We start from the raw sequence: 72,089 nt of genomic DNA on the forward strand, positions 1-72,089 counted from the left end.
AGGTATTAATCCACAAACAAATCTTTTCCGGAGAGGGGAAGGCGGTAGAACGAGAGGACATGAAATGAGATTGAAGGGGGCCAGACTCAAAAAAGATGTCAGGAAGTATTTTTTTCACGGAGAGGGTGGTGGATGCTTGGAATGCCCTCCCGCGGGAGGTGGTGGAGAGGAAAACGGTAACGGAATTCAAACATGCGTGGGATATACATAAAGGAATCCTGCGCAGAAGGAATGGATCCTCAGAAGCTTAGCCGAAATTGGGTGGCGGAGCCGGTGGGGGGAAGAGGGGTTGGTGGTTGGGAGGCGAAGATAGTGGTGGCAGACTTATACGGTCTGTGCCAGATCTGGTGGTGGGAGGCAGGACTGGTGGTTGGGAGGCGGGGAATAGTGGTGGGCAGACTTATACGGTCTGTGCCAGATCCGGTGGTGGGAGGCGGGACAGGTGGTTGGGAGGCGGGGCAATAGTGCTGGGCAGACTTATACGGTCTGTGCCAGAGCCGGTGGTGGGAGGCGGGGCTGGTGGTTGGGAGGAGGGGATAGTGCTGGGCAGACTTATACGGTCTGTGCCAGATCCGGTGGTGGGAGGCGGGACAGGTGGTTGGGAGGCGGGGAATAGTGCTGGGCAGACTTATACGGTCTGTGCCAGATCCAGTGGTGGGAGGCGGGGAATAGTGGTGGGCAGACTTATACGGTCTGTGCCAGATCCGGTGGTGGGAGGCGGGACAGGTGGTTGGGAGGCGGGGAATAGTGCTGGGCAGACTTATACGGTCTGTGCCAGAGCCGGTGGTGGGAGGCGGGGGATGGTGGTTGGGAGGAGGGGATAGTGCTGGGCAGACTTACACGGTCTGTGCCCTGAAAAAGACAGGTACAAATCAAGGTAAGGTATACACATGAGTCATCTTGTTGGGCAGACTGGATGGACCGTGCAGGTCTTTTTCTGCCGTCATCTACTATGTTACAAAGTTACTATTACTTGGAAAACTGGGATAGAAATACAGTATGTCAACTCCTCGATACCAGCAGGGAGTGCTCACATCAAGCTCTGATGCAAGGCCAGGAGGGCTGAAAATCCAGAGAATGAAAATCCCAAGTCTTCTCTGTGCTTAGGCTGCTGAAAATTTACTGCAGCAGCTGCCTTCTGCAGAGAAACGATGGTGAAAACGCAGACATCGGTCCACACTGGGAAAAGTCATTGGATCATATTCCATCGATCAATAGCAGCATCCTGGGAGGTGAATGTGGCTGGGCTTATCTCTTTCCAGCAATTCAAGCAGTAAGCAAAAAAAATCCTTGCATAAGTAACTCCCCACTTCCAAATACTGCGGAGTAAATGACCAACAAAGTACCCAACACATGACATCCACTGCCAATGTGGAAGAACTGTCCTGCCTCCAACAGGATATCGTAACTACAGTCAATGCTAAAGGCACATGATGGAAGGTCTTATACTTTGCATCTCAAAACAATAAAAATTAGTCGCCTTACTTTCTAAATCATAAGTACATAAGTATTGCCATACTGGGAAAGACCAAAGGTCCATCAAGCCCAGCATCCTGTTTCCAACAGTGGCCAATCCAGGTCACAAGTACCTAGCAAGATCCCAGAAAAGCACAAAACATTTTATACTGCTTACCCCAAAAATAGTGGATTTTCCCCAAGTCCATATGGACTTTTCCTTTAGGAAGCCGTCTAAACCTTTTTTAAACTCCGCTAAGCTAACCGCCTTTACCACATTCTCTGGCAACGAATTCCAGAGTTTAATTACACGTTGCGTGAAGACAACTTTTCTCCGATTTGTTTTAAATTTACTGCATTGTAGCTTCATCGCCTGCCCCCCAGTCCTAGTATTTTTGGAAAGCGTGAACAGACGCTTCACAACTCCTCTTACTCTCTTACCTATCTGTATGTTCCATCTTTGCTTATAGCCTTCACTGTCAATTAAAATGTTCCGTTACGTATTGTGTTGACATTGTAAGTAGTATACTATCGCCATACTTTGTATTGTTCTTTGAATATTTTTACTGCTGTAAATTGCCTATTGCTCATGTCTGCTCTTACTGTACTCCGCCTTGAGTGAATTCCTTCAAAAAGGCGGTAAAGAAATCCTAATAAATAAATAAAATCTAGAGCAGTGGTTCTCAACCCAGTTCTCAAGGCATGCCCAGCCGGTTGAGTTTTCAGCATATCCACAGTGAAAATGTATGAGATCAATCTGCATACCAAGGAGGCAGGGTATGCAAATCTGTCTCATGCATATTCATTGAGGATAATGCCACAGAAAAAGCAGCATGAATATGCCTGCTATACACAGAGCAGCCACCAGTGTCCCACAGTATAGCATTCATGGCATATCAAGCCATGTGAATAAATCCTGTCATTGCCCAGATTTTCCCCCAAACTCATCTCAATCTAACAGCGACAAAATGCAAAACAATCTGAGATAAAAAAATATATACCCTTCCTTCTCCAGCTCATTGTTTTCCGGAGCCTTTATCTCTCTCCTCTCCCATCTTTGCTTCAGACTGCCCTCAGCTAGTAATCCATAGCTCTGTTCCCATAACACAAGCACAGGCTGACAGAGATTCACTTTCGCCAGTGCTTAGCATCATGGGCCGGGAAACTGGAGACCGGAGGTCCTGCTTTTATCACTGACACAGCAGTGGCCTTAGGCCAGACACGCTGTCAGCCACTGACTCAGATGAACACCTAGAGGTCCTTTGACCAAGCTGCGGTAACAGGGGACCTGCGGTGGTGTCGGCACATGGATTTGCCGAGTGCCAAGGCCCTCTTTTACTGCAGCGGGTAAAAGGAGGGTTTTTTTGTAAAAAAAAAAAAAAATGGTTCTGCCATAAGTTAAACATTTGCCGCAGAAGCATTTCCTGGGGGATCCCTTACCGCTTTCTATTTAGAAGACGGTAAGGGCTCCTGCACTAATGCAACGGTAACCAGGCTGCATGCCGTGCTTCCCAATTACCACCAGGTAAGCCTCTGGAAATGGCATGTGGCAGACACCGGAGCAGTGGCGTTCCTTTGGTCGGCTGCCACCCGGGGTGGTTCGCCACTGTGCATCCTCCCTCCCCCAGGGTGCAGCATTGTCCATCCTCCCGGGAGCAGCACAACACACCCCTCTCTGGGTGCAGCATCCCCCCAGAAGCAGCACAACACCTCCCCCCCTGGGTGCAGCATCCCCCTGGGTGCAGCACAACACCCCCCCCCCCCCGGTGCAGCATCCCCCCCGGAAGCAGCACAACACCCCACCCCCCCCCGGGTGCAGCATCCCCCCGGGAGTAGCACAACACCTCCCCCCCCGGGTGCAGCATCCCCCCGGAAGCAGCGCAACACCCCCCCCCCCCCCCCGGTGCAGCATCCCCCCGGAAGCAGCACACCTCCCCCCGGGTGCAGCATCCCCCCGGGAGTAGCACAACACCTCCCCCCTGGGTGCAGAATCTCCTCGGCGCATCACCTCCAAGCCGCCCCTCCCCCCGGGTGCATTCTTCTTACCTGCTGGGGAGCTGGGAGCAGCCACATGGCTGTCGGCTCCGCAAGTTCCCTGCTCCCTCTGCCCTGGAACAGGAAGTAACAGCAGAGGGAGCAGGGAACCGGCAGAGCCGACAGCTGCTCCCTGCACCTCTCCTGCAGTGCGCACCTAAGGTGGACCGCCCCACCACTCTGCCCTCGGTATGCCACTGCGCTGGAGCTACCTCTGGGCTTCTGTGGTAGCCTGGCGGTAGGACTGATTTGCCACATGCCACTGCCAGGTTAGTCTTACTGCTGCTTTGCAAAAGGGCCCCTTAGACTGGAAGCACTTCAGGTCAGGGGTTCATCCAACCTCCATCATGCCAAGATTTAAATATTACAGATAAATGAAAATAGGTAAGAATATGCACACAGAGTGGGAAAAATCAGGGAGGGCTGGGCAAGACAGAAGGTGCAGGATCTGCTCCCAAAACGTTATTTTCAGAACTCTTTACCTAATGGGAACCAGAAGATATGTTCTACGGATTTGCTCAGACCTTGGCATGGCCTAGTGAACAAGAGACTTCGTCTGTGTGTCAGGACGAACCCTGGGACTTGAATTCAAGATTCTCCACTGGCTCTCTGTTACTTTCAACAGGTAACTTTACCTCCTTCTGCCCCCAAGATCCAGTTTACAATGAACCGTTAATCTAAAGGTAGCTTTTAAAAGAAGGAAGTTTTAAGAATTCCAGTTACTTTTACTGGAATTATGAACCACACTCTGACCAAAGCAGTTCCAAATCAGAATCCAACAAGCCAAGGAGAAGAGTATTCATTTTCTCTGAAAACAATATCTGCTCAAATATGGCAACAAAAAAACCTAATGCTAGTAATCAAAGGGTACGAACAGGGAAACTAAGTGATTACCACATAAAAATGGCAAACAAAGGCATCCAAGAAACACATCCTCAACCGAGAAACTACCTCATACCTTACAAAAGAATATCAACAGAAAGCCTTCCTCAGCACAAAAGTCCTGCAACAAGACACCAAGAAACAACTGAACAATACATTAACCAAAGGGGCCATTGGAACATAGTAACATAGTAGATGACGGCAGAAAAAGACCTGCACGGTCCATCCAGTCTGCCCAACAAGATAAACTTATATGTGCTAGTTTTTGTGAATACCTTACCTTGATTTGTACCTGTTTTTTTCAGGGCACAGACCGTATAAGTCCGTCCAGTTCCTTTTCTACCGAGACACCAGCAACAAGTCTTACTCAAACAAGAAAACTAATCATGAAAAAGCCACTTTGCAACTCCAACCCCAAAGCCAAAAACCCAGTAGGAAATACTCAACCAAAACACCAGCAACATCTGGTCCAAAGAAACACCGACCCTGAGCTGCCCTAGTAACAAACGTTTCTTAGAGACCCCCAAAGAGAGCCCCCCCCCCCCCCACACACACACCCCATTCCTTCACAATGCATCAAAGCGGTCGTCCAGAATACAAATACCCTCCACAAAAGAAACCAACCAGGAGAACCTGAAATCTTGTAGCATGGATCCCAGATGCAAAGCCAGTATCAGCACCTGCGTTAGGAACCCTACAGGATCCAGAAAGTATCCAAACCCCATCCACATAATACTTTTATGCGTGCAAATACTTTTAACAAGGGGTACCTCAGAAGGCAATCAGAACATCCATGCCTGGCACACTATATGCTCCCTCCCTCCGGCTCAGTTCTCCAAAGTTTCCCCTGGACATGCTGTCATACCAAGGAAGACTTCTGCTCCAGAGCAGGAGAAAGTTCCATATGAAAGCATCAGCGACTGCTTTTATTCAGGCGAAAATTGAATCGCTCCAGCAGGGTACAAACATCACAGAAGGCACATTTCACACTATCACTCTTGCTGTTTCAGCAACGTCTGTGCGCCTTTCCCAGAACCTGTCTTTTTCTTGGAAGGGCCAAAGGGGCAGTAAGAGAGAGATAAGGGATGACCCCCAAGCTGAGAATACGGTCCAGGCATGCACAGGTCTATAGGATGTGTGCTAAAAATAATCAGTTGCCTTTTACCTTTCTCTTCACCGTGCTAAATATATCACCGAGCCTTCAGACAAATCTATAGTTTGCAGCCGATTTGCATCCGCGAGGACATGGCATGCTCGTGCTACAAAGGACAATGCACTCGCATAAATCCCCCTCGCAATGCAAGAATGTACGAGCGCTTTGCCTCAGCCGCACCGCGTACACGGACCTGCTCGCTTACCTTTGATGTCTTCTCTCGAGGGGCTGCTGGGGTCCGGGCGCTGGTTGAGGGCTGCTTCTCCACGGAGGTCTGCATCTTCTCTCCACAGCCCTCCTCCTCCTCCTCCTGCCTTTGCACCTCCATGCTCCTCCACCCCTCCGGACAGAGAAGTCACAGTGAACCTCTGGCTCATGCTGGCCCCCGAGAGAGCAGAGGATGCTCCGATGGGAGGGACACAACCAGCTCCAGCCCCAGTCTCTCTCTCTCTTTCCACAAGTGGGCTGCACAACCACTGACTGGAGCTGAGGCAGAGACCGAGCCAGCTGCTCGCCTCAAGACTGGCTTCTCCTGCTAGTCTTTAAGCAGGGAGGGTCCTAATGCTCCCCGGCTTGGACCGGCTGCCTACTCACCAGCCAATCTCGCTACCTCTTCTGGGGTCCTAGAGCCCTCCATGTCTTCCTGTTGCCTGCTCCCGGGTGCCAATGTCTTTTCTAATTTAATTCTTGCGAAGGATACAAATCTTAGGGGTCTTTTTTACAAAGGCGCGCTGAGAAATGGCTTGCAGTAGCGTAGGCGTGGGTTTTGGGCGCGCGCGGTGATCTGTATTTTAGCGCGCCTGTGAAAAAGGCCTTTTTTTTAAAATATTTTGCCGAAAATGGACGTGCGGCAAAATGAAAATTGCCGCACGCCCATTTTGGGTCTGAGACCTTACCGCCAGCTATTGACCTAGCGGTAAAGACTCACACGGTAACCGGGCGGTAATGACCGCGCGCCTATTGTCACTTGGCGCGCATCCGAAAATACTACTACTACTACTTAACATTTCTAGAGCGCTACTAGGGTTACGCAGCGCTGTACAAAATAAACAAAGAAGGACGGTCCCTGCTCAAAGGAGCTTACATAAAAATATTTTTCAGACGCGCATATCGGACACATGCCAAAATTGAAATTACCGCAAGAGTCACACGGTAGTCAGGCGGTAACTCCATCTTGTCGTGCGTCGGGCGTGTGTAGACACTTACGCGGCTTAGTAAATGGACCCCTTAATGTCTTTCCCTGATCTCTAACCCTTTGATTTTCTTCTCACTGTCTTCTGTCTCTTGCTATCTCTCTCCCTCTTAAAACCTTTTTCTCTCTCCTTCTTTCCACTAAAGAAGGGGGGACAGAGGGTCTTCATTGCCATATGAATTATTGGGAGAGACTGCCCGGCTTGTGGGCAAAGAGACAGAGTAGAAGGGAAAAAAAACCCTTGACTGAAATCTAATCAACAGTCCAGCACACTTTCTGCTCATTCTATGGAAACCTATTTTGTTTCCAAATGTCAAGGTATTAATCCCTGGCTGGGAGTAAAGAAAAGAGAAATCAGTCCAGAGAGCGGAGGAAGGGGAAGGAGAAGCTGCATAAGTGACAGAGACACGGAGAGAAAAACGGGGATTAAAACAGAAACACCCTTAGAAAACCTAGAGTTAAGGTAGAGAAAGAGGAAAAACATAATGAGAGAGAGAAAAATATGAATGCATACGGGGACAAAGAAAGATTAATTCAGGAAAATGAAAGCTTGAATCAGGGAGCGGATAAATGCTGAACTGCATGTAAAAAGGAATAATTTATCTTGTTTCTAGACTCCTTACACCCCCCCCCCCCCCCCCATCTCTTTAGGACAGACGGATTATAACCTCAGCACAGTGTCTGGGCCACCATTTAACCACTAATGCTTTCTCTAATCTAATCAATGAGCCAGAATTAAGACTCTGGCCCTTTGGACAGTCATGATCCAGAATCAGAGATTGCCTGCCACTTAGCTAACCCTGCACCTGTACTGGTACATCAGGAATCAGGAAAACTGCCAAATTAAGAATAAAGAGACCTTCAAACAAGAGAATGTCCACTGTCAGAGCACCAGAAGGTAACAACTTAATCCCCACTGCCCAGAGGGGAAAAAAAAAATCATATCTGTACCAAGAGGTCAGTGAAATCTGCTGTGATAAGTCAGAAAAATGTACGGATCAATGTTCTGTGTTCATCAGCAGCACCAATGAGACCCTAGACCACAGCACCAATCAAATCCCAGCATGTTACTGTAAGCCAAATGCCAGGAGATGCTGCCCTGCCAAAAAGAAAATTCCAATATCTTCGTACAATAAGAACATACCAACTGCCCTTCTAGGTCAGACCAAAGGTTCATTAAGCTCAATATCCTGTTTCCAACAGTGGCCAATCAAGGTCGTAAGTACCTGGCATAGTAACATAATAAATGACGGCAGATAAAGACCTGTACGGTCCATTCAGTCTGCTCAACAAGATAAACTCATTTTAAATGGTACGTGATACTTTATAGTCGAGTTTGATTTGTCCCTGCCATTCTCAGCGCACAGACCGTAGAAGTCTGCCCAGCACTGTTCTTGTACTAAGTTCTGAAGCTAAGGTTGAAACCCCTTAAAATTTACACCCCAGCCCATCCCTATCCAGTCACGATCAGGGCATCCACCGCAGAAGTTTGCCTATTGAGTGGAGGAGTAGCCTAGTGGTTAGTGCAGTGGGCTTTGATCCTGGGGAACTGAGTTTGATTCCCACTGCAGCTCCTTGTGACTCTGTGCAAGTCACTTAACCCTCTGTTGCCCCTGGTACAAAATAAGTACCTGAATATATGTAAACCGCTTTAAATGTAGAAAGGCGGTATATCAAGTGCCATTAACAAGATTCCATGCACAATCTCAAAGAGTAGCAACATTCCATGTAGAACCCCAAAGAATAGCAAGATTCCGGAATCCCAAGGAGTGGAAGAGTAGCCTAGTGGTTGCTACTATTTGAGATTCTACATGGAATGTTGCTAGTGGAGGAGTAGCCTAGTGGTTAGTGCAGTGGACCTTGATCCTGGGGAATTGAGTTCAATTCCCACTGCAGCTCCTTCTGACTCTGGGCAAGTCACTTAACCCTCCATTGCCCCTGGTACAAAATAAGTACCTGAATATATGTAAACTGCTTTGAATGTAGTTGTAAAAAAAAACCTCAGAAGGCAGTATATCAAGTCCCATTTCCCTTTCCCTTTGCTTCCCAATTACCAGCATCACCACCTAATCTCCACTAAGATTCTGTGGATCCATTCCTTCTAAACCGGATTCCTTTGTGTCTATCCCATGCATGTTTGAATTCCATTACCGTTTTCATCTCCACCACCTCCCGCAGGAGGACATTCCACATATCCACCACCTCTCTGAGTCCTGAGTCTGCCCCCCTTCAACCTCAATTCATGTCCTCTAGTTCTTCAACCTTCCTGTGTCTGGAAAAGGTTTGTTTGTGGATTATGGAATGCATTACCTACAGACTTGAAAGCAATCAAAGAAACAACTATCTTTCGAAAATCTCTGAAAACATTCTTCTTCAACAAGGCCTACAATGAGAACCTATAACCTCACTAAGCCACCTCACCAACCCACTCAATTATGAACGCCCACCTTCTATGACTACCATAACTACTCTCCTCCTTCTTCCCTCTTCCCTTCCTTAATCGCTACACATTACTAACTGTGTCTAATATCCTGATATGACAATGTCAATAAATCTATGTAAGCCACATTGAGCCTGCAAATAGGTGGGGGAATGTGGGATACAAATGCAATAAAATAAATAAATTAATTAATTAATTAATACCTTAATATTAGGATCATTGGGCTATAATTTCCTGAATCGCCTTAGCACCCCTCTTAAAACTTGCCATTATGTTGGCTACTATTCAATATTCATGTACCATAACCTATTTTAATGTTAGGTCTTTAATTTCTTTTTGAGTTATTTCAGCAATCAAGGACACATACCATCTAGTTCAGGTGATTTGCCTTACTACACATTCCAGGTTCATTAATATTTTTTTCAGTTCTTCTGAACTGTCACCATTAAGTACCATTTCCAGCACGGGCATCTCCTATACATCATTCTCAATGAGAACAGAAGCAAAGAATTCATGTTAGTTATTTTACTATGGCCTTGTCCTCTCTGAGTGCCCCTTTAAGCCATTAATCATCTACTGGTCTAACTGACTCCCTCACAGGCCAATTGATTCCAATATGCTTGAAAAAGTTTTTATTATGAATTTTTGCTTCCTTGGCAAGATCATTTTTAAATTCGCTTGTTGCCTGCCTTATCGATTCTTTGCATCTAACTCATTAGTGCTTATGCATGGGGGCGAGGGGCAGTGAGGCAAATAGGGAGCAATGTCATACCCACAGGTGTGGAGGGGGCAAAGAGACCAGGCTTGGGGGAGAAGGGGAGAGACACCAGACTCGAGAAGAGGAAGCAGAAGAGAGAAGAGAAGCCTTTAAACATTAGACCAGTTAAGGTCAGAGGCTGGGGATTTTATCCGGCTTTATTGCTTGCGACCTGAGCCAGTGCCTCACCTGCTCCAATGGTTAAGCAGACCCTGCTTCTGCCTTTTTAAATGCAAGGTACACTCTGTTCTGGGCCTTCAGGATGGCATTTTTAAATAATATCCATGCTTGATGTATACTCCTAACCTTTGTGGCTGCTTCTTTTAGTTTCTTTCTGACCCTTTTCCTCATCTACTATAATAAAACTCACCCTCAACGTTCTGAAGACACTGACGTCACTGCAGGCACTCACACACCGGTTCGTAAGTTCATGGTGGTGAAGCCACAACACTGACCATGTCTCCGTGCCCCGCCCTCGCGTCACACGTGATGACATCGAGGACGGAACAATTGCAAAAAAATGAAAAAGAATGAACGGGGAGGAGTAGGAAAACACGCGGAGCGTGTTTCCCTACTCCTACCCTTCGAACGAATCGCTGCAGACTGCCAAACAAAGAAAACCGCCCGAGGACGTGCCCAAACAAAGCCATCTCTCTCTGCCCATGTCTCCTAGCCCCGCCCTCACGTCTAACATTATGACATTGAGAGCGGAGACATGGCCAGAGAGAGATGGCTTCAACTGACGAACCCTACAGTGACCACAAAGGCCCAGCTACCCTCCAACCACTCCTCCACAAATGGCACCGCCACAATCGCCGTCGTCATCGCCGTCAACGCCGCTCCCACCCTCCACTCACCCCTCTCCATCTGCCACCGGAACGCCGGACAAAGTAGTGAGTTACAGGGGAGTGGGAGAGGAGAGGGAGGACAGCCTGGAGGACAGGAAAGGAGCGCGTGGGACTCGGGAGAGAGGGAGACAGCAACGGAGGGAGGGGGGTGCCCTTGCTAGCGCCCGTTTCATTTCAGGCAGAAACGGGCCTTTTTTACTAGTTTTATTATAATCTACCTTTTGAAAGTTAAATGCTCAGTTTTCCTTAATGTACATGATTAAGTCAAATTTACATAGTAAGAGAGTAACATAGGGGGTCTTTTACTATGCAGTTGTAGCACTTTTAGCTCATGGTAGAAATCAGCTGGCAGTAAATGCCCGAGATGCCCACTATATATAGAAACCCCGGGAACTCCGTTCACTGGGTAAATCTCTCTTATCTGCACCCTTCTCCTCCACCACTAACTCCAGACTCCGTTCCTTTTATCTTGCTGCACCATATGCCTGGAATAGACTTCCTGAGCCCGTACGTCAAGCTCCATCTCTGGCCGTCTTCAAATCTAAGCTAAAAGCTCACCTTTTTGATGCTGCTTTTAACTCCTAACCCTTATTCACTTGTTCAGAACCTTTATTTTATCATCCTCACTTTAATATTCCCTTATTACTTGTTTGTTCTCTCTGTCTGTCCTAATTAGATTGTAAGCTCTGTCGAGCAGGGACTGTCTCTTCATGTTCAAGTGTACAGCGCTGCGTACGTCTAGTAGCGCTTTAGAAGTGATAAGTAGTAGTAGTAGTAGTAGTCTTTGGGATTCCGGAATCTTGCTACTCTTTGGGACTCTGCACAGAAGCTTGTTACTCTTTGGGATTCCAGAATCTTGCTACTCTTTGGGATTCCGGAATCTTGCTACTCTTTGGGATTCCGGAATCTTGCTACCCTTTGTCCTTATCCCTTATTTGTCCTGTTTCTCTGTCCTAATTAGATTGTAAGCTCTGTCGAGCAGGGACTGTCTCTTCATGTTCAAGTGTACAGCGCTGCGTACGTCTAGTAGCGCTTTAGAGATGATAAGTAGTAGTAAGTAGTATATTCCTATGGGCATCTCGGTGTTTACCACCAGCTGATTTCTACTGTGAGCTATAAACACTGCCACAGCTTAGTAAAAGACCCCCCCCCCCCCCCGTAGTAAATGACAGCAGATGAAGGCCTGTACAGTCCATCCTTTCTGCCCAACAAGGCTGCCAGGGTTGTACGTGCTGCTCCTTGCAGCTTATACTATTCTGCACAAGAATATAGGCTCTAATTGAATGGTACCCATAGAAGTCATAAAAATGTTAAACAAAACTGGTGATAATGGTGAGCCCTGGGGGGGGGGACCTGCATGATGGTGCCAGCTAAAAGAAATGACACTGTTCTTCTTAACCCTAGTCCCGTTAGACAGAAATTTTCAAAACCACTGCAAGAAGTTCCTGGTAGTCCCAAGTCCCCTAATTTAGTCAATAACAACTTTATTTATTTATTTATTCATTCATTTAGTTATTTATAACATTTATATTCCACATTATCCCAAACCATCTTGGGTTCAATGTGGCTTACATATAGTAACATAGTAGATGACGGCAGAAAAAGACCTGCACGGTCCATCCAGTCTGTCCAAGAAGATAAATTCATACAGTGGGGGAAATAAGTATTTGATCCCTTGCTGATTTTGTAAGTTTGCCCACTGACAAAGACATGAGCAGCCCATAATTGAAGGGTAGGTTATTGGTAACAGTGAGAGATAGCACATCACAAATTAAATCCGGAAAATCACATTGTGGAAAGTATATGAATTTATTTGCATTCTGCAGAGGGAAATAAGTATTTAATCCCTCTGGCAAACAAGACCTAATACTTGGTGGCAAAACCCTTGTTGGCAAGCACAGCGGTCAAACGTCTTCTGTAGTTGATGATGAGGTTTGCACACATGTCAGGAGGAATTTTGGTCCACTCCTCTTTGCAGATCATCTCTAAATCATTAAGAGTTCTGGGCTGTCGCTTGGCAACTCGCAGCTTCAGCTCCCTCCATAAGTTTTCAATGGGATTAAGGTCTGGTGACTGGCTAGGCCACTCCATGACCCTAATGTGCTTCTTCCTGAGCCACTCCTTTGTTGCCTTGGCTGTATGTTTTGGGTCATTGTCGTGCTGGAAGACCCAGCCACGACCCATTTTTAAGGCCCTGGCGGAGGGAAGGAGGTTGTCACTCAGAATTGTACGGTACATGGCCCCATCCATTCTCCCATTGATGCGGTGAAGTAGTCCTGTGCCCTTAGCAGAGAAACACCCCCAAAACATAACATTTCCACCTCCATGCTTGACAGTGGGGACGGTGTTCTTTGGGTCATAGGCAGCATTTCTCTTCCTCCAAACACGGCGAGTTGAGTTCATGCCAAAGAGCTCAATTTTTGTCTCATCTGACCACAGCACCTTCTCCCAATCACTCTCGGCATCATCCAGGTGTTCACTGGCAAACTTCAGACGGGCCGTCACATGTGCCTTCCGGAGCAGGGGGACCTTGCGGGCACTGCAGGATTGCAATCCGTTATGTCGTAATGTGTTACCAATGGTTTTCGTGGTGACAGTGGTCCCAGCTGCCTTGAGATCATTGACAAGTTCCCCCCTTGTAGTTGTAGGCTGATTTCTAACCTTCCTCATGATCAAGGATACCCCACGAGGTGAGATTTTGCATGGAGCCCCAGATCTTTGTCGATTGACAGTCATTTTGTACTTCTTCCATTTTCTTACTATGGCACCAACAGTTGTCTCCTTCTCGCCCAGCGTCTTACTGATGGTTTTGTAGCCCATTCCAGCCTTGTGCAGGTGTATGATCTTGTCCCTGACATCCTTAGACAGCTCCTTGCTCTTGGCCATTTTGTAGAGGTTAGAGTCTGACTGATTCACTGAGTCTGTGGACAGGTGTCTTTCATACAGGTGACCATTGCCGACAGCTGTCTGTCATGCAGGTAACGAGTTGATTTGGAGCATCTACCTGGTCTGTAGGGGCCAGATCTCTTACTGGTTGGTGGGGGATCAAATACTTATTTCCCTCTGCAGAATGCAAATAAATTCATATACTTTCCACAATGTGATTTTCCGGATTTAATTTGTGATGTGCTATCTCTCACTGTTACCAATAACCTACCCTTCAATTATGGGCTGCTCATGTCTTTGTCAGTGGGCAAACTTACAAAATCAGCAAGGGATCAAATACTTATTTCCCCCACTGTATGTGCTACTTTTTTATTTGTACTGTCCTCTTCAGGGCACAGACCGTATAAGTCTGGCCAGCCCTATCCCCGCCTCCCAACCACCAGCTCTGGCACAGACCGTATAAGTCTGCCCAGCACTATCCCCGCCTCCCACCACCAGCTCTGGCACAGACCGTATAAGTCTGTCCAGCACTAGCCCCGCCTCCCAACCACCAGCTCTGCCACCCATTCTAGGCTAAGCTCCTGAGGATCCCTTCCTTCTGCATAGGATTCCTTTATGTTTATCCCACGCATGTTTGAATTCTGTTACCGTTTTCATCTCCATCACATCCCGCGGGAAGGCATTCCAAGCATCCACCACCCTCTCCGTGAAAAAATATTTCCTGACATTCTTCTTGAGTCTGCCCCCCTTCAATCTCATTTCATGTCCTCTCGTTCTGCCGCCTTCCCATCTCCGGAAAAGGTTCGTTTGCGGATTAATACCTTTCAAATATTTGAACGTCTGTATCATATCACCCCTGTTCCTCCTTTCCTCCAGGGTATACATGTTCAGGTCCGCAAGTCTCTCCTCATACGTCTTGTAACGCAAATCCCATACCATCTTCGTAGCTTTTCTTTGCACCGCTTCAATTCTTTTTACATCCTTAACAAGATACGGCCTCCAAAACTGAACACAATACTCCAGGTGGGGCCTCACCAACGACTTATACAGGGGCATCAACACTCCCTTTCTTATGCTGGTCACACCTTTCTTTATACAGCCTAGTAACCTTCTAGCTGCGGCCACCGCCTTGTCACACTTACAATGAATAATTTAAGTCAAGCATATAATGTACTTCATAGCACATTGTATTCAGTATAAGAAATACAGAGTAATTTTAAAAAATTCACAAAATTAGGATGAGATACAATGGAATGAAAGTTTGCCTTTTTTTTTTTTTAGATTATGCCTGGCAACCATTATCCATTAATAGGAATTTTTTGAAGAGGAATGATTTCAGTATTTTATGAGATTTCAGATAATTAGGTTGACTTCTAATTGTATTAGGGGTCCTTTAATTGTGCCGCGGTAGCAATTTTAGCTCACGGTAGAAATCAGCTGGTGGTAAATGCTGAGATGCCTATAGTAATATAATAAAAAACAAAAATCCCTCTGTCTCTGGTACGTTAATCAATAAACGCCACAAAACCAAGACTACCGCTACCTGATGGGATAGCTCATAATATTCTATGCCACACCTTGGAGAAAAGGCGGCTGAGGGGAGATATGATAGAGGTCTATGAAATAATGAGTGGAGTTGAAAGGGTAGATGTGAAGCGTCTGTTCACGCTTTCCAAAAATACTGGGACTAGGGGGGCATGCGATGAAGCTACAATGTAGTAAATTTAAAACGAATCGGAGAAAATTTTTCTTCACTCAATGTGTAAATTTAACTCTGGAATTCGTTGCCAGAGAATGTGGTAAAGGCGGTTAGCTTAGCGGAGTTTTAAAAAAGGTTTGGGCGGCTTCCTAAAAGAAAAGTCCATAGACCGTTATTAAATGGACTTGGGGAAAATCCACTATTTCTGGGAGAAGCAGTATAAAATGTTTTGTACATTTTTGGGATCTTGCCGGGTATTTTTGACCTGGATTGGCCACTGTTGGAAACAGGATGCTGGGCTCGATGGACCTTTGGTCTTTCCCAGTATGGCAATACTTATATACTTGGGACTCTGAATAGAATCTTGCTTCAGTTTGAAATTCTGCATGGAATCTTGTTATTCTTTAGAATTGTAGAATCTTGCTACTCTTTCAGGTTCTACATGGAATGTTGCTACTATTTGGGTTTCTTCCAGGTATTTGTGACCTGGATTGGCCACTGTTGGAAACAGGATGCTGGGATGGATGGACCTTTGGTTTGTTCCAGTGTGGCAACACTTATGTACTTATATACTTGGGATTCTGAATGGAATCTTGCTACAGTTTAAAATTCTGCATGGAATCTTGTTATTCTTTAGAATTCTAGAATCTTGCTACTCTTTGGGGTTCTACATGGAATGTTGCTACTATTTGGGTTCTTCCAGGTATTTGTGACCTGGATTGGCCACTGTTGGAAACAGGATGCTGGGATGGATGGACCTTTGGTTTGTTCCAGTGTGGCAACACTTATGTACTTATATACTTGGGATTCTGAATGGAATCTTGCTACAGTTTAAAATTCTGCATGGAATCTTGTTATTCTTTAGAATTCTAGAATCTTGCTACTCTTTGGGGTTCTACATGGAATGTTGCTACTATTTGGGTTTCTTCCAGGTATTTGTGACCTGGATTGGCCACTGTTGGAAACAGGATGCTGGGCTCGATGGACCTTTGGTCTCTCCCAGTATGGTAATACTTATGTACTTATGCACTTCCTCAACAGTTGAGGGTTTTTTGGGGGTGTTTTGTACAGTATTACATTGTGTGAGAGTACCCTCAGACTTTCCCACTCATTTTTGCATCCAGATTCACTGCTGCTTGGTACTATAGCACTTCTTTCATCGGGTTACTCTTCTTATTTTATATTCTTTTCACCATATGCGTGCTATTAGTATCGGCTAATAATACATTTTTTTGCTTTTTGTATATATACCAATACTTGTCGTGCTCATTCGCTAAATATGAAAAGGTGGCATAGTAATTGCGCTTACCTTTCTCTCTGTATCAGCATCCACATAAACACGCTGAATCAAAACTTCCGAACGCCTTCCCCTGGACACCCGACACTGAGGGTTTGAATTCTCTTTCCTCAGGGACTCGGGTTAAAGCTGTCGTCCGCACCGTCCTCCTCTGTTAAACAAGCTGTTGAGGAAGTATGGCATAGAAGAACATTATGAATTATCTCATCGGGTAGCGTAATCCTGGTTTTGTGGCGTTTATAGTAATACTAGTAATAGAGGCCCGTTTCGTAGAGGAATGAAACGGGCACTAGCAAGGTTCCACGTCCCCCCTCCCTACCTCCCTCTCTCCCTGTCTGTCGTCCGAGTTCCAGCCTCCCTCCCTCCCTCTGTCTCCTCCGAGTTCCAGGCCCCCCTCCCCTTTGAGTTGCAGGACCCCCTCCCCTGCCCTTCGAGTTCCACAGCCCCCTCCCCTTCAAGTTGCAGGATGCCCCCTCCCTCCACTCCCCTCCGAGTTCCACGCCCCCCTCTCCTTCAAATTCAACACCCCCGCGTCTCCCTCCCTCGAAGTGCAAGCAGAACTTGTCCTCTGGCAGCCACTCGCCTTCCTGCATGCCGGCTGTAATTTAAAAATTGTTACCTCGGGGTCCGACGTCAGCATTGAAGGCGAGCGGCACTACAGACTGCCTTCCCATCTGTCTGAGCTCTGCCTCTGGTCCCGCCCTCATTTCCTGTTTCTGGAAGGGCGGGACCAGAGGCAAAGCTCAGACAGATGGGAAGGCAGTGTGAAGCGCCACTTATTTATTTTATTACATTTGTACCCCGCGCTTTCCCACTCATGGCAGGCTCAATGCGGCAGGCAATGGAGGGTTAAGTGACTTGCCCAGAATCACAAGGAGCTGCCTGTGCCAGGAATCGAACTCAGTTCCTCAGGACCAAAGTCCACCACCCTAACCACTAGGCCACTCCTCCACTCCACTTACCTTCAATGCTGACGCTGGACCCCCGAGGTAACAATTTTTAAATTATAGCCGGCAGGCAGGAAGGCGAGGGGCTGTCGGAAGACAGGTCCTGCTTGCACTTTGAGGGAGGGAGGCGGGGGCGGCGTGGAACTCAGAGGAGAGGGGGGCATGGAACTCGGAGGGGAGTGGAAGGAGGGAGGGAGGCAAGCAGGCTTCTACTGCGGGAGAGTGACGTCAGGAGATGGTTATGAACGCAGTGAGAGACATTGGAACGCTGCAGGAGCAAATTATTATATTAGATAATAGGCATTTCAGCATTTACTGCCAGCTGATTTCTACTTTGAGCTAAAAATGCTACTGCAGCTTAGTAAAAGACCCCATTAGATAGGGAATTTCAGCATTTCATACCTTGATAAGAGAAATTGATGGAATGAACTGATTTATATGTTATTTTCTTGCAATTTGGGAAATGGAGTCTGAGGTAATTCCTAGCTCCATGGGTTGCATTACATAGAGGGAGTTTCATCAAAGGATGCAATTAGTCCGGCTCTATGTTATATAATATTTGAAAAAGAAAAGCTTTTTATTTGGAAGACTGTGATTTGATAAGGCCAAACCCCTTCGTGAAAAATTACATTGGCTACCAATTAGAGAACGTATTACTTTTAAAATTTGTACCCTGGTCCATAAAATTATATACGGTGATACCCCAGGATATATGTCTGACCTCATAGACCTACCAACCAGAAACTCAATAAGATCATCACGCTCTTATTTAAGTCTCCGCCACCCTAGTTGCAAAGGACTCAAATACAAATCAGTTCATGGATCCAGCTTCTCATATATAAGTACACAACTCTGGAATGCACTCCCAAAAACCGTGAAAACTACATGCGACTCGACCACCTCAACTTCCGGAAATTACTAAAGACTTCGAAAAGGCATATCCTAAGGACCCAACTTAATTACCTGAATCCAGTAACTCAAAGAAACCCAGATTTGTTATGAACTTAATGAACTTTATATAACTTCCCTCTCTATGTTTCCCTAATGTGTCTGTACATATCTATTTCATTTAAAATAACATCGCTCTTTATTTGTTTCTTCACCGGAGGAGGCTTTTGCCCCACGGCGCTATGTAAGCCACACTGAGCCTGCAAATAGGTGGGAAAATGTGGGATACAAATGTAACAAATAAATAAATTAAATGATGCTAGTTTTAATAGGGAGCCAGTGCAGCTTGCATAATAATGATGTGTACATAAGTACATAAGTAATGCCACACTGGGAAAAGACCAAGGGTCCATCGAGCCCAGCATCCTGTCCACGACAGCGGCCAATCCAGGCCAAGGGCACCTGGCAAGCTTCCCAAATGTACAAACATTCTATACAATCAAGCCATTGTGACATCACTAATGAGGTTGGCTCTTATTGGTGGAATGAGCCACTATGACATCACAATAGGTTAAATCACTGCTCTATGTAATAAAAGTGAGCCAAGTAGAGGACATAAGTACATAAGTAATGCCACACTGGGAAAAGACCAAGGGTCCATCGAGCCCAGCATCCTGTCCACGACAGCGGCCAATCCAGGCCAAGGGCACCTGGCAAGCTTCCCAAACGTACAAACATTCTATACATGTTATTCCTGGAATTTTGGAGTTTTCCAAATCCGTTTAGTAGTGGTTTATGGACTTGTCCTTTAGGAAACCGTCAAACCCCTTTTTAAACTCTGCTAAGCTAACCGCCTTCACCACTTTCTCCGGCAACGAATTCCAGAGTTTAATTACACGTTGGGTGAAGAAAATTTTTCTCCGATTTGTTTTAAATTTACTACACTGTAGTTTCATCGCATGCCCCCTAGTCCTAGTATTTTTGGAAAGCGTGAACAGACGCTTCACATCCACCTGTTCCACTCCACTCATTATTTTATATACCTCTATCATGTCTCCCCTCAGCCGTCTCTTCTCCAAGCTGAAAAGCTCTAGCCTCCTTAGTCTTTCTTCATAGGGAAGTCGTCCCATCCCCACTATCATTTTAGTCGCCCTTCGCTGCACCTTTTCCAATTCTACTATATCTTTCTTGAGATGCGGCGACCAGAATTGAACACAATACTCAAGGTGCGGTCGCACCATGGAGCGATACAACGGCATTATAACATCCTCACACCTGTTTTCCATACCTTTCCTGATAATACCCAACATTCTATTCGCTTTCTTAGCCACAGCAGCATCAATGCATGGTACTTGGAAAACAAGGCTGGCTGCAGTATTTTGAGCAGTTTGCAGTCTTTTTAGGATGCTCTCCTTACATCCAGCGTATATTTATTTATTGTTATTTATTTATTGCATTTGTATCCCACATTTTCCCACCTTTTTGCGGGTTCAGTGTGGCTTACAATATGAGTTGAATGTTGGAAATACAATTTGTTACAGATAGTTAGGGATTATATTATGCAGGGTTAAGCGAAACAATTGAGGTATCATTAAGGGATGTAATAATGGAACATAGGCATTGCAACTTTGGAAGGAAACAATGGTAGCTTAGGGGCGATAAAAAGACATGAAGTCATATGGTATATAACTTTCTGTGAGTAAAGGTATGAGTGATGTGATAATACGGGAGTGGGAATTCTGAGATGAATGTACGATGCATTAGTGAACAGTAAGTATGGACTTTATGTGTTTTGTTCTTTTCCGTAGACTTGTTCGAAACGATGGGTCTTCAATAATCTGCGGAAGGAAGCTTGCTCGTTGGTTGTTCTTAGGTTGCACGGCAGTGTATTCCAAAACTGCGTGCTCTTGTGAGAAAAGGTTGACGCGTGTAACGTTTTGTATTTCACGCCTTTGCTATTGGGGAAGTGGAGGTTAAGGAAGGTTCGAGATGATCTTTTGGCATTTCTGGGTGGTAAGTCTATCAACTCTGACATGTAGGCTGGGGCTTCACCATGAACGATTTTGTGGACTAATGTGCATACTTTAAAAGTTATGCGTTCCTTGAGTGGAAGCCAGTGCAGTTTTTCTCTTAATGGTTTTGCACTTTCATATTTTGGCTTTCCAAAGATGAGTCTGGCAATTACAGTGGTCGAATTGAGTTAGGACTAAAGATTGTACTAGGAGTCTGAAGATATCAGGCAAAAATAAGGATCTGATTCGTTTCAGTTTCAAAAGGGGTTTGAAAGATTTATTGGCCAATGAGGAAGTCTGGTATTCAAACGTAAGGTATCTGTCTATAATTATATCCAGTATTTGAATTTGGTCACTGATTTGTCCCAATTGCCTTTCCCAGGAGGGTTTTCCAAGCATTCATTACCATCTCCTGATGCTCTGAACACTGAGATCTCCATCCAATTCTGTATCATATTTGCATGATTTGATACCCTTCCGGAAACTACTAAAGACTAAATTGTTCAAAAAGATTTATCAAAAGGAACCTTCATAAATGACCTGACATCAAAACTCAATCAGAACAAGTTAACAGTGAACTCTTCTATTTGATTACTTTAATTTCTTTTTCTTTACTGAACGTTATACATTACCCTTGATTCCAAATTCATGAAATATATTATATATCCATTTACTTCTAATGTACTTCATACTTTTTGTACTTATTGTTAATTAATAATAATATGTATTTCTCACTCCGGAAATGGATACCGCCATTTTGGCATAATGTAAGCCACATTGAGCCTGCAAAGAGGTGGGAAAATGTGGGATGCAAATGCAGCAAATAAATAAATAAATATCACAGTTTCCATTCAAATCATTTCTTCCTTATGTGCCAACTCATTCTCTGCTTTCTTCTAACCGACATCTCCTTGTCATTCCTTCTCATCTGCAGATTCATTCACACCATGACAAGTCAACTTGTTTTTCCGTGGTTGCCCCTACCCAATGGAACCTCATTCTCGTGGATCTTCAGATTGACCTCTCTTTGATGAATTCTAGGGCAGCCTTGAAAACACACCTATTCAGAAAAGCTTTCAGTATTACATAATTCAGATCCCAAAACCTTGCGATGCAATCTAGTTGTTGATTCTTTGCAGGCCCTTGAATTGTCTTTGTTATTTGGTCTGTCCATTTTCTCCCCATTCCCTTCCCTCCTTTTCTTTTCATTAGGGTTAATTATTTCCTACCACTTGTCCCCATTCCTTCTAATCATAAAATTTGCAACCTAGATTTCTAATGTGCCGTTCCATTACTCTCTTTCTTTTTTATATAATCCTTTCTATTTATTTATTTTAGTTTCATGTATTATCTACTGTAAACTGCTTAGATTTTGTGATTTGCAGTATATTAAATAAAGTTGAAACTTGAACCCTGACTGGACTGAGAACCCCTGAGTTATAGAAGAGGTGGCATGATAGCTGGACGGTGGATTTGGAAGCAAAACAAAGCAGGTTTATATTGTAGAACTCTGTAGCTGGGGTGGTACAGCAGAGCTATTTAAAGGGGCCACATCTGTTAGACTGCTCAGTTGGCAGACGCTTAAGAGCCCTTTCACTAAAAAGCATTATTTATTTTTATTACATTTGTACCCTGTGCTTTCCCACTCATGGCAGGCTCAATGTGGCTTGATATCATATACAGGTACTTATTTGTACCTGGGGCAATGGAGGGTTAAGTGGCTTGCCCAGAGTCACAAGGAGCTGCCTGTGCCTAAAGTGGGAATTGAACTCAGTTCCTCAGTTCCCCAGGACCAAAATCCACCACCCTAACCACTAGGCCACTCCATTATGAAGTGGCCTTAGCACATAAAGGGGCCTTTTTACTAAGTTGTGGTAAAAAAGGGCCCTGCACTAGTGGTGGAGTCATTTTTAACATAAGAGTAGCCATACTGGGTCAGACCAACGGTCCATCTAGCCTAGTATCCTGTTTTCCAAACAGTGGCCAAGCCAGGTCACAAGTATCTGACAGAAACCCAAATAGTGGCAACATTCCATGTAGAACCCCAAAGAATAGCAAGATTCTGGAATCCTAAAGAGTGACAAGATTCCATGTAGAGCCCCAAAGAAAAGCAAGATTCTGGAATTCTAAAGAGTGGCAAGATTCCATGCAGAATCTCAGAGTAGAAACATTCCATACTACTAATCCCAGGGCAAGCAGTAGCTTCCATGTCTGTCTCAATAGCAGACTATGGACTTTTCCTCCAGGAATTTGTCCAAACCTTTTTAAAACTCAGATACACTAACCACTGTTACCACATCCTCTGGCAAAGAGTTCCAGAGCTTAACTATTTGTTGAGTGAAAAAATATTTCCTTCTATTTGTTTTAAAAGTATTTCCATGTAACTTCCTCGAGTGTCCCCTAGTCTTTGTACTTTTGAAACGAGTAAAAAAAAAAAAAAAAAAAATGCGCCGAGGCCATTTTTGCTGCAGCGGGTAAAAAGCCTTACCACATGGCCATGCAGGGGGAGCACTTACCACAACCCATTAAGGTAGCGGTAAGGGCTCCCACGCTAATGCATCAGTAACCAAGTAGCGCATGGCGCTGTCTGATTACCACCAGGTAACCCCCTGTAGAGATATTTTTTTTTAATTTATGCTAGCGCCAGAAATGCCGCATGCTGGGGGTGGAAATACCGCCGGTGCATACGTTGGGGCAGCGGTAGCTTCAGATTGGCACACGGTAAGCCCTTGGTGGGCTTAACGCCGCTTAGTGAAAGGGCCCCTTGATGAGGGATTTTCAGAACTCTAAGCCCATTTCCAATGCTGCCCAAAAAGGATCCCTTAGTCAGTAAAGTTTTCAGGATTGCCATAATGAATATGCATGAGATACATATGCACCTAATGTATGAAAATCTCAAGCATATTCATGTACTATTTGTCTCAAGGTTGGACTATGGAAATAGCCTGTATGCTGGAATTTCTAGGTATAATTTGAAACAAATACAAACATTGTAAAATTCAGCCTGAGGCTGTTAGGTAATGTGAGTTGTAACTCCATTGTTTTTGCTCTTTCTTTGGCTTACGGTTAGGTGCAGGATTAATTTTAAAATTTTGTGTATGTTGCATAGAGCTTTTTATTTACATCAGACCACACAAAACACAGCAGCCAGGCTTATAGTTGGAAAAACGCGTTTTGAAAGCGCCAAACCCCTCCAACAAAAAGTGCACTGGCTCCCAATCAAAGAACGTATTGCTTTCAAAATCTGCACAATAGTTCACAAAATTATTTACGGCGAAGCCCCGGGAAACATGACAGACCTCATTGACCTGCCAACTTGAAGCACTACAAGATCATTACGTTCATACCTAAATCTCCACTGCCCAAGCAGCAAAGGACTCAAATACAAATCAACTTACGCATCCAGCTTTTCCTATTTAAGCGCACAACTATGGAACGAACTGCCAAAAGTAGTAAAAACTACGCTCAACCACTTAAATTTCCAAAAGCCTCTAAAAACAAACCTGTTCAGAAAGGCATACCCCACCGACCCAACTTTTAAAACATGGATATCTGCAAATAAGTGGGAAAATGTGGGATACAAATGTAACAAATAAATAAATAAATCTTATTTAAGTTCACTGAGAGTTCCTTATTCTCCCAGTAGAGTTTTAAGATCACTACAAGATCATCGTATGGTGGTCCCTCCTTTATCCAAGGCACATTGGGATTTTACATGGGAGAGGGCTTTTCTTGGCTTGCCCCTGATTTATGGAATGGGCTGCCTAAGTATATTCGAGCTGAGGAAATTTTTTTAAAATGTAAAGTATTTTTGAAAACCTTTTATTTTCAATCAGCATTTGATATTCAGTCGGAGGATGTTATCAGGGTTTTTATTAATAAAGATGAATGTATGTTCTAGGAGTAAATGTTTTAGGTCTTTTCTATATTTTTCTGGAGTTCTTTTCACGGTGAAATTTTTAGTATATTGTAAACTGCTTTGAACTTGAACATCGCAAGGCTGTATATCAAATTTTAGATAAACATAAACATTGTGGTTGTCTTTGAAAGCACAATTAGCTACGTGTCCCTCCAGGACAGGTTTGGAAAAGAGGGGCTTAAAGAAAACCTCAGTTCATTCCTTATCATGAACAGCAACCTTGCATCGTGTCCAAAAGAGCATGCTTCTGGAGTTCATAAGATTTAATGGGCCAATTCTAGAACTGAGAACCACAAGTTAGGCACCCCAATGCCATGCACTGAGCCCCAAGTTTCTGTTATAGAATCCTAGCATATGTCAACATCAGCGAACTTACATTTCGGTTCGTCCACTTATGCATTCTCTAAGTTATGCACTTTGAACTAGAATCAGTAAATGGCAGACGAATTTGGGCGACAAAAAGTGAGTGCAGAGCACTATTCCATAACCTGGGTGCCATTTCTAGAAGAGTGCAAGGTTCCATGTTAGGAGTTACGGACCAAGAAAGCAGGGTCGTAGCCAGACACCCAATTTTGGGTGGGCCTGGGTCCAAGATGGGTGGGCAGAAGAACCCCACCCCATCCCATAGGTGATTTGGTCTCTCCTCTCGCCTGCATGCCATATGGTCTCTCAAATATCCCTTCTCTCCTGCACACCTTTTAAATTTCAGATTTTCAGTGAGGAGCAAATAATACACACTACTCATGTAGACCCCACATCCTTCCCACTGATGCAGCTTCCTGTTTCCGCATAGGCGGGAATACATCAGAGGGAAGGCTGTGGGGCCGGTGTAAGCAGTATGTATCAGTCGCTGCTTCCTGCAGGTGAAGATCTACTATTTATAAGGTATGCAGGAGGGACAGTTGTTGGGAGTTTTCAGCTTGGGAATCTCTGCCGGCCACATCATAGGTGTGCTGCTACTGGTGGGCCTGAGCTCAAAGTGGGTGGGCCTGGGCCCACCCAAGCCCACCCTTGGCTACGCCACTGCAAGAAAGGGATCTGGGTGTCGTCGTCAATAATACACTGAAACCTTCTGCTCATTGTGCTGCTGCGGCTAGGAAAGCGAATAGAATGTTGGGTATTATTAGGAAAGGTATGGAAAACAGGTGTGAGGATGTTATAATTCCGTTGTATTGCTCCATGGTGCGACCGCAACTTGAGTATTGTGTTCAATTCTGGTCGCAGCATCTCAAGAAAGATATAGCAGAATTGGAAAAGGTGCAGCGAAGGGCGACTAAAATGATAGCGGGGATGGGACGACTTCTCTATGAAGAAAGACTAAGGAGGCTAGGGCTTTTCAGTTTGGAGAAGAGACAGCTGAGGGGAGACATGATAGAGGTATATAAAATAATGACTGGAGTGGAACAGGTGGATGTGAAGCATCTGTTCACGCTTTCCAAAAATACTAGGACTAGGGGACATACAATGAAACTACAGTGTAGTAAATTTAAAACAAATCAGAGAAAATTTTTCTTCACCCAACGCATAATTAAACTCTGGAATTCGTTGCCGGAGAGCATGGTGAAGGCGGTTAGCTTGGCAGAGTTTAAAAAGGGGTTAGACGGTTTCCTAAAGGACAAGTCCATAAACCACTACTAAATGGACTTGGGAAAAATCCACAATTCCAGGAATAGCATGTATAGAATGTTTGTACGTTTGGGAATCTTGCCAGGTGCCCTTGGCCTGGATTGGCCACTGTCGTGGACAGGATGCTGGGCTCGATGGACCCTTGCTCTTTTCCCAGTGTGGCATTACTTATGTACTTATATGTACTTATGTACTTATGCTTCGGTCCAAGATCCAGGCCCAACTTTGGACAAGAGGGTTTACATCAACAGAACCCTGGTGTAAATTCCCACACCTTCATTAAGTGTGGATCCCCCGGATTCGGTAATAGTTCGCAGATCTTTAGTGAACACCCCAGATTTAGATGTCATATTGAAAATGCCCCTTTTTGTTGCTTTGTGTGCTCTGCTTAAATATTCAGGGGCCCTTTTACTAAGCCGTGTAAGCGCCTACACGCAGCCAGTGTGCCAATTCCGCGATACCACCCAGCTATGCGCACCCAGTTGCATTTGGCATGCATAGGTCATTACCGCCCGGTTACTGCGTGAGACTTTACCACTAGGTCAATGGCTGGAGGTAAGGTCTGAGACACAAAATGGCCACATGGCAATTTTAATTTTGCCGCATGTCCATTTTTGACAAAAGTTTTAAAAAGGTCTTTTTTACAGGTGCACTGAAAAATGATTCTGTGCGCGCCCAAAACACGCGCCTACACTACCACAGGCTATTTTTCAGCGCAGCTTAGTAAAAGGACCCAACAGTGTTATTCCTTCATATACATTAAATTCATTAGTATAAATGCAGAATATGTACTTTGTATCGCTCCATGATGCGACCACACCTCGAATATTGTGTTGAATTCTAGTTGCCACATCTCAAAGAAGATATAGTGGAATTTGAAAAGGTGCAGAGAATGGCAACAAAAATGATAAAGGGGATGGGACGACTTCCCTATGAGGAAAGGCTAAAGCGGCTAGGGCTCTTCAGCTTGGAGAAAAGACGGCTGAGGGGAGATATGATAGAGGTCTATAAAATAATGAGTGGAGTGGAACGGGTAGATGTGAAGCGTCTGTTCACGCTTTCCAAAACTACTAGGACTAGGGGGCATGCGATGAAGCCCCAAAGTAGTAAATATAAAATGAATCGGAGAAAATGTTTCTTCACTCAACGTGTAATTAAACTCTGGAATTCGTTGCCAGAGAATGTGGTAAAGGCGGTTACCTTAGCGGGGTTTAAAAAGGAAAAGTCCATAGACCATTATTAAAATGGACTTGGGGACAATCCACTGCTTATTTCTGGGATAAGCAGCATAAAATGTTTTGTACTTTTTTGGGATCTTGCCGGGTATTTGTGACCTGGATTGGCCACTGTTGGAAACAGGATGCTGGGCTTGATGGACCTTTGGTCTGTCCCAGTATGGTAATACTTAATTACTTATCCACTCACACTCAAGTCCAGATTTAACTTTCCAAAGTTTGATTGTATATATATAGTATGGGGGGGGGGGGGGCACCAGATAACCTTGGATGGGCCCTGGACACCCACATACATATGAAGTGAGGGGCATTTCCAAAGGTCATTTACTCAGGTAAATAACTATTTGAAAATTTCCTCTCCTCCTTCCTGCAGGTAATAGTGTGCACAGATGTTCCTTTTACTAATCTCCTGGCAAAATCTGGGCTTGGTGTGTGCTAACGCGAAGCTTTCCCATATGCTAAGCCCATTTTTAATGCAGCAGTATTGAGGCCATTTTAAAGATATACATACATTTTTTTTGCAGGTCCCTTGCTAATTGTTTTTCCATTTACGCATGGGACTTTCAAAGAAATTACACAGGAGCACTCACTCCCTTCTATTTAGGAGGTGCTAAGTGTTCCCCTGTTAAGCCAGCTTTATCCAGTTAGCACACTTCCAACATTCGTTGCCAGAGAATGTGGTAAAGGTGGTTAGCTTAGCGGGGTTTAAAATAGATCTGGACGGCTTCCTAAAGGAAAAGTCCATAGACCATTATTAAATTGACTTGGGGAAAATCCACTACTTATTTCTGGGATAAGCAGCATAAAATGTTTTGTACTTTTTTGGGATCTTGCCAGATATTTGTGACCTGGCTTGGCCACTGTTGGAAACAGGATGCTGGGCTTGATGGACCTTTGGTCTGTCCCAGTATGGCAACACTTATGTACTTGGGATTCTGAATGGAATCTTGCTGCTCTTTGGGGTTCTACATGTAATGTTGCTACACATTGAAATTCTGCATGGAATCTTGTTATTCTTTAGAATTCTAGAATCGTGCTACTCTTTGAGGTTCTACATGGAATGTTGCTACTATTTGGGTTTCTTCCAGGTATTTGTGATCTGGATTGGCCACTGTTGGAAACAGGATGCTGGGCTTGATGCATCTTTGGTCTGTCTCAGTGTGGCAATACTTATGTACTTATGTACTCATTCCCTATCCATGATACGCCCCCTCCTGAAAAGATTTTTAAAAATTCAATAGTGCGTGATTACTGCACCCTGACCGGCAAATGACTGCAAACCGCTTTAACACATTTTGCAGTAAGCCTTCTTTCCTGTGTTAAGCATGCATTAGCACTTTACACGCTTAGTGTGGCGTCAGGATTTATTATTTTGCTTGGACTGTAGCTGTTCTTTGTTGACCCTCTGGAAGCAATTACCCTAGGTGACTGCCATGTCCTGCCTCTTGGTTAGGCCAGCCCAGTCCTTGTAACTTGTGATAATTGTAACAGAGTGATTCTAATACAGGGTGTCCAACCTCAGCCCTTGCCAGGTCGGATTTTCAGGATTTCCCCAATGAATATGCATGAGACCCAGGGCCACCGAGAGACAGAGCCAGGCCTTGGGCAGGGCCGCCACAGCCGCCGCCCCGCACCCCCCCTCATTCGGGATGCGGCTGCCTCTGCCACGCCTTGCTTGCTCACTCGCTCACTCAGGTCGCCACCGCCCCCTGCCCCTTAACCCTATTCCCTACCTTCCTGCATCAGTGTGTCTGCTCCTCCCCGGCCTCCTAGTACCAGGGTCTGTCTCTCTCCTGCTTCTGTGTGCAGGGACTGGGTTATTGCATTAATGCAATCATCCAGGTCCTATCAGGAGCAGGAGAGAGACAGATCCCGGCGCCGGCCCCCCCTTGGAGGCTGTGCCCAGGGAATTCTGTCCCCTCTGCCTCCCCCCCCCCCCCCCCCCCTCGGCAGCCCTGTTGAGACCTACTTGCATACAATGGAGACAGTGCATGCAAATAGATCTCATGCATAATTCATTGAGGAAATCCTGAAACCCCGACTGGATTGTAGTCCTCGAGGACCGAGGTTGGAGAGCTCTGTTCTAATCCATTCCGCTGTTGCAGCTGTTAAATTATAAAGATTACACTCTTGCTAAGAGCTTACTACCTTCATGATATGAGAGGCTTTCTCAACGTGCTATGAGAAATATCTTATGGGTTTGTATAGTTCTGCTTTCTTTCCTTTTTTTAGTTTTCTTTCTTTAATTAACAATTTAGAGTATACTACCTACCCATCTATTTTCAAAGCCTGAATACTCCTGTACACACGGCAATGAGAAAACTGCAACTAGCACAGACCAACCATGGACCCAGAAGCTGTTCAATAATTCTTTTTATTAGAAATACAAATAATTTAAAAACGTTCTAAAACTCTAACAAGAATGGTTATATCTGCCATTGCAGGCACAAAATGATCACACTTTCCATTGCTTCCCCTTTGTTGGTTCCTACCATCGATCTCTCCTTTTATCCTCAGTATCCCTCCCCCACTCTTCACTCGCTCACTCAAGCAAAAGACATTAAATAAGCAGAAAGCTGAAACCATACATACTTAAACACATTAATTAATGCTCCTTAGAGCATTAACAGTCCAGAACCACATTGCGAAAATGGCAGGTTGAACCACCTCCCCCGCCCCAAACACACAATCTTTACATTTGCACCAGGCAAACGGGTTCATCTCCATGAATTACAATAACAAAAAAAATATACATATTTATATAATTTAACATTATTTTTCCAGAAGGAAACTTCATCAGGGTCACACGGACAAGGGAGCGTTGAATGTAAGGAACACTTATGAAGGAAAAGCAGGGGCGTAGCCAGAGACCCAATTTTGGGTGGGCCTGAGCCCAAGATGGGTGGGCAGACGAACTCCGCCTTGTCTCACAACTGATTTGGTCTCTCCCTCTCTCGCCTGCATCATGACCTGTCTCTCAATCATCGCCCTCCCCCGTATACTTTTTAAATAGTCACTGGCAGCAAGCAGCGACTAATACACACTGCTCATGTTGGCCTCACAGCCTTCTTTCTGATACAACTTCCTGTTTCAGCATAGGCGGGAATACGTCAGAGGGAAGGCTGTAGGGCCAGAGTGAGCAGCAGTATGTATCAGTCACTGCTCGCTGCAAGCAAAGATCTGCTATTTACAAAGTATGTAGGAGGGACGGGAGTTTTCGGCAGGTGGGGCTTGGGGATCCCTGCCAGCCGCATCATAGGTGTGCTGCTACTGGGTGGGCATGAGCCCAAAGTGGGTGGGCCTGGGCCCACCCTTGGCTACACCACTGAGGAAAAGACCCAAGGATAACAGAGTGAAGTGTAGATCTTGACAGGTGTGTAATAAGATTACCAGGTATGTAATAAGGTTACCAACTGGATCCAGATGCACCAGCAGGGTTGATCCACTCCTGAATTTACCCCCATTATATACAGGGACTTGAAGTTCTGATTTCCCCATTGCATTGCCTAAGAAAAGCAAGACTACCAGTCCCTGCATGCAATGGAGTAAATCCAGGCCTGGATCAACCCTGTTGGGTGAATCTGGATTCAGCTGGTATCCTAGTATGCAATAAAGAGGCCTATCATGACTATGAGGCAATGTGCTGTACCACTTTCCTTATCCATGATAATCAAATGCTACGTGTATGTTCCCAATATTTGTGAGGCACGAATGTATGGGATCATCAAATATAGCCTCCTGGGATTAAGCCGTAGAACCTACTAAAAAAAAACAAAGAAACGTTATGGAGAGTGAAAGGCAGGGCCTAATGGCAAAAAGCAAGGGAAACGTGGGCTGGTAGTGTGAGGGAGGGCACCCCATTATAATAGACCACACCAAAAAAAACCCGACAAAACAGACCATGACAAAAAAAAACGTCCCAAAAAAACCCCACAACAAAAGGAACCCAAGACAAAATAGACTCTTAATCAAGCTGGATTATGTTTTCAAGCAGATTTATGATCCTCACTAGATACCAAGTGTGGATAGTGAAATCAAGCCATAGGCAGGTGCCAGGACTTTCAAGTGACAAGCCGTGGACTTTCTCAGTAATTTACCCTTGAAATTCATACCATTCAAAAATGAATCTATTTCAGCAAGCCCTTATGTCAGGAGTCCATTTTGTCTGGGACTTTTATGTCGGGAACCTATTTGGTTTGGAACTTTTTTGTCTGGTTTCTTTTGACCGGGTACCGTGAGGGAGCCCTATGAGAATCAAAGAATCTCTCTTTCTTTCATGTAACATCTCCCCACTGCACATCTTCATAGCCCTCCCTGTCCCAGGAAATGGTAATAAATAAATCGGAATGCAGTAAATTGCCAAAGCCCAACAGAGTAACCTATATGACCTGCCTGAGTAGAATCATTCACCAGGGAGGCAATATTAGGCAGCTACATTCTCATGACCATTGCCTGCTAGTCTTATGTGTGTCTTCTTGATCTCCTCGAGTAGCATGGCCCCCCCCCCCCCCCCCACTACTTTGAATGTTAGCCTCACGTCGAAGAAGGTCTCGGGTTTGCTACAAAGTGCTTCCACAACTCCTGCTTGCTCTCCCACATGAGGCGAGACCCTGCCGCCTCCTTGTCTAAAGTCCAAGAAAGGTACCATACAACTACAGCATTGTGGCTTTCTCTGTAAAGCTTTTGAAAGCCTGGCCCATCCCCCCTGGACGCTTCAGGAGCCGCGGCCAGACGACTACGAAAATCCCTGAAAATTCGTAACGTGGAACAAAAAGGTCAGAAGAGGTTCAATAAGCGGGTTGCGCCTTGAGTTCGGAGAAAAAGGACAGGCAAGGTGCTGCTTCCAGGGCCTGGAGAAAGAGAACTAATTTTCAGGACAGTTTAGGAGGTCGTACTTCGTGTAGCCCACCTGGTCCACCTGGCGCCGGGATGTCATTCGCCAATAGAAACGGTCCTGGCAGAAATAGTACTTATCTGTAAGAAAGAGACAGTGAGATCAGCATCAAGAAATATAGATTCTATATAGACTGCAAATTAATAAGTTAACAAGGTGTCAACAATCAATTACTGACATTAATTGGCCCTAATTTGGATTTGCCTGCATGCTATTCAATAACACTGCGCACCTAAATTGTCTAGCGTGCCACCTCAAAGGGGGTGTGGCCATGGGAGGGGCATAGGTGGGTCAGGGGCATTCCAATAATGTCAGCTCAGTGTTACACACCCAATGTGTTCACCAGGATTTGCACCAGGTTTCAGCAGGCATAAGTGAGCACGAGAATCTGCACCAAGTGGTAATGTATGAAGAGCACTAAGGCCGGGTAGCCCTTTACGGAATAGCGATTCGTGTGGATTTTTCCCGGCGCCTACATTTGAACGCCATTTGTTGAAGTGCAGAAGCAGGCAGAACAGAAGGGTGGTTTAGGCTGTCACAGGAAGGGAAGGGGAGGGTTAATTTATGTGGTGAACATCCCTCCATGCTATGGCGACTATTCTGCAAATTGAGGTCAAGATGTAGGGACCATAGTGGGGAGCGAGTAGCACCACCTCTATAATGACTTAAGGGCCTGCCTAAGCTCTTACAGAATAGTATCACAAAGCCACAGAGACGCACCAAGTTAGGCACGCCCACTTATAACTGGTCAATGGCTGGCATCAGTGGGCACACCTTAGTGCCCCATGCAATGCACACCACTGATAATATTCTATAAATTGTGCACATTGCTTGGCGACATGCCCATACTGCAATCCAAGAAAAAAAGAGAACCAGGCCACTCCCACAGGCAAACCAACCAAAATGCCAAGGGTGGGAATGACCACAAAAAGATGAACCAGGATGTAAACCGGAGCCTTTATTCAAAAGGGTGCTCAGTAATAGCAGATAGATATGCTGGAGCCAGCAAAGGCCGTGTTTCGGTGGTTAGGTCTTCTTCAGGGGGTCCTCTATAATACAATAAAAGCATAAAATGCTGTCTTCATCCAATAAACAGCAGCTCTGGGGAGTGCCGTGAAAGCCGCTGAATGCAGTACAGACGTCTCTGTCTGCCCATCCTCCACCCATGTGTTCGCCCCCTTACAGTTCTGCACTAAGTGATTTAGACACATTGAGCTCCATATTCAAAGCAATATAACTGGCCAGAAATGGTTCCAGGCCGGCCTGGTCAGGGCTAAGCACTCATTTTCAGCAGCCCTTAACCAGTTAGTGCTGCTACAAAATAACCGGTTAGCACCGACAATTTGGGGGGCATTCCGGGTCAGAGCCGGTTAAGTGGCAATAATTAACCGGCCAAGGTAACTGCATAAATAGGACCTCATAAAAGTCAGTCCTATCTTCATGCGATAACCCATAGCCGGTTAAGTGCTGAATATCGCATATAACCAGCGATGTGTTAGCCGGCTCCAGAAGCCCGGGAATTCAATGCTGCTGCCCGGACATGACTCGGCATTAAATTTCTGGCCTTATCACCTATGACAGCCAGCAAAATGCTGAGTACTTCTGGCTGAATATCGGGCCCATCGTTGATAGATTAATGTCTAACGCTTACATGAGCAGCCGCCAATTATTGTCACAATCGTGCCCGTGAACAACACTAGTGTTCCGTAAACTAGGTGCACGGTTGCTGTCTGGATTTAGGTTCCAAGGTATAGAATTGCTTTTTTATGTGTTTACCCACAGCAGGAGTTGCCTTGTGGTTAGTGCAGCAGGGCAAGCGCCAAGAAACCAGGATTCAACATTGGGGTGATTCTTCTGGTGAGTTTATATAGGTCGCATCAGCATCCATTACCTCAGGTACAAATGTAAAGCTACATTCCCTGATGGGCATTGCTATACATTATTTACCAGATGCTACATTATGCAGTGGTGCCTATTTATTTTAACAATGTGTATTAATAGCATTAGCATGCACCAATGGTGTCATGCTTCATAAATCTAGCTCTTCAACTGCAAGCCTTCTGGGCACAAGGAATGCCTGCTGTAACTGAATGTAACTTGCCTTGAGCTACCAGTGAAAAGGTGTGAGCTAAAATCCAAATAATGGATCAGCCATCAGGCATATTAAGACAGCTGGTGGCCAGGCGTCTGTATGGATTTCCAAATTTCATTTAGCATGTGCATGTCACATATTGGTTAGAAGCACTGTTCACTCTAAGCTGAGTGGGAGTCCTCCAACTACATTGCTGCCAGTGGGGGGCGCTGGTTCACTGCTTTCAATCTGTACAATCAGGGAGAGTTCCCTGAAAACCTGACTGGCAAGGGGTACTCCGGGACTGGACTTGGGAAACGCTGCGCTAGATAAATCATCAAACCATGTGACACTACTGAAGCAGGGTGTTCAGAACCCGTCGATCCTCCTTGGATAGACCGCTGTGGCTTACGTTCTCCAAGGCTCAAGGGTGAATGCAATGAGTGATTATCAGAGCCACCAAGAGGGAGGGCAGGGGGCAATACCCCGGGCTCAGCCTCCAAGGGGGACCCAGCAGCAGCAAGGCTTCTGGAGACAGGCAGAAGGTTCTGCTGCCTTGGAGTGTCTCTCTCCTGCTCCTGTGTGTCAGAACCCGGGTGATTGCATTAATGTGATAACCCAGGTCCTAGCACACAGGAGCAGGAGAGTGACAGACCGAGGGAGGAGCAGACGCACTGCGTCTATTGTATGCAAATCTCCTTCATGCATATTCATTGTGGATATCCTGAAAACCTAACTGGCAAGGGGTACTCCAGGACCGGACTTGGGAAACACTGATCTAGCTTCGCTGTGACGTTTCAGCTTCGTAATTTGAGTAAACAGGACTCTCCTCACCTTTGTACAGGAAAACATCATGGGAGTCAGTGGGAACACCAGCAAAAGACTCATCAGTGTAACGTGGGTAACCTTTATCCACCACTTGGGCTTTTACATCCAACCTGCAAGGCAAGAAAACATTCACAACATAAGGGAAGGAAGGTGTCAGAACAGCCTCCTCCCCTTCCTCTAATTCCTATACTTCCTCATCCCTGTTCATTGTCTTAATCTGTTGTACCTCTCTTGCTTTCTCTCCTTTCCCCTATCTCTGTGTTGCTCACTTTTATTTTTCCTCATCTCAGTTTCTTCAGCTAAATTTAGATCAACTCAGTAAAATTAGCAATGTGCATAAAAGTCTGAATTCCTACTGTGCACAACCTTGTTTTACTGTCCTATGCCGAGAAAAGAAAAAAAGAGAGAGGGATCAAGGGTACGCCAACCAACAAAACAACAGAAGCACACAAGGGCCTTCAAGATTGGGACAATGAGCAGTTCTTTATTCAAAGAAGACCCGACCCGCCTACATCATGGGGTCAATAGAATATTCAAAGCTCCTCAATGAATGTAGCCAACCAATGCAAGGAACGATAGAAAAAAGGATGTCTCCAGATAACATTGACAACCACCAAGGAACAATACAAGAACGGATGCCCCCAGATAACATTGACAACCACCAAGGAACAATACAAGAAAGGATGTCTCCAGATAACATTGACAACCACCAAGGAACAATACAAGAACGGATGCCTCCAGATAACATTGACAACCACCAAGGAACAATACAAGAACGGATGTCTCCAGATAACATTGACAACCACCAAGGAACAATACAAGAACGGATGTCTCCAGATAACATTCACAACCACCAAGGAACAATACAAGAACGGATGTCTCCAGATAACAATGACAACTACCTTGCTGTGCCGATAGCTTGTAAAAACACTGTCACTTGGAGAAAACCGCTCTTGTTGCTTTTTTTTTTTTTCACCTATGCCGAGACCCATAAACGTGCGTTACCACACATCATATCACTATCATGAAAAACAGGACCTCAGTAAAATCCATCCTGTTTTAGGAACTGCTGTAGAGCAGAAATTCTGTGGCTCTTTCTACTGCTATTCAGAATAATATACAAACTGCGCATCCTTCCCTTATCCGTTGTATTAACCTTATGAAACATGCAGGTGACTTGTTGAAAATATTAGTCTTTTGTCGTTTGTATGTTGCATTATTTTAAGTTATATTTTCATCCATGTGACATAGGTAGGGTTACCATATTTTGTCCCCCAAAAAGGAGGACACATGCCCCGCCCCACCACACACCCGCCCCGCCCCCTTTCACACCCTCGTTCCGCCCCTGTCACATTTCCCCTCCCCCCTGTCACATACCCCATCGCCCCCCCTCCCCGTCACCCCCTCCCCTTACCTTACTACTGCCCTGGTGGCCTCAGAGAGTTGAAGTCTTGCGAGGTCATTTCAATTCTCGGCGGCCATTTTGAATCGGCACCAAGGATCACCAACAGGAAGGATGCATGCAGGGCAGCGCTCCAGAAGACGTCACTAGACCACCAGGGCACTAGTAAGTAAGGGGAGGGGAGGCTAGCAATCTGCCCATTTGTCCGGATTTCTGGACAAACGGGCAGATTGGCAAAACCCGCCCGGTTGCCCGGACATGCCCTCAAAAAGAGGGCATGTCCGGGTAAATCCGGACATATGGTAACCCTAACATAGGATACATAGCTCATGAGCTACAAGGGATTCCTCTCAGTCTCTTGGGCCGATACAGTAGAGTGTGCTAGATTTTGCACACTGGGTTAGCTGAGCTTTAACACACAATTTTGTGGGCACACAACGCAATAACAGATTTTGCGCATAAGCTAACTGCGCACACAGCTTTGCTCAGACACCAGTGCGCAGCACATTTAAATCCATGCTAATGAAGATATTATCTACTCAACACAGACTCCCAGAAGTGCTCAGGAGCCCAAAAGGCTGAGCTCAATGCCAGGGTTTTAATGCAAGGTCTGAGGAACCCTGACAGGTTAGCTCATTCTTCTGTGGTCAGCATTAGTCAGGATGTTATGCCTTTTTCTACTGAGAGCATGTAAGATCCACAACTTTTTTCTAGGTTCCATAAAAAGCATGGATAAAAAAACCAGACAGAAGTGAGGGGGAGGTGTTCTAGAAGAAAGAGCCGACCACTGAGAGTTGCATGCATGCACGCAGAGGTCTATATCGACACTCAGACATCTGTGCATGTGCTGAAATGTTATTCCAACACATGACTCCAGGTGCTGGTTTGTGTGCAAGATGTATCTGTAGCTAGCGCAGACCTGTGTGTGCATGCATTCGGTATGCACCCCCCACCACCACCACCATTAAAGCTTCCAAACAGGTAGAAAAAGCAACGGTCAAAGTCAGAAGGATGCTTGGGTGCATAAAGAGAGGCATGACCAGCAGGAAAAAGGAGGTGATAGTGCCGTTGTATAAGTCTCTGGTGAGGCCCCATTTAGAGTACTGTGTGCAGTTCTGGAGACCACACCTACGGAAAGATATAAACAGGATGGAGTCGGTCCAGAGGGTGGCTACAAAATTAGTAAGCGGTCTTGAACGCAAAACAAATATAGGGAAAGGCTTATGAACCTCAACATGTATACGCTGGAAGAGAGGAGGGAGAGAGGAGACATGATAGAGATGTTTAAATATCTCAAAGGCATTTAGGTACAAGAAGAGAGCCTTTTTCAACTGAAGGAGAGCTCTGGAACGAGGGGGCATGCGATGAAGTTAAGAGAGAATAGGCTTAGGAGTAATCTAAAGAAAGTATTATTTCACAGAAAGGGTGGTGGGGCGTGGAATGGCCTCCCGGTGGAGGTTGTGGAGTCGAGGACTGTGTCAGAATTTTAAAAAGGCACGGGATAAGCATGTGGGATCGCTTAGGAAAAGGAAGAGTTAGGGGTTACAGAGGAGGGGCAGACTGGATGGGTCATTTGGCCTTTATCTGTCGTCATGTTTCTAACACACATTTTTTTGCACCGGATCTAATTGCATACAATTATGGTTACTGCATTAGGGAGCAAAACTTTGGCTTTACTCCTGCGTTAGGAAGCTGTATGCTAAGAATCAGCCCTTAGTCTTTGAAAAATGATCACTGATAAATCAATCATAATTAATCATCATCGATTTTCTGAGTCTTGTATGCAGGGTTTAAATGCCACTTCTCCCCCTGGTGGCCCTTGTGATCCTGGCACGAGCAATTCACCCTCCACTGCCTCAGGAATAAATATAGGGGTCCTTTCACAAAAAATGGCATCCCACAGGGCACACGGAGGCATCCCGAGGTCATTTTGGCATGCGCGCACTACCTGCATACTGGGGGCAGAGAGCGGGTGTGTTCTGTGCTAATCAATTGCCGCCTGCATAATGGGGTGGCGGTAGAGGTTCACACGCTAATGGGGAAATTAGCGCACGGCCATTAATAAAGAAAATAGAAAAATCAGCCATTTTACCCCAGCAGCAAAAATGGCCTTAGCGTGTAGCAGGGGCGTAGCCAGACCTCAAGGTGGGAGGGGGCACATTTTGGTCACCGCCCCCCTCTGCTGCCCACTGCCACCACTGTACATCTTGGCTGGCGTTGGTCCCCAACCCCCACCAGCTGAAGACTTCGTCCAGCACTGGTCTCCGGCGCCACCGCATCGTCTGCCCTGCTCTCTTTTCACTAAAAGGAGCGTGCCCAAGGTCAGGGGAAGAGAGAGCAGGGCAGGCAATGCGGTGATGCTGGAGACCAGTGCTGGATGAAGTCTTCAGGTTGGGGACCCCCGCCAGCCAACCAGAGGCCCAGAGCAAATTTGAGGGGCCCAGGCCCCCGTGGCCCCACCTAGCTACGCCACTGACGTGCAGGAATGACATGCATAAGGCCGCTCTAAGGCTACTTTTTATCACTGTATGGTAAAAGGGCTCTTTAGATTGTAAGCACTGGGTCCGAGAAATGTCTACTATGCCTGAAATGGAGCTGACTTTGAGCTGAGATTTGGAAAGCTGATCCAAACATTACATCATTTCTATTAGCGGTAACTCTCAGGGTAAGGATGTCTTAAGTCTCTTGTATTGAAACTAGACTTTCAGTGAAGAAATGTCTGCATTCTCTCCTCCAGAACCCACAAGCCTTTGTTCCACGGTGGTCTTCATAATCTACGCTAGCATCTGTACCTCTCAGTGCATTGTCTCATGTGTAGCCCAGGGCTACTGGTATTCCATTACTGCCTCTATCTGTGTCAGGAGTCTGACTGTGTTTTGAAGCTCTTACCTCCAATACTTCTCTCCATTAAACAGCAGCACTTTGCCTTGTCCTCGCTGGAGCGACCCAGAAATCTTCTCCACATCTTTCCCAAGTCCCAGTTTCTCAAGGCTACGAGGTCCCAGAACTGTTTTACCAGTGTACACCCAAAAAGAGCGACCTGAAAATGGGGTCACATGTAGGCATTAGGACATAAGGAGCAGTTATAAGTACATAAGTAATGCCATACTGGGAAAAGACCAAGGGTCCATCGAGCCCAGCATCCCGTCCACGACAGCGGCCAATCCAGGCCAAGGGCACCTGGCAAACTTCCCAAACGTACAAACATTCTATACAATCAAGCCATTGTGACATCACTAATGAGGTTGGCTCTTATTGGTGGAATGAGCCACTATGACATCACAATAGGTTAAATCACTGCTCTATGGAATAAAAGTGAGCCAAGTAGAGGACATAAGTACATAAGTAATGCCACACTGGGAAAAGACCAAGGGTCCATCGAGCCCAGCATCCTGTCCACGACAGCGGCCAATCCAGGCCAAGGGCACCTGGCAAGCTTCCCAAACGTACAAACATTTTACACAAGTTATTCCCGAAATTATGGATTTTTCCCAAGTCCATTTAGTAGCGGTCTATGGACTTGTCCTTTAGGAAACCGTCCAACCCCTTTTTAAACTCTGCCAAGCTAACCGCCTTCACTACGTTCTCCGGCAACAAATTCCAGAGTTTAATTATGCGTTGGGTGAAGAAAAATGTTCTCCGATTTGTTTTAAATTTACTACACTGTAGTTTCATCGCATGCCCCCTAGTCCTAGTATTTTTGGAAAGCTCCATTCATTATTTTATATACCTCTATCATGTCTCCCCTCAGCCGTCTCTTCTCCAAACTGAAAAGCCCTAGCCTCCTTAGTCTTTCTTCATAGGAGGCTAGGGCTTTTCAGCTTGGAGAAGAGTTATCCTAAAAATTCTCTAGAGCTGCCTTCCATGAGCATGAAACTAAGGTTGCAATATCCCATGCATTAGTTAGATATCCAAGCTATGTATGTGCATAACCACACATACAAATAAGTAGGTAGCATTGCATGCATATAGGCAAATTAATTAAAACATCCAAAGCCAACACTGAGGCAAATCTTAAAAATCATGCAAACACATTTACACATACTGCACAGTCAAATAGACCAGTGATTCTCAACTCAGACCTCAGGGGCTCATCCACCCAGTCAGAAATATGCATGAGATAGATTTGCATACTAAGCAGGCAGTGTATGCAAATCTAGCTCACGCATGTTCACGGTGGATATCCTGAATACCTAACTGGCTGGGTGTTGAGAAGCACTGAAATAGATCGCCTTGCAAATATTCACAAGTCTGCTAACGTCACAGCAGTGGTGTAGCAAGGGTGGGGCGGTGGGGGTGGTCCGCCCCGGGTGCATGCCGCTGGGGGGGGGGGGGGTGTCGGCTCCGCTGGTTCCCTGCTCTCTCTGCCCCGGAACAGGTAACTTCCTGTTCCAGGGCAGAGGGAGCAGGGAACCAGTGGAACCAACAGCCTCATGGCTGCTCCCATCTCCAAAGAGGTAAGAATGCACTCGGGGGGGGAGGGAGGGGGGATGTCGTGCTGCACCCGGGGGGGGTGCGCAGCGGCGAACCGCCCCGGGTGGCAGCCACCCTTGCTATGCCACTGAGTCAAAGTATTTGCACATATAGCAACATGCAAACATGAACACATGAAAACACATCCCATTGGGCAAACATATACAAGCACATCAACTGGAAGCATCCACCGGCATTCAGACCTTTACATCTACGTACACATGCATGTAAATACATAAACAGGAGCGGTTATTGTTACCGGAGAAAAAGAAGAGTTTCTTGGTCAGCAGGTCTTCAAAGGCAGTGTCAATGGTGGCAGGGAGGGCAGGCCAGGTATCGGAGATCTGCACTGGGCCTTTGATGGCACCCTGTCCGGCTGCTGAAACCTTCCAGTATTTACTGAAAACGAGACAACATTCAGTTTAAAATAGTTCACCAGGCTGCTTTGCCCTTCTGCAGGTTATTCCAAGTGACCCAGTTCCATGAGGGAGACTTTTTGGCCCATCCTGGTTTTAAACTTAATCCCAAAGCAGTATGGGATTTGTAGTCCCAGATTCTGCCCATTCGGATCAGTGCTGCTAGTTCCCTAGTGCACAGGGCCGGTCCTAAGGTCTCTGACGCCCCCCTGCAGACTGAGTTGGTGCCCCCCTGCATCTCCTTTCTCTCTTCTCCCACCCTGCCCCTGTCCAGCGATTCTCCTTCGCCCCCATCCCCATCCCATTTATGGCCACCTGCCCGCCCTCTTCTCCCCCAAACATCCCCCTTTTTCTTCTTTCCACCCTGCGTGGTTTAAGTCTTTTTTTAATTTGCCTCCATTCCAGCGGCCGCATCATTTCAAAGCCCTGCCCGTCTCTAGCCTTTCCTCCCTTCGTGAGTTCGTTCCTTCAGAGTCCCGCCCTCGAGGAAATGACGTCAGAAGGCAGGACTCTGCGGAACGAACTCAAGAAGGGAGGGAAGGCTAGAGGCGGGGCAGGGCTTTCAAATGACGCGGCTGCTTGGACGGAGGTAAATTAAAGATTTAAAGCCCCAAGGGCGGTGCGGTATGGCGGCGCAGCGCCGCAGTGGCGCCCTTGAAGGCAGGCGCCCCCCTGCGGTGCTTACCCCGCTTACTGGGTTTGACCGGCCCTACTAGTGCATCGGGATGGAGCTGTCAGAAATCCAGAACTGGCTTAAAACTTGGCAGCTTTATTATTATAGATCTCTTCCTGACCAGTTTTTATGCCAATTCTTTATTACACTCTTCTTATCTCTAATTAGAAAATGCACATCCCCCTGCGTGCCCTACTGATCTTCCTATACTCTATTCTCTAACCTTTTTCATTGGTCTAACTTATAGGCCTGCTTGCTCCTACCCTAGACCAGAGCACCTTGTTAAAAGTTCTCTCATTATCAGCTATTAACTTCTGCTTTTCATCTCCCTTCCCCCGCCGTTTTCCTATTCTGTCTGTACAAACAGATAACTTGAAGCCTTAGGTTTCTGGAGAACCACTGATGATTTACTCACCCATCCTTAAAGAAGTGCAGCTCTCCCTGGATCTGTGTGATAGCATCAAAATACTTCACTTTGCAGGGATTATTTGTGGGGTCCACAGGGGCGATTTCAGTGGTTGTAGTGGTAACTTCAGGGAGGGTAACCTCATCTGGGGTCTCGCTGGTGGGTTCTGGAGGGTTTGGATCTGGACCAGTACCAGAACCTTTAGAAGAAATTCAACAGGAAGTCATGAATTGTCCAAGTCATTCACACTATTAAAGCAGCCTACTCTACAAGCAACTACCCTGGAAACCATGAGATTATAAATTATTCACCTTAACGTCAATAATATGAAATGCTTACAAGAATTAACAGAGAGCTACAGAGCCTTAAATCTAACTTTCCAGCTTTTGGTGGTCTCCTTTGCTCATGACCTACCACCATTCCCCAAGAGAGGGGCTGATAGAAGGAACAGGTCTGGCTTTGTTGGATGGGTGGATAATGGTCATCTGACCCAGAGGTTTTAGAAGACTGGCATGGAAGCATTATCTCATGCCCTTAAGAAAGGAAATGCCTCAAGGCTGTAGCCTGGAAGATGGGCTCTGCCTCACCTTCCCCTACCCACCCCCATCTCTGAATGCCAAGTCCGTGCTTCACCAGTGTGCATGATTCAGGGTTACTATGGCAACAAGTCTCTCTACAGATGCTGCTGGAAATGAGCAAGGTGTGATATTGCTGAAAATCAGGACAAGTTACAATGAAATCACTCACACTTCTCTCCCCCATCACTATCTCTTGCATGCATTCTTGTCTTTCATCCCACTTGTTTCTTCTCTCTTTCAAATTTCCCGTTCTGCTCTTCCTTTCCTTGCATCTTTCCTTCCCATATTCTTAGAATTTCCTCTCCCTCTCTGCTTTTCTTTCTTGTGCCCCTATGGCGTTCCCTCTGTTCTTTTGTTCTTTGCTGCTATCGTATTTCTCTTCTATTATGTCCCTTTCCTCACTGTCTTCCTCTCATTTCAGGAATTATTTTTCCTGCATCCTCATTCCTCTGTCTTCAGCTCGATAAATGACCCAGTAAGAATGACAGCCTGGCAGACAGATGGCCAGCTACCATCAGTCAGTCAGTAGGGGTTGTCTATAATGCTTGACAAGTGGTTACCATAGAGAAACTGAATGCCAGCGATATCATCTGGGTGTAGACGGAAATCCTCAATGTAGCTGTACATGGGGTACATCAGTGCTTCACGCACAGAGCTGTGCTCCAGGCCCAAGGCATGTCCAAACTCATGTGCAGCCACCAGGAAGAGACTATAACCTATGACCCAGAAGCAATGCAACAAGTATGTTAGAACTTACAAGCAATCATTATCAAACACTGGCAGAACTTCAATTTAAGAACCTCCAAGCAACAAAGATCCCCAATGAGGGAAGAGTCTACTTCAAAAGATCCAGGAGCAGCTGCAAGTGCCCCCCCCCCCCCCCTTCTTCCTTGAAAAGATACCAGGAAAGAGGAAAGTGAAGGTGGGAAATTAAAACTGTTAGGCTGTACCTTGGTCTGAGCAGAAGCCCCATTTCTTGTCAGTATCATAGTTGCTGGTGGTGGCACACCAGAGCTTCCTGTCCCCACGACCTTCACTGGTGCACGAACTGTAGGTTTTCCCCGTGAAAGTAAAAGGGAAGACGCAGGGATCGCCTTGGGAGTTTCCTCCAGTTACAGCAGTGTCTGCAATTCAAAGGAATACATTCACGGGTTATAGAGAGCCACGGCAAAAGAGAAAAAGGTCAGCAAGAATGGTGTGTGATCAACGCACGAAGACGAGAGGGTGTGAGAAGAAAAAGAGAGAAGTGGTGAAAACAGAATGCCAGAAGAGACAGGAAGGAAAAGAAGCAGCAGGAAGAGTGAAATACATGCGGGAATTCAGACAATTTGCAATGGTTTTGGTAACGTTTGAATTCTAGTCATGCCAACCGTGCAAACCCCAAATGAAATGAATTTGACGCAGTGAAAAGATATAAACAGCTACAGCAAAGGAACATCAAAGACAAAGAGAAATGGAGACAAGAGAAAGAAGGTTCATATCAACATCAAGTAATAACCTTTTTTATTCCCGCTAAATCATAAGGGCAATCGAAACTCCATTGCTATTGGATGCAAACTTGCAAACCCAAACTGTTCTGTTTTTTTTTCCCCATACTTTTCTCATCTTGAAGGCCTTGTTTTGCCACATACCAGGTTTTCAACAGGACCAACACCATCCTGCCCTCTGTCACTTCCAATCTACTCTACCTCAGTGAGCCTGCTCCAGTTTCATTTGGCAAGCAAGTTTCCCCCCACAGTGTTTTCATCCCTTTTCCAAGCAACAGTTTCTGCCTTCTGAGAATGATAACTACGCTGACTCTTAGTGGTTGAACAAGCAGGAAGAACATTCTTGCATATTAACAGTGTTCAGCTCTGTTTCTCAGTGCTGAGTTCACAGTTTCACATTGCTTTAAATCTCAGAATAGTTTGTGCATTTTAACAGTTAAAATATTAAATGCAAATAGAATTTTACAGCAATAACCAGCCTTATCCTTTCAAATGCCTCTGAACTTCGGCCGAATTGTTTTTTTCTTATGCATATGGGAGACCATAATTTATATGCAAATTTCTTTGATTATGCAGCTGTGTGTATTATTATTATTATTATTATTATTAATTATTATTTATTGCATTTGTACCCCACATTATCCCACCTTTTTGCAGGTTCAATGTGGCTTACAGAGTGTTGTTATGATGCAATCATTACATGATCTTAAATACATAAGCTGAAAGTAGACGAATTAGATGCAAAGTGCTAGAAAGGTGTTGTGAGAGGCGTTTTTAATGCACCTGAGTGATTTGAGGAATGATTCATTAAGGATGTCTTTCGTAGGCTTTGTTGAAGAGGTGTGTCTTCAAAGATTTGCGAAAGCTGGTTAGGTTGTCCATATTTTTCAGGGCCATGGGTAATGCATTCCAGATCTGTGTGCTTTTATACGCAAAAGTAGTAGCATATGACCGTTTGTATTTAATTCCTTTGCAGCTGGGGAAGTTCAGATTGAGGAATTTGCGGGCCGTATAGTGGGTTATTTTGCAACTAGTGTGAACCTATGATTCTGTGACCCCTACAGCACTCCAAAGGTTAAATACAGGAAGCAAGAGCCTTAGCTAGAAACCAAAGCCAGGGGTCCAGCTTGGTGGAGCCCAGTTGTGCCAACAGATCATGGTATCGATCATGTCATTACACTGGACGTCCACCATCATTTTTGCAATTCAGAACTCATTACCTCTGTTTGGGCAGAAGCCAAATTTCTTGTCCTGATCAAAATTGGCGGTGGTTGAACACCAGCGGTATCCGTCCTTACGTCCATCCTTGGTGCAGGCATCGTAGGATTCACCATCGAAGATAAAAGGAAATACACACTTCTCACCATCGCTGTTACCCCCGAAAGTGAAGAGATCTGAACAATAAGGAAACAGTGAATTTAGCAGAGAGCATCAACTTAAACAACATCTCTTGACACAGTGGAGAAGTAGCCGAGTGCTCATCTTTGGCTCTCTTTTCCTAGTCCCAGAGGAATAACATCTAAAAAGTTGTTTACTAGTTTGTTTCGAGAGGGACTGTCTCTTCATGTTCAAGTGTACAGTGCTGCGTACGTCTAGTAGAGCTATAGAAATGATAACTACTACTACTACTACTTAACATTTCTAGAGCGCTACTAGGGTTACGCAGCGCTGTACAGTTTAACAAAGAAGGACAGTCCCTGCTCGAAGGAGCTTACAATCTAAAGTAGTAGTAGTCTTTGGGATTCCAGAATCTTGCTACTCTTTGGGATTCCGGAATCTTGCCTCTCTTTGTCCTTATCCCTCATTTGTCCTGTTTGTTTGTCCTAATTAGATTGTAAGCTCTGTCAAGCAGGGACTGTCTCTTCATGTTCAAGTGTACAGCGCTGCGTACGTCTAGTAGCGCTATAGAAATGATAAGTAGTAGTAGTTTATGGAATTCTCTTTTTATTGGTTTCAGGCATTCAATTACTTATAGTCAGTGCATTGTTTCTAACGAAAAAGGTGCCGGTACTCAAATGCCAGGCCACCCTTCAGGGGTGGGGTGATCACTGAGGGACCCACCCCACAATAGCCAGGCCCCCCTGGAACCAGTCACAGAATCTATGACAAGGCAGAATTGGTGTGTAGAGCCTGAGCTCTTTCAGCAAAACTTGGGGACTATAGGTCAATTTTAGCAGACAATGGAAAAGGTGCCGGTACTCAGTACCCCCAAGTACCCCCTCAAAAAAAAGCCCTGCTTATAGTCAATTTAGGAAAGGGATGAAGACACTTCTTTTTAATAAATATCTGATGAGGAACTAGATCGTAGGGATTATTATCAGAATTAGGTTCCTTCCTATTTTGTAAAATGTGATTATGTGATTGTTATAATGGATTTATTTGTATTTCCTAGGCTTATTTGGTTCTAGTCTCTTGGTTGTAACCTGCTATAAACTGTCTCATCGGTATTGGCGGGCTATAAATGAATGAACTGTAACTGTAGTGCAGCAGGATTTGATCCTGGGGACCTGGGTTCAATTCCCACTACAGCTCCTTGTGACTGTGGGCAAGTTGCTTAACCCTCCGTTGCCCCAGGTACAAAATAAGTACCTGTATATAGAATGTAAACTGCTTTAATTGTAACCACAGAAAGGTGGTATATCAATTCCCTTTCCCTTATGTAAAGGAAATTCCTTTAGAAGAAAACAAGCTTTATCAATACCTTGTTACTTAGCAAGGAATACCTTCAGATCTCTGGTCATCTTTCAACCTGATCAACTATGTTTGTAACTATGTACCTGGATGAATGGTTAAGTACATATGTATTGTCATACTGGGACAGACCGAAGGTCCATCAAGCCCAGCATCCTATTGGCCAATCCAGGTCACAAGTACCTGGCAAGATCCCGAAACAGTACAATACATTTTATGCTGCTTATTCTATAATTAAGCAGTAGATTTTCCCCAAGTCCATTTTCATAATGGCTTATGGCCTTTTCTTTTAGGAAGCTATCCAAACCTTTTTTCAACCCTGCTAACCTAACTGCTTTTACTACATTCTCTGGCAACGAATTCCAGAGTTTAATTACACGTTGTGTGAAGAAATCTTTCCTCCAATTTGTTTTAAATTTACTATTTTGTAGCTTCATTGCATGCCCTCTAGTCCTAGTATTTTTGGAAAGAGTAAACAATTGATTCACATCTACCCGTTCCATTCCACTCATTGTAGACCTCTATCATATCTCCCCTTAGCCGTCTCCTCTCCAAGCTGAGATGGATACTCACTCTCACTAGGGCAGAAGCCATACTTCTTGTCCTTGTCAAAGTTAGCAGTGGTGGCACACCATAGCAGCCCATCGGTACGTCCCTCGCTGGTGCAGCTGGAATAATACTCGCCCTCAAATCGAAATGGAAAGTGGCAAATTTCCCCATTGGCATTGCCAAACCTGGTCTTGACAACTATTTGAAAACAAGAAGGAAAATGATCACAGGGCTGGCCACGTCTTACCACGTCAGTGGGTTGGGTCTCAATCTACAGTGTTATTTATTTCTACGCACCACACATTGCTCTGTGTAATGCTAGTTCTCTGTTCACTGCTGTTTGATCTGTATATTGGCTTCTCTGTGCTGATTTCTCTGTCTGTGACCAACTGCTGTTTGCGTAATGATGCACTGTACAATTTTTATGTGTTGTTTACGTGGTGCATTGACTTTCACATATCGGTTTCTGTGTACTGGTTTTCATCTTGTAAGCTAGTTTCTGGATACTCTTCTATGCACCCATCTTCAATCTCAAATATTATTCTTACCCACTCCTGTTCCTAGTGTCCAAAACTCATCATCGTCAAAGTGGGCATCACCTTGAACTCCTTGGCCTGGTGGGTAGGCATGGGCTAAGAGCCCGTCCTTCCCATCAAATGGATAGGGATCGCCATGGTCTAAAATACAAATAGAAACTCTATTAATTGGTAACCTGGGCCCTGAGCACTCAAGGGTAGCAGTCAATGTGTTGGCTACAGAACCTGTTGGATGCGTTAATTACAAAGAGAATTTGACCCAGGGCGAACCATACCTTTAGAGCCAAACTCAATCATGATATCAGCTTCACCACTGTTGAGGCGGGTGAAGGTTAGCGGTGTAACATCACTCCAGACCTTAAAGGCACGAGCAAAGGCGTCATCGGTGAGTTCGGCATCCAAATCTGGAGAATAGTTCAGCACACTGCAAAAGAAAAGGACAGGGCGTTCTCAGTGCATTCACTACTCCAGTTCAGTTTGAGAAAGGAGGTTCCTTCAGTAGAAAATGCGGTAATTAAATATAAAATGGAAAAATGGATCTATCTCTTAAGCCACAGAAAAAGAAAAGTGTGAGAAAATCCTCAAGATGTCGTAAGTAATCAGCCACACATGTTTCTTTTTTACATACGTGTAATTCAGTTCTAAAGGAATTTCACATTTTCCACCAAGGCCTCTAAACTATGCCAGCCAGCCAACTATGAATCCCACAGGGCAGGTGCAGCAGTGGCGTAGCCACAGGTGGGCCTGGGTGGGCCAGGGCCCACCCACTTTGGACTCAGGCCCACCCAAAATTGTGACACTCTTGCTGTGGCTGGTGGGGATCTCCAAATTTTGCCAGCTGAAGATTTTCTTTACTTGGGCAGCCAGCGCTCTTCCAAATGTCAGCCAGCAGCTTTTGTCCTGAGCTGACGCTGAGACGAGCCCTTCTACACATGCTCAGTTTTTGCATATGCAAAAGCACTGAGCATGCATGGCCTGCCAGCAGCTACATCAGTTTGAGGCAAGTGCTGCCAGCTGCTCGAGGAGGAGGAGGAGGAGGAGGAGGAGGAGGAAATCTTCAGCTGACAGGGTTTGGGGATCCCCGGCAGCTCAAACATTTAATATTTGGGGTTTGTGGGCAGGGAGGGGTGGAGAGAGGAGCAAACCGGAGGAGGGCCAAATTCCATGCCCATCCACCTTGGGCTCAGGCCCACCCAAAATTGACCATCTGGCTACGCCCCTGAGCTGCAGAAGAGTAAAAGGGAGTGCATGGGATAATGAGAGCAGATTTCATGCCCCAACCTAGGTGTGTTTGAATTCAGTCAGAGGCTGTTGCTCCATGAGCAATGCCAAAGGAAGTAAGGCAGACAGATTAGGAAAAACTGAGGCTGAGTGGAGATGGGGCACAGCAAGACAAAGAGAAGAGAGATATGAAGGAGAAGTCAAGGAAAGATGACTAACTTTCAAATGCTCTTCTGAGGCGCATTTTGGAACATCTGAAAGGAACGAAAGGTCATAAGGAGCCACTGAAATGCATTAGACTGGATCGATATTTTTCCAGAAAATAAAAATGCGGAAATGAGCTCTTTCTTTGTAATTTTATTTTTACTTGTCAACTCCATCATATACACAACAAGTGTTGCTCCGAAGAGTTTCTGGAAAAGCTTTTAGCCCAGGGACGTAGCCAGACGGTCAAATTTGGGTGGGCCTGAGCCCAAGGTGGGTGGGCATGGAATTCACATCCCCCTCAATCCCCCTCTGGTTTGCTCCTCTCTCCACCCTTCCCTGCCCACAGACCCCAAATATTAAATACTTGAGCAGGCGGGGATCCCCAAACCCTGGTTCCTGAAGATTTCCTCCTCCTCCTCGAGCAGCCAGCACTCTTCCAAACGGCAGCCGGCAGCACTTGCCTCAAACTGATGCTGCTGTCGGCAGGCCGTGCATGCTCAGTGCTTTTGCATGTGTAAAAACTGAGCATGTGCAGAAGTGCCGGTCTCCAGGCAAGTGCTGCTGGCTGACATTTGGAAGAGCGCTGGTGCCCAAGGAGAGAAAATCTTCAGCTGGCAAGGTTTGGGGATCCCCACCAGCCACAGCAAGAGTGTCACAATTTTGGGTGGGCCTGAGTCCAAAGTGGGTGGGCCCTGGCCTACCCAGGCCCAGCTGTGGCTACGCCACTGTTTTAGCCACCTAATGGGAGGGATGGTGAGAATGGGTAGAGAATGAATGCTTGGGATAAAAAAAAGAGTAAGCAAAAGGTACTAGAAAGGCTGGAGAGAAGGAATAGGGAGAAGTGTACATATGTGCAACCAACGAGTAAAATGTACAGGTCAGTGGGTTGAAATTTTCACCTGTATTTTGGAACAGAATCTGCTGACATAGAACTTGTTCTAAAATACAGGGAAATGGACATTTAGGCACTGGGTGAGTGCAGCATAAATATCCATTTAAAAAAAAATTATAGATGTTTAGAAAGCTGGCACATAACTGGTTGCCTTTGCGATCTTAGAGACATAACCAGTAATGTTCCTGACGCTGTCACAGTGAATTTTACCATTTGGAGGGGCAAAGGCCACTGAGGGAATGAGGGCAACCCCCACTAATCCTTCCATTGGAGTGCTGCTCGACAGCAGCTGGTCACTAAGGAATCCTAAATGTGCTTGGGAGCAGGTGTAACTCCTGACATCAATCTTTTAGGAGACCAACATTTAGCCTCCTTCTGAAACGGGGACTAAGCAGCTGTGAAATCCTGTCCACAACACCCCCAGGCCATTCCCCTTTGCCATTTGCATGCACTTGAGTCTAATATGTATATATCCCGGCTTTGTAAAATGGAGACTTAGACATTTATGCAAAACAAATATTATTATTATTACATTTGTACCCCGCGCTTTCCCACTCAAAGCAGGTTCAATGCGGCTTACATAGTAATAGGGATTACAGAATATTGATAAAGAAAATAAAAAGAAGTTAAGTATAGCAGAATAACAAAAGAGATAGGTAGATCGAGAAGGACGGGGGGGGTGAAGGGAGTAGGAGAGGTATGAACAAGGGTAGGTGAACAATGGAAGAGAGGTGGAGGAAGCGGGAGGGGGATGGGTTACAGGATAAGCATAGGGAATTCAATAAATATTTAAGTGACAATGTATGAACATTTTAAACCCGAACAGGGCTTGTAAGAATAGGACCAAAATCTCTTACATTTCCTATAACTACTCCTCTCGTAATGCTACAAGCTCATATCTCTGTTCCTTATCTTTTTCTTTGATACCCAATGATAATTCGGTTTTTGCATGAACAGAATGTTGGAAATGCTTCTCTTGTCCCCCTCAGTCTCTACTGGTTTTGTACCCCATAGAACAAGAGGTCGGTCTAGAAATAAGATGGTGTTTATTCTTCCACTTCCCGACTGAGGCCGTTCCCTTCTATTCTGCCTTGGGCTGCTCTGTTAACTCACCGGTAAGTGATGTCATTGTGATCCCACTTCAGGTCTCCCTCAAAGGTCTGGAAGCTGCCCCTATCAGGAACCCCACAGCGTGGCATCTTCATGGCCTCCAAAGTGTTCGAGTCCAGGTCACCAGTCTCCTGCAAACCCAGCTGTTTCTGCAGCTGTTTCAGGGCCTTGCCTAGAGATACCTGCCTGCTGCTTCTTGTCCTCTTTGAGATATAGCCGAACTGTTCCAGGTAATTCTAAAATAGAAATAGGTATAGAAAGATTAGTCTGCTCTATTTTTTTACTGATTTGTCACAAGACTATAATAGCAGCTGTGCGATCTGTCTCCTGTATATAATCTGTATGAATAATTTTTAGATGAATGCATTTCAGACACCAATAATTTAATAATGTTACAATGCAATCTGATATCATTTAGACAACTAGTGATAACACAGAATACCGATTTATATGTTTATACCTTTATTCAAATTTTGTTTTCACTTTTGAAGCATTGCTTAGATCAGGGGCGTATCTGCGTGGGGCCACAGGGGCCTGGGCCCCCGCAGATTTCGCCCTGGACCCCCCTACCGCCGTCAACCCTCCCCCGCTGCTGTTGCTTACCTTTGGTGGTGGGGGACCCCAACCCCCGCCAGCCGAGGTCCGCTTCCACCTGCCGCTGCCGCTGATGTCGCAGCACGTTGTACGTGCAAGTACAATGTGCAGCAACGCCAGACTCCGAACTGGATTCAACAGCTTTCAACAGCAGCACGGCCACACAGAGGACGAAGAAGAACTTTAAAGACCTCGGGTCCCCCGCCAGCTGAAGAAATATTTTTAAAGGCAGCGGCAAGTGGAATCGGACCTCGACTGGCGGGGGTTGGGGTCCCCCGCCAGCAAAGGTAAGCAACGGCAGCGGGGGAGGGTTGACGGTGGGAGGGGGTGAAGAGAGTCGTTGGTGGCGGGGGGGTCTGGCAATGGCGGGGGGGGTCGGTGGGTGGGGGGGCTAAAATGTGCCCCCTCCCTCTGGCTCTGGCCCCCCCTACCGCCGGAGTCCAGATACGCCCCTGGCTTAGATAAACTGAAACCTGCTATAAATTGACAACATAGCATATTAACATAATAATCACACAACATTATGGACTGGAATGATTAAATCAAAGAGGTGTCGCTACTGTTGCAAACTCACATAGGAACAAGGAACCCCTTGCTATGACTTGCGTTAATCATTCACTGCATCTCTATGTGCACTTATCTGGGATTATGTTTCACAGCACCTTGTGTGCTGTTGGCGTGATGGAAACATTAAATAGCACTGCAAGAATTTGCCATTATCTCCCATTAGAAACAGAAGCGAAATGTGCCTAGTGAAGAAGGTATGTGCCAGATGGTGTGTAGGACACCCAGGGCTTTTGATTTTAGGTTTTAACGGATAAACACTGCTCCAACGGCCTGATGCAAAAGAAATAACATAGGTATTTTTAGGTAAACACTGGTGCACTCACACCCCTCCCCTCACCTAGCTTAGATTCTCCGTTCCATTTCTGTGCAGACGACTGCACTTGGAAAAAAAAGCACCCAGAAATAATACTTGTGCCTTGAAAACATTGATTTTTGTACCCTCAAAAAAAAATCTCTAATTATCTGGAAAAGAAACACCTTTAAATTGAAGAATGATAAATACCTAACAATAGAAGCTGCAATTACATCAGCGTGCACATTCCAGGCAGGTATCCTTGGAATACCAATCCTTCCCTACAGTCAGTGCCAGCATTCCTGGTATATAATAATGCAAATTTCTAACCAAACACATTGCATTAGTGCAGTGAACCCTGCTATACATCAGAGATATTAGTCCCTCTTCTATTATCAGGGCACCCAGTGAACAGAAGCAGTCGGCTGTCCTGTTGTCTAGTGGTTACTAAGAGCTCATCTCCTCCATATATCGTATATATGATCACAGACTGCTCTCGCTGCTCACCATTGTTCCGCTGATGTACAATTTTACCAGTAGATGGCGCCAATGTGTTATTACATTGTGCCAGGAATAGAGTACCCCACTGAACACCAGCCTGTGCTGGAAACACAGTACCCACAACTGTGACACTAACTCGTAAAGGGAATACAGCATTCAAAGCACAGTGATGGAGGCTGTTGAAAAATAGGGTATCCACAGCAGTATCTGTCTGTGTAGGGGAGGAACCACCCCCAGTAGTGATCCTGTGACACTAGTGTGTGCAAGGACTATCATTTGTGGATTTAAAAAAAAAAAGGCTCACCTCAGCAAATTCCTGATCAGTCATGTTACTGACCAGTTCACCAGGGAAGGTCACAAACACTTGTGAATGGGGCTTCAAAGGTACAGCAGAGCAGCTGAGGACCAACAGCCCTGCAGCAAATGCTACCAGAAGTAGTAACCTCATGATGCACTAGGGTCTTTCACTGCTCCCACTGATGCTGGTCCTGCTGGTCTCTATCTGTCCGGTCTTGGAGATATCACACTCTTTGCTGAGGCTGCTTAGCTCTGTAGGGTGTATGTGTGTGATCTGCTGGAGTGTTCGCTCTCAAGAGTCCATTTATATCCAGCAAAGGGCCTGTGACTCATCTCCCAGCCCTCCCCTCGTCTCTCATTCATACAAGACGACTCAGCCCTTTCTGAGGTATTGAAATCTACGAAATGAGGAACTGAAGTTTTTATTATTGTTACTGTTATTCTGACTATTTCGACACTGCAATGTCTAAATGTGATCACCACAATTACAAAGCTTTTTGAGCCACAGGAAATGTGAAATAAGGTGAAGAAACGCAGATGAGAAGGGAAGAAGTAACCCGAAAACCTCAAAAGGATGTTTGGGATGGAGCTGGAGAGAAGAGTCAGAACATCCCCTTTTTGTTGTCAGCAAGAGTCAAAGAAAGCTTCAGCAAAAACTGGGCCCAACGTGGCTTATTGAAAATTATTTACTTCGGATCAGAATAAGCTGATTCTCTCTCTCTCTCTCTCTCTCTCTCTCTCTCTCTCTCTCCAGATTTAGGGGCCATTGATACAGTTTCTGATGCAGCCCTAACCTTTGCCATCAGTTTGGAAAATTCTGTGGATTATTAGGAATTCAGCTGGAATGCAGGGTACTAGAGATTGAACTGGACCCCAAAGAAAGGATTCCCTACAGGTTCTGTTACCTTTCATGGAACAAACATACAAATTATTCAAGGCTATAAAATTGAGGGTACATGGATCCCTTCTTCAGGACTCCAAAATTCATCCATGATAACAGCTTTGAAATTTAATCACAGCTATTCTAGATCTTCTCAGTCATGACCTTGCTGTCTTGACACCTCCTGTTTATTTTTCATTACTCTGTCTGTGTCAGGATTACCACATGGCTCCAGGTTCACTCCATTATATGCAGAGAACATTCCTGCATGCGCTAGCGTAAACCCAGCAATGTGAATATGGAGTCAGTTGGCAACCTTATTTGACTAGACCAGGGGTGGGCAATCTTAGTCCTCCAGCCCGGTTTTTCCCAATAAATATAGACAAGATCCAATTTAACCCTTTCATCTACGCTGATGATATCACGATATTCATCCCTTTCCAATCCAACCTTACTGAAATCTCGGGGAAAATAACCTCTGCCATGAATATCCTATCATCCTGGGCCAACGCTTTCAAGATGAAAACGAACAAAGAAAAGACTCAATGCCTAATCCTCTCATCACAACACGCTACTTTGCTACCAACCACCCTGATCACCCCCGACGTTACAATCCCAATATCTGACAATCTAAAAATCCTAGGAGTAACATTAGACAAACATCTAACTTTGGAAACTCACGCAAAAGCCACGACAAAAAAGATGTTCAATGTGATGTGGGTACTGAAGAGAGTAAAACCATTCCTCCCACAGAAAACTTTCCGCAACCTAGTACAATCCACAGTACTCACCCATGCCGACTACTGCGACAGTATATTCATCGGTTACAAAGCCCAAATCATGAAAAAACTCCAAACCGCCCAAAACACAGCAGCCAGACTCATCTTTGGCAAACCACGATTTGAAAGTGCAACACCACTTCGTGTAAAACTTCACTGGCTTCCTATCAAGGAACGCATAAACTTCAAAGCCCACACAATGATCCACAAGATCCTCCATGGCGACTCTCCAAGCTACATGAACAACTTGATCGATCTTCCAGCCAGGAACGGGTCCAAATCTTCTCGTACTTATCTCAATCTCCATCTTCCCAATTGCAAAGGCCTCAAATACGAAACCTACTATGCATCCAACTTCTCCGTTATAGGCAGCCAACTCTGGAACGCAATACCTCGACACATCCGAACAACCAATGAACACCTACCCTTCTGAAAGCTGCTTAAAACTTACCTCTTCAGACAAGCTTACCCAAATAACCCAACTTAATTCTCGAACTCAAACCACACTACCCATACTCCAATCCTCTCCCACACATCCCTCCCTATTGTCCTACTCTTTCCAACTGGATTATCTCTGTGATACTTCATACCATACTCTGTGTTATCTCTGTGGTACTTTGTACCACACCTTGTACCTTACTTTGTGTTATCTCTATGATACTCTGTACCACATCCTGTAAGCTGCACTGAGCCTGCTATCGAGCGGGAAAGAGCGGGGTATAAATGCCATAAATAAATAAATAAATTTGCATACAATGGAGACAGTTCATTCATGTTCATTGGGAAAATCCTGAAAACCCAACTGAGGATCCAGCCTTTGAGGGCTGAGGTTGCCCACCCCTGGACTAGACTAAGAGCTGCAAATCAAACAGGTTTTCCCCAATAAATATACATGAGATCTATCTGCATACAATGGAGGCAGTGCATGCATATTCTTTGGGAAAATCCTGAAAACCCAACTGTGGATGCCCACCCCTGGACAAGTCTGCAAGCTTCAAGGACTAGGTAAAGAGTCATGGATTTGATATCCTACTGCCTTTCTCTAGTACAACCTTAGGGTAGAGGGTTCACAACCTAAGTTTTATATCTGGGGCAATTGAGGGTTAATTGACTTGCCCAGAGCCACAAAAAGCTGCAGTGGGACTTGAACCCAGAATGGCAGACTCAACGTCTACCACACTCACCATTAGGCCACTTCTTCCATCTGTTATGAGAAGTGCCTAGTGTTAGGTGCTAAGAGCATATATAAATGGGCTTTTTTCCCCGGGTGCAATTTTATAAGTACACAGGTTAGGTAGCATCGACTACAAGTCATTTTCTGTTGCTGGTGCTCATTGGTGGGGTTTGGGTGGAGCATGGAGTTATCTGCATAGATTATCAAATTTTATAATTCATGTACGTGCTTTAGAAATCTAGGCATGGGTATTCGCAGTAAATGTCGGCACTTGTGGTCATGGGTTATGCTACATACACTAACATTTTATAAAGAAACTAGGAAAAAAGGCCCGTTTCTGACACAAATGAAACGGGCGCTAGCAAGGTTTTCCTCGGAGTGTGTGTGTTTTACAGAGTGTGTGTGAGAGTGAGTGTGTGATAGAGAGTGAATGTGTGAGTGTGTGTGACACAGAGAGTGAGACTGGGTGTGAGATTGTTTGTTTGTGTGTGTGTGTGTGTGTGTGTGTGTGTGTGAATGAGAGTGTGTGCCAGGGCCCCCCCTCCCTTCCAGTTTCAGGGTCTGCCCGCCCCCCCTCCAAGTTCCAGGGTCCGCCCTCCCTCAAACCCACCCAGTTCCAGGGTCGTTGCCCCCCTCTTCCCCCCCCCCCCCCCTCCAGCCACCCTGCGATGCTTAAGTGTAAAATTAGGGAGCTGTGTAGTGTAATAAAACGCACTTGCAATGTTGTGAAGCTGACTACGTGGCTTCACTGGAAGTGTTCGTAAGGTTTGTCAGATTTGTCAGTCTGTTACCATCTTTCTTGGCCCCACCCTCGCGCCTCTGATAGGTCCGCCGTCCTCGACGTTAGTGATGACGTCGAGGGCGGTGGACCTATCAGAGGCGCGAGGGCGGGGCCGAGAGAGATGGTGACAGATTGACGAATCTGACGAACCTTACGAACCCTTCACTTCAGTGAAGCCACGGAGTCAGCTTCAGAACGTTGGAGGTGCTTTTTATTATAGTAGAGAAGTGGCATGCGATCACCCTGCGCTGGCAGGCAAATTACCCCAAAACACTTTAGCGCATTTTGCGGGAAGCATTTTCTCGCACGCTAAGCCCGTGTTATCACATCTTAGTAAAAAGGTCCTTAAGTGGCGTGGGGGACCTTTGACTAAGGTGCGTTAAAAAACGAGCTGCGCTAGTGTAGGCGTGTGTTGTGGGCGCGTGCAGATCCATTTTTCAGAACGCCTGTAAAAAAGGGCTCTTTAAAATTTTTGCCGAAAATGGACGTGCAGCAAAAACAAAAATTGGCGCGCATCCATTTTGGGTTTGAGACCTTACCGCCAGCCATTGACTTAGCGGTATGGTATCATGCGTTGCGGTAATCATCTATGCATGTAGAATGACGATTACCGCCCAGTTTCTGCTGCGCACCAGAAAATAAAAATTGTTTTCCAGCGCACGTAGCAGACAGGTGTCAAAAATGAAATTACCCCAAGGGCCACGTGGTAGCTGGGCAGTAACTCCAAATTAACACATGCTGGGCATGCATAGGTGCCTACCAGGGGCGTAGCTAGGTGGGGCCACGGGGGCATGGGCCCCCACAGATTTAGTCCTGGCCCCCTCTACTTTTGACCCCCCCCTGTCGATCATCCCCTGCCACTTTCGACCCACTGCCGCAAGGTACCTTTACTGGCTGGGGTCCCCAAGCCCCACTAGCCTTAGTCTTCTTCAGCGCCGGTATCCGGCGCATTCGCTGATCTGTGCTGTGAGTCCTGATGTCCAGCACGTTCCTTTAAGTGAAACTGAGCAGCACAGCACATCACAGCACAGATCAACGAACGCGCCGGAGACCGTCACTGAAGAAGACTAAGGCTGGCGGGGGTCTCCAACCCCTGCCAGCAAAGGTACCTTGCGGCGGGGTAGCGGGGTGGGGGGGGCAAAGTGGCAGGGGAGGATTGACGGCGGGGGGATCAGCAGCTAAAATGTGCTCCCCCACCTTGGGCTCTGGACCCCCCTCCCGCCGAGGTCTGGCTATGCCTCTGGTGCCTACGTGGCTTAGTAAAAGGACCCTTTAGTTGGACCCTGTCAAGATCTCATCATGTAGAGCAGCTAAATTCGGTTGTCTAGTTTCACTTGCCAGTCAGTCTTAGTCACTCAAATTTTGGATGACTCTGAAGACATGGTTGGGGTGGAGAGATCAACTTAGCCAGCTGCTTAATAAATAAGTTAACAATTTTACATTCTGCCATCTTTTTATATAAAAGTCTGCAAGCTTTATCCATCCGCTTATGTATTTAAGCTAAGCGACAAATGCCCCAGTAAAGAAAACTTCCTTCAGTTGCTTTCTAAAATCCCAATAATTCTCTATCTTTCCGATACAAATAGTAGATTTGAAGCATTCATCTACTCCAGGATATAAAATATAAAGTATAAGGTGATCATACAGTTCTTAAAACATCTCTTTAGTGTCCTTCTACTAAATTAATTTTCTTTTAATTTTTGTATTTTTTTTTTATTTCTTAAAAAAGGAGGAAAAAGACCTCAGTTGGCTGTGACTGTCTTACCTAACCAAAAAAAAAAAGCAGGCAGACCTGCAATCAGGTAGTTGCCTATCATTCACCAACAGCTCACGGTTCTCTATCATTGGTCTTTAAAAAACCTCCATAATTTTTAATCTCTAAAATAAACATAAATTCTTCTTGAGTCTTTTGAACAAGAATGGGTATATACTGTGTGTGTAGCCGTGGCACTGGCTGTGGAAGAGAAGGCAGGGAATAGTGTGCAGTTACCAGCAGTGGCGTAGCCACAGGTGGGCCTGGGTGGGCCGGGCCCCACCTACCTAGGGCTCAGGCCCATCCAACAGTAGCACATGGTAATGAAAATGCTGCTCTCCACAATACTGGCACCTTCGCATGCTCGGTTTTCAGCGCATGCCTGCTGCAGACTACCAAGGTGGAGACAGGAGAGAAGCATTTTCCCACCAGCTGAGATATTTTTTTGATGTGGGGGTGGGGGAGAGAACATTTGGTGCCCACCCACTTCTTGCCTAGGCCCACCCAAAATTTGCTGTCTGGCTACGCCCCTGGTTACCAGGGCTATGGAAATGAGACTGCCTGGGCTAGTGTAGGACAGCGGATGGCAGAAAGTTATTGCAGGGAACAGTCAGGGCAGGTGTAAGGTTCCTGGTTCCCTTTTAAAAATGAGAAGCTTCCTCCGCTCAACCCCTATGAAAGCACCATTGTACTTGTGGCATCATCCCTCAGGCTGGACTCACACCAGTGGTGATGATGCTTCGTTCACCTGCTCTACTCCTTGAATGTACACTAGACAAACACGGGAGCCAGTTCAAATCCCGCTACCGCTCCTTGCAGTATTGGGCAAATCGCTAAGGGGCCGTTGTACTAAGCCTCGTACGTGTGTCAATTTTAAACTACCGCCCAGCTATTTTCCAGTGCGCGGCACTAACCGGGTGGTAATTGGCATTGTACGCGCGCTGACAATTACCGCCCGGTTAATGCTTGAGACCTTACCCCTAGGTCAATGGGTGACGGTAAGGTCTCAGGCCCAAAATGGATGTGGGCCAATTTTCATTTTGCTGCATGTCCATTTTGGCCAAAAACAAAAAGGCCTTTTTTGCAGGTGTCCTGTAAAATGGATCTGCGTGCGCCCAATACTCGCATCTACACCAGCGCAGGCCATTTTTTGGTGCACCTTAGTAAAAGGACCCCTAATTCCTGCACGTACGTCAGACTCACAGAAACAGAAGCCTTGCAGATCAGCAATGCGGCCGTGCCGGAGAAGAGGACTTCGGCTGGCGGGAGTTGGGGACCCCCGACAGCAAAGCTACCCGACGGCGATGGCGGGGGAGGGTTGGAGGCGGCGAGAAGGGGATCAAAAGGGTTGACGCCAGGGGGGTCAAAGGTGGTGGTGGTGGCGATGGCAGTGGCGGCGGGGGGGAGGTCGGCGGCGGTGGTGGAGGGGACTAAAATGTGCCCCCTCACCTCGGGCTCTGGACCCCCCTCCCGCCGAAGTCTGGCTACACCCCTGGTAGACACCAAGAAAACTGGGGGTAACATTGTTTTCTTCTCCTCAGCCTAGTGGTTAGTACAGTGGACTTTGATCCTGAGTTCAATTCCCACTGCAGCTCCTTGTGACTCTGGGCAAGTCACTTAACCCTTCATTGCCCCTGGTACAAAATAAGTACCTGAATATATGTAAACCGCTTTGAATGTAGTTGCAAAAAACCTCAGAAAAGCAGTATACCAAGTCCCATTTCCCCTTTCCCTCTTGTAGCTGCCTAAACTGCCTTATGGGTCGCACCAACCACGTGAACTGTGTGGCACTAGCTGTGAGGATGCTGTTTCTGCTATACTGACCACAGTTCTGGCCAGGCTTAATTCCAAAGGTCAGCAGAGGATTCGCATGTTCCCTGCAGCTCACCACAGCCTGTGCCAGCAATCGCTTTGCTGAGCTGTTTAGTAGGAAAACCTCAGACTTTAAAAAAATAATAATAATTGGTTCCTGCTGAATGCCGGGAATGCTCAGTAGTGGCTCTCTGTGCTCTTTCACATTTCCTTGCCTGTTCAGCTCATTCCTTTTCTCCTTATCGCTGATCTTTTTGAAAATTGTTTTCTTGCATTGGATATAAATGGAAGAATCCAGCCTGCAGGGTAACAGCACTAGAACATAAGAACATTACATAAGGTAGCAATACTGGGTCAGACCAATTGTCCATCAAGCCCAGTATCCTATTTTCAAAACAGTGGCCAAACCAGGTCACAAGTACCTGGCAGAAACCCAAATTGTGGCAACATTCCATGTAGAACCCCAAAGAATAGCAAGATTCTGGAATCCTAAAGAGCAATAAGATTCCATGCAAAATCTCAAAGAGTAGCAACATTCCATATAGAGCCACAAAGAATAGCAAGATTCTGGAATCCTTAAGAGTAACAAGATTCCATGTAGAATCTCAGAGTAGCAACATTCCATACTACAAGTCCCATGGCAATAAGTTGCTTCCCATGTCTGTCTCAATAGCAGACTATGGACTTTTTCTCCAGGAATTTGTCCAAACCTTTTTTAAACCCAGATACGCTAACCGCTGTTAGGGTAGGGAAAGGCTGAATGAAATGGATGTTGGCAAATTAATTATAAGAATAAAATTCATGCAAATGTATATAATTCATAAAAGAAATACTCGTTCTTTGCACCATTATTTTTGCAGAACTGCCAAGTCACCCAGTTCCAGGAGGGATACTGTTTTAAACTTAAATCCCAAAGCAGTGTAGTGCTGCAGTCCTGGGGACATTTCTGAAAACTTCAATAAATGGTTTTAAAAAGTGAGGCTGTGGTCTAAGGTGACTCCAAGGTCTCAATGAAACCTGTGATGAGATCCTATTAAAGGGGCAGACCATTTCTATAGGTGCCCCAGGCTTTTGAGTTTTCCTTTATTTAAAATCTATTGTACATATGACGTCCTGGGTTAAGGCCATAGGTTAGAGCATTTTGTGTTCTGATTAGTGTGTAATAAAGTTACTATCCAGCTTAATTTTGAAAGAGAAAGACGCCCATATTTCGTCCCAAATCGGGAGATGGGCGTCCGTTTCCCGTGGGCGCCCAAATCGCTATAATCGAAACCCGATTTTTGGCGTCCTCAACTGCAGTCCGTCACGGAGACGAACAAAGATCACGGGGGCGTGTCGGAGGCGTGGCGAAGGCAGGACTGGGGCGTGGTTATCGGCCGAGCAGAGATGAGCGTCTTTAGCTGATAATCAAAACAAGAAGGGCGTTTTTGACGAGAATTTGGTCCGCTTTATTTGGACCCTTTTTTTCAGGTCCAAGTCCCAAAAACGTGCCCCAACTGACCAGATGACCACCGGAGGGAATCGGGGATGACCTCCCCTGACTCCCCCAGTGGTCACTAACCCCCTCCCACCAAAAAAACCCACTTTACAAACTTTTTTTCCCAGCCTGTATGCCAGCCTCAAATGCCGTACCCACCTCCATGACAGCAGAATGTGTTCTATCCTCTGACAGGCTTTCCCTGGTTCTGATGTGGGTCTCGGGTGAGTGTGACACCTTTTCTGTTAAGGGCACTGCAGAGTCACATCACCAATGCATTGTGGTGGGTGTAGGGTATTGGGCTCCGTGATTCCACTAGCTTGTGTTAAATGCTCACGATGTTGGTAGTTGGTAGGCTCTACTCCCATGGTGCTTTTCCCCCTGCTTACTGGGTCAGATTGTGCACTGTTTTGTTTCCGGTAGTCCATGAGGTAGTGGCCATTTGTGTAAGATACTTTTAGATCCCTTTCATGTGTTACACACGTCAGAGAACGTTAGTTATTACTTTGAATGTTGCTGAAAGAGGGCATTGTACACCATTCTGCCAGCTCGGACCTACTGCTAATCTCAGTACCAGCGAGACTCATTGCCAGTGGGGCACAACCTCTGATCTGCAGTTAACTGTGAGTAAAGGTGCTTATTCAAATAAAGGATGTTTTCAGCGAGATTAGTCTTCAGGTGTGAACTGCTGTGCCAAGGTTATACACCAGCAATAAGTCCTGTCCCTGGAGCACTTTTAGTGGGTACTGCAGTGCACTTCAGGCAGGCAGACCCAGGCCCATTCCCCCCACCCGTAACACTTGTGGTGGTAAATGGGAGGCCTCTAAAACCCACTGTACCCACATGTAGTTGCCCCCTTCACCCCTAAGAGCTATGGTAGTGTTGTACATTTGTCCCTCCCACAACCAAATGGCTTGGATTGGGACGTTTCTGAGCTGGGCATTTTTAGTTTCCATTATCGCTAAAAAAAAAAACCGCCCATCTCAGAAGGGACCAAATCTATGGCATTTGGTCCATCCAAACCGTATTTTCGAAACGAAAGATGGACGCCCATCTTTTTCGATAATACGGTCTGTCCCACCTCTTCACGTACCCGTTTTTGGACATAGACGCCCATGGAGATGGGCGTTCGTGTTCGATTATGCCCTTCCACATCATGCTAAAACGCCTGACCATATCACCTCTATATTTAAAGAAAAGCATTGGTTACCTATAGAACAAAGAATCATTTACAAATTATTATTACTTACTTTTAAGGCGTTTAAGGTGGGCGTTCAAGATTATTTGGTCAATCTTACAATCCCATATACTCCAGCAAGATTTTTACATTAGATAAATGATTATCGAGTGGTCCCTCCTCGAATCAACAAGACACAATCTGTTAACATCCAGATACACTTGGCAGAAAGAGGGAATAGACAAGAGACTTAGGTGGGACAAGCAGAGGGACCTAGCTGGAGAACAGAGGGTAAGAAGGCTGGCCAAGAAATAGGGCTTCCCAAAGGATCGAATATGGTAACCTAAGGTAAGTGATTTGTACAAACATTTGTAGGAGACTGGAAGTCAATGTTCAGCCATGAAAAGAGGAGTCATATGATTATATTCCACAGATGTGGAATGCACTACCAACTCACTTGAGAATGGTCAACGAATTAAATAACTTCCGCAAAGCTCTGAAAACCTATCTCTTCAGCAAGGCCTACCGTGATAACCCTTAACTAACTAAAACTCAACACCTAAATTCCTCACTCAGAACGTCTTACTGTATAACTGCTTGAACAGATCCTCTTGTTTTCTTTCATCTCTTTGTAACACCAACTGTATTCTTTTCCCTGTTATGGTGATGCCATAGCAGATCTTCCAGTTATGAACGAGTTTAATAGTTATGTTTCATGTGTGTTGGAGCCTATGAATTTGGGAGTTAGGGAGACAAGCAAGTAAGGAGTTGCAATAATGGAGATTGCAAAGGCAAGCAGAATATGTAAAGGGGTTGACTGGAGCATATCTGCCTAGGGATGAGGCATGCTGACTTGCCATATTTATTTATTTATTTATTTATTTGTTGCATTTGTATCCCACATTTTCCCACCCATTTGCAGGCTCATTGTGGCTTACATAGTACTGTGTTGGCGATCACCAATTCCGGTATGAGAAATACAGTGTGGCATTGCGTTAGAGTTCATGAGTGACAGAGTTGATAGGTAATCAAGAAGGAAGAGTTAAGTTTTGTCCAGTTCCGGTATAAATTTCGCTGTGTTGCAGTGTTCAGGTGTTTAAGTTGGATCGTTATGGTATGCCTTTTTGAACAAGTTGGTTTTTAATGATTTCCGGAAGTTTGTCAGGTCGTACATTGTTTTCATGACGTTTGGAAGTGCATTCTGTAGTTGCGTGCTTATGTAGGAGAAGCTGGATGCATAGGTTGATTTATATCCATAGTAGACCCCATGTCCTTCTTAATCAATTTCCTTATGCTGCTCTCCTCTGTGTCCTCTGTGTGTCCTGCCTCCCAGGTCTCACGTCCTATCTGTTCCCAGACAAACTTTCAGGAAACGGTGTTGTTTGAAGTGGATTTTACTGGAGTTATGCTGATTTATAAATAAATGTTTTCCTTTACTTTTTTCAAGGTGCAGCTGTGTAAAACTGTATGCTTGTGGTTGGCATCCTGAAAGCTATGTGTCATATGAGGGGAAGGAGCAAGAAAGGAGAATGAGAAAATGCTGGAGATGGTGAGAAATACTCATGGTGGTGGTGGGGGGGAGGTAGAGAGAAATCAGTGAAGGACAAAATCATCACAGAAGGAAAGAGATGAGAGTGACCAAGAGACCAAAAATAAAAGTAAAGTGAGTAAGGGGCAAAGAAAGAAATATCAGGAGAACAGGATCAAAGTGAGCTAGGTTGAAAATGCATGCCGTATGTGAATCGTATTATTTTGTTTATTTATTTATTTATTTTTATTTATTTATTAACTGCCTTTATGAAGATATTCATCTAAGGAAATGTACAAAATAAGTCAGTTACAGTGTATTAACAACATAACAATAGTAACATGACCAAGTGTCAGTGTAATAAACAGTTATTTCTTGTTGAAGTGTATTTCTCTAGTTTGGCCAGAAGGTGGTGCATTTTTTATGTTTAAAGATGTTACACAGATAAGAGGTAACCTGCAGTGATGTGACCAGCTATTTTTAAAACTTGTTGTTCTGTGATCTGATTGGCCCAGGAGCTCAAAATTCCGCTTTGTCTCCAGTCTTAGCCAGGGAGAAAAGAGAGAATGATCTTTTTGCTGAGGCCCTCTGATCAGTTATATTTGATAACTTGTGATCAGCTATATGTCCTGATCTCCCCAGGTACTATTTAGATAATAAACAAATATTTAGACAATAAACAAATTGGGTGCCAGAGCTTGTGGTGGGAGTCCGGGCTGGTGGTTGGGAGGCGGGGATAGTGCTGGCCAGACTTATACGGTCTGTGCCAGAGCTGGTGGTGGGAGGCGGGGCTGGTGGTTGGGAAACGGGGATAGTGCTGGGCAGACTTGTACGGTCTGTGCCCTGAAAACTGACAGTTACAAATCAAGGTAAGATATACACAAAAACTAGCACATATGAGTTTGTCTTGTTGGGCAGACTGGATGAACCGTGCAGGTCTTTTTCTGCCGTCATCTACTATGTTACTATGTTTAGATAGTTTTATAATTGATCCATATTCAGTTACCTGTTGTTATGTGCTATTTGGTTCCATCTGTTTTTATGGTTCACTGTTCAATATTTTTATGACATGTAGAGCAAAAGCAGTAGGTGCAGGTAGACCTGAGCTGTGCAGGGGATAGACCCTCTAAGTGGCCATGGGGTTACCCCAAGCGGGTGGCTAGGCATTTTGTGACAGCAGCATAAAACCTGTTTCTTGTCAGTTTCTTGTGACTTGGATTAACCATTGTTGAAAACAGGATATTGGGTTTGATGGACCTTTGATCTGTCCCAGTACGGTGATGTTTATGTACTTATGGAAAGGTGTGGGTGGGGGGGAGGCCACAAGCCTGCCTTAAGTTGAAGGAGATACAGCTTGCTGGGTAGACTTTGGAGCCCCCTCCCAAATGTCAGTCCTGGACTCCAACATGTCTAACACCAGCTATGAGGAAAAGCAGAGTTTGAAGTCCTGGATCCTAGTTTCTGTCAAAGGCTGCACAATTAGAGTATCAGACAGTAAAAGGAGAGGGACAGGTGATGGGGGTGGAGCATTCCCTGAGGCAAGGGTATCTGCACTGCCCATGCTCTGAGCGCAAGAACCGTACTGTTCTTCTACGTTCACATGTGTAGTATCGAGGCCTTACTGGTAGTGCAACGCCACAAGGGTGAACAAAAGCTTATGGGGAGTTTAGTGGCACAAGGGGGTCTGGGGTCTAGAAGATCTTCAGTGTAGGAAATCTCCACCGTGCTTCAGGAGTTTGGAGAAGGAAGGGGCTGTGTTGTGGTCTTTGTGTTTGACATGAGAGAACAGGCATGACATAGCACTTTATACCATAAACATCTTGGACATGAATGCTGACTTTCAGGAATAATTGCTGTATTTCTCAGAAAGGAAGTTGCAGCTTGCCAAACCCCCCCAAAAAAAGAAAGGGAGAGAGAGAAAATAAAAGTTGCACAGTTATGTCAACAAGTTGAGCTCACACATCCTCTGAAATGTGAAACATTTCTTCTTGGAAAGGTGATCTCAGCTAAGGGTAAGGAGCGAAGGCTGTTGCATTTCTCTCTCTCTGCCTTCCTGATTTTGTTTCCTGGACCTTTGTTGTGAAAAGACTTAAATGCTGGGATAAGTGCAAAATTATGGCAGGGTGTGCTAGCAGCTTAGTAAAAAAAAGGCCCCTAAAAGAGTGATTGATTGATTGATTGATTGATTGGTTGATTTAGAACAGTGATCTTAAGCTTTCCGACTGAAGGGTGCTGTAGGAATCACAACTGGGCAGTGAGAGATTATAAAAACCTATGAATTGCCATACTGGGTCAGACCAGAAGTCTATCAATCCCGGTATTTCATTTCCCACAGTAGCCAGTGCAGACCATAAGTACCTGGTGGGTTCCTGAAAAGTAGGTGGTTTCCAAGCTATTTACCCCAGGGATAAGCAACGGCTTTGCCTTGGTCGATCTTAAATAAAAGTTTAGGGATTTTACCACCAACATCATGTCCCACTGACCCGAAGCCAGAAGAGAAAATAAGGAAAGGGGAAGGGGACTGAAAATCTAAGAAAGAGGTGACAAGGTACAAAGTCCTTGAGCAAAGTGAACCAGGATGTAGATGAGGGATGGAGGAAGCCTTGCTAAGCCCCTTGATAAGGGTGAGGGGGAGGGGCGAATCTCTCCTATAGAGAGTCAGACCCTCATGCAAAAGAAGTGAGGAGGCTCATGGGAAGTAGGTTGCACTTCTTCTTCAGGCTTAGGGAAGGGCCCATCCCTAGCAAATGAGTTTGTATGTCTGAGAAGGTAAAAATAAGAAAAACAAAGGAAAACAAGAATTAATAGAAAATAGAAGAGAGCGAGAAGATCCATATTTTTGTCCAGGCGGATAGAACACACTCAAGGAGGTAAGAAGTGGGCTGATTCAAGGGTGGGGGGGGGGGCACATGCTGTCTTGGCACCATCAGATGACGTCACCCATTAACCGAGATTGGATAGCAGAGCCGGTAGTGGGAGGCGGGGCTGGAGGTTGGGAGGCGGGGATAGTGCTGGGCAGACGTATACGGTCTGTGCCAGAGCTGGTGGTTGGGAGGCGGGGCTGGTAGTTGGGAGGCGGGAATAGTGCTGGGCAGACTTATACGGTCTGTGCCAGAGCCGGTAGTGGGAGGCGGGACTGGTGGTTGGGAGGCGGGGATAGTGCTGGGCAGACTTATACGGTCTGTGCCAGAGCCGGTGGTTGGGAGGCGGGGCTGGTGGTTGGGAGGCGGGGATAGTGCTGGGCAGACTTATACGGTCTGTGCCAGAGCCGGTGGTTGGGAGGCGGGGCTGGTGGTTGGGAGGCGGGGATAATGCTGGGCAGACTTATACGGTCTGTGCCAGAGCCGGTGGTGGGAGGTGGAGCTGGTGGTTGGGAGGCGGGGATAATACTGGGCAGACTTATACGGTCTGTGCCAGAGCCGGTGGTGGGAGGCGGGGCTGGTGGTTGGGAGGCGGGGATAATGCTGGGCAGACTTATACGGTCTGTGCCAGAGCCGGTGGTGGGAGGTGGGGCTGGTGGTTGGGAGGCGGGGATAATGCTGGGCAGACTTATATGGTCTGTGCCAGAGCCGGTGGTTGGGAGGAGGGGCTGGTGGTTGAGAGGCAGGGATAGTGCTGGGCAGACTTATACGGTCTGTGCCAGAGCCGGTGGTTGGGAGGAGGGGCTGGTGGTTGGGAGGCGGGGCTAGTGCTGGGCAGACTTATACGGTCTGTGCCCTGAAGAGCACAGGTACAAATCAAAGTAGGGTATACACAAAAAGTAGCACACATGAGCTGTCTTGTTGGGCAGACTGGATGGACCTTGCAGGTCTTTTTTTCTGCCGTCATCTACTATGTCCTGCTTGTCCTAGAAAAAAAAGAAGCAATGTGGCCACATGTATCTGGGGAGAAAACCTGTGAACCCTAAAATGAAAAGATGCAGTAGAACTAGTGTCGTGATATGGTAAATCTATAAGGCTAATCCACTAATGTGTATTTTTTTGTAAAAGGAGAAAATCCCTCAGAAACCTACCGGACTAGACGTCCTAGGTTTACAACGGATATAATAAAAACCGTTGATGAGTTTCTATCATAGGGATTCACATAACTCTCCTTCTTTTTTTTTGTTTTTTTTCAAGTGCTCTATGCTGTGATTCCAAATTCTTAGCATTTAAATTTCGACTTGAATCTCTACAAACAGGCTTAATAGAAAGCGCCAATGGATGTAAAGCAACACTTAAAACTTGGGTCCGACGGCGCCACCGTTTCACCTTCACATGGCTTCCTCAGGGACTGGTGTTGCTGGTTCAGCTCTCAATTTTTTTCAAGTTACATTCTTTAAGAAAAAAATGGCGCTTTACATCCATTGGCGCTTTCTATTAAGCCTGTTTGTAGAGATTCAAGTCGAAATTTAAATGCTAAGAATTTGGAATCACAGCATAGAGCACTTGAAAAAAAAAAAAAAAAAAAGGAGAGTTATGTGAATCCCTATGATAGAAACTCAACGGTTTTTATTATATCCGTTGTAAACCTAGGACGTCTAGTCCGATAGGTTTCTGAGGGATTTTCTCCTTTTACAAAAAAAAAATACACATTAGTGGATTAGCCTTTCTCTAGTGTCACATATGTGTTTTGTAGAGCAGGGGCGTAGCCAGACAACAGATTTTGGGTGGGCCTAGGCAAGAAGTGGGTGGGCACCAAATGTTCTCCCCCCTCCCAAAAAAAATCTCAGCTGGCAGGAAAACGCGTCTTTCCATCTTGACAGTCTGAAGCAGGCATGACTGAAAACTGAGAATGCACAGGTGCCGGTATCGTGGAGAGTCGTGTTTTCATTACCATCAGGGGGAAGTCTTCAGCTGGCGGAGCTTGGGATCCCCACCAGCTACGGTTAAACATATGCTACTGTTGGGTGGGCCTGAGCCCTAAGTGGGTGGGCCCTGGCCCACCCAGGCCCACCTGTGGCTACGCCACTGTTGTAGAGAAAACCTGTGAACCCTGAGATTCCCCAGCTTTGGAAATAGAGGATTAAGTAAAATGGCATTAACTCCTGCCCCGCTTCTTCCATTTCTACAGGTTCTCAATCTCCAACCCTTGCCAAGTGCTTGGGAGCAGCCAGCTCAGCAGTCCTGCCCCCATCCATCCAGCCTCTCCCACTGACTCAGTTGTTTATCAGTCATTTCCTCCATCACTAAGCACCTGGGGCTTTTCTGGTGACTACTCCAATCTGCTCTGAAACAAAATAAGACTGAAGGAGAAAAACTGGAAGTATATGTAAGCAGAATTCCATGCCTGTGTCTGAAAAGTGATCCTGCAGGGCACTATGGGGGAAGGAGAAAATTTCCACAAATTCCAGAAGACTGGCACCTCCCTCTAATATAGCAAGGGGAAAGAGTCTGGGAAATTAAAATGTAACAGGATGGGAGTGACTGAGTTATTCTAGCTTGGGGCTGAGCAGACATTTGCTGTGTCTCATTATCTTACTGAACCTTCATTTAGTTTCACATTGGGCCAGACGTCCTACGCATGTCTCCCATAGACACAGAATGCAAAAAAACAAACAAACTTCAGCGCACCTACCCCATACTCAAAGAATAATCTGACACATATATTGGGTAAATGATGACACATGCCCACAAATGGGTCTTCCAATACGCATTTGAAACTTGTGAGCAGTAGAACCAATACTTCTGTATGGACCAAAGAGGAGCGTGTATTTTAATTTGATAATTGTTTTACTACATCTGTACCCAGCTATGGAACGCATTACCGAAGGCCATAAAAACAACGCAAGACCTAACTATCTTCCAAAGACTACTGAAAACAGATCCGTTCAAGAAGGCATACCACAAACATCCATCTTAAATACTAAATAATAAGAATATACATGACCTAGACACAAAAGAAATCTCTTATCACTTGACTGATTAACCTCTTTGCTATTAGTGAATAAGCACTATCACTTTTATCCCTATGTCGAATATGATCTCTCCATAGCCGATGACCTAATGTATGTTATAATCCAATTATCACTCAGGAACCTGCATGCCATACCATAATGTATTCTTCTTTCAATTCCCACTGCAGCTCCTTGTGACTCTGGGCAAGTCGTCACTTAACCCTCCATTGCCCCTGGTACAAAATAAGTACCTGAATATATGTAAACCGCTTTGAATGTAGTTGTAAAAACCTCAGAAAGGCGGTATATCAAGTCCCATTTCCCTTTACCATGTATGTACGCACATGGTATATATATAGACCATGAACTGTTCCATGTATGTTATGTTCCATCTATGTTACTATCCTGCTTATAATCGAAAGAGAAAAACGCCTATATTGCGACCCAAATCGGGAGATAGATGTTTATCTCCCAAAAACGAATAAATCGGTATAAGCGAAAGCCGATTTTGGACGTTTTCAACTGCACTCCGTCGCGGATGCGGACAAAGTTGATGGGGGCGTGTCAGAGGTGTGGTGAAGGCGGAACTGGGGCGTGGTTATTGGCCGAACAGAGATGGGCGCATTTCACCGATAATGGAAAAAAAGTATGCGTTTTTAGCTAGAATTTAGGACACTTTTCCTGGACCCTGTTTTTTCACGAATAAGGCCCCAAAAAGTGCCCTAAATGACCAGATGACAACCGGAAGGAATCGGGGATGACCTCCCCTGACTCCCCCAGTGGTCACTAACCCCCTCCCACCACAAAAAATGATGTTTCACAACTTTTTATTTTCACCCTCAAATGTCATACCCACCTCCCTGGCAGCAGTATGCAGGTCCCTGAAGCAGTTGTTAGG

The 72,089-nt window shown here is 45.5% G+C and overlaps 1 protein-coding gene across 1 annotated transcript; it reads right to left on the reverse strand.

The window, feature by feature from the left end:
- Positions 1-31,748: 31,748 nt before the first annotated feature.
- MMP9 (matrix metallopeptidase 9) lies at positions 31,749-54,219 on the reverse strand. Its single transcript, XM_030212058.1, has 13 exons — positions 53,963-54,219; positions 51,708-51,940; positions 48,550-48,698; positions 48,287-48,415; positions 47,763-47,936; positions 45,719-45,892; positions 43,962-44,135; positions 43,572-43,727; positions 42,443-42,632; positions 41,198-41,337; positions 39,355-39,505; positions 35,070-35,173; positions 31,749-32,244 (listed from the first exon to the last, which is right to left on the reverse strand). Exons 1-13 carry the CDS (start codon positions 54,104-54,106, stop codon positions 32,135-32,137), a joined length of 2,028 nt encoding a protein of 675 aa, XP_030067918.1. The 5' UTR covers positions 54,107-54,219; the 3' UTR covers positions 31,749-32,134.
- Positions 54,220-72,089: the final 17,870 nt, after the last annotated feature.

Source organism: Microcaecilia unicolor, chromosome 8, assembly GCF_901765095.1.
Source record: "Microcaecilia unicolor chromosome 8, aMicUni1.1, whole genome shotgun sequence".
Taxonomy (NCBI): domain Eukaryota; kingdom Metazoa; phylum Chordata; class Amphibia; order Gymnophiona; family Siphonopidae; genus Microcaecilia; species Microcaecilia unicolor.

Excerpts from the sequence above, each read along its gene's own strand:
- MMP9 (XM_030212058.1), bottom strand. The coding sequence starts at position 54,106 with ATGAGGTTACTACTTCTGGTAGCATTTGCTGCAGGGCTGTTGGTCCTC. Across the intron at positions 45,893-47,762 it reads TGGCTTCTGCCCTAGTGAGA|ATCTCTTCACTTTCGGGGGT; the intron begins GTGAGTATCCAT and ends CTTATTGTTCAG. Across the intron at positions 39,506-41,197 it reads GAAACTCTTCTTTTTCTCCG|GTCGCTCTTTTTGGGTGTAC; the intron begins GTAACAATAACC and ends CCCCATTTTCAG.